The sequence below is a fragment of the Stenella coeruleoalba genome (assembly GCF_951394435.1).
Source record: "Stenella coeruleoalba genome assembly, contig: scaffold_96, whole genome shotgun sequence".
In the NCBI taxonomy this organism is placed as follows: domain Eukaryota; kingdom Metazoa; phylum Chordata; class Mammalia; order Artiodactyla; family Delphinidae; genus Stenella; species Stenella coeruleoalba.
In genome coordinates, this window is record NW_027646469.1 from 79,173 (window position 1) to 151,261 (window position 72,089).

Consider the following 72,089-nt stretch of genomic DNA (forward strand, 5'->3'; position numbering starts at 1 on the left):
AAAAAACAAAGCAACGGAGCCTAGGGCACTTCCACTTATGGTCCTATAGCTTAGGGAAATTAAAATCAAAAAGACACAGCCACCCCAAAGTTTGGAACGGCTCTGTTTACAAGAACCTCGTTTACAGTACAAGTTCAACATCGCAGAAAGTGAAAAATGGATAAAGAAGTTGTGGTATTTACTTACAAAGCAATATCACTCAGCAATGAAATCTGTGTCATCAGGCCCTTAGCAGCACAATGAGTGGATTCAGGTATGATGATTCTAACTGAAGTAAGTCACACAGAAAAAGAAACATCATAAGATATCACTAATACACGGAATGTAAACTTGGCTACACAGGAACTGAATTACAGAACAGAACAGGGTCTCAAATTTAGAAAACCAACTATGCTTGCTTAAGGGTAAAGGTGAGTTGGGTGCTGCATAAAACCAGAGATTGAAATGAGCACAGATAAAGTTCCTTAAGTCAAATATGGAATAGACAAGAGCTACTCCTTGCTCAACGAAATGGACTCAACACCGCATATTAAACGCCTAAGAATGTGCCTGACTAGTAAGTATCTTAAAACCTATGGATTGCTATGTCTCCGAAAGAGAATCAAGCATGTGTACAGGGGCATAAACGCAGCAGTGATAGGATTGGAGAGGTTCGGTGAGCAAATGAAGACCCTTTGAAGTCATATTGCATGGTACCCATTACACGGGTCTCAACTCTCCAGGTTTAAGGTATTCTTCCTTCAGCTAAAACATGCATGTGGAACCCAAGTATGATCAACCATGTGAACGGGAGACGTGTTCAAATATGTCTCAGTTTTCCTCCCCTGGTACTCGGGTGCAACATTCCAGACGCTTTACTAACACTCTCCCCACTTGGAGAGTCAGTCCCTTTAACCTCCTGTTTGGCCCAGTTTGCAATTTCTGCGGAAGATGAACAGGAATAGCGAGAACCAATGAGAGGCTAGCTGGAGGTGTCTGGACGGGCAAATTTAACTCTCATTTCCCACCAGGAAGAGGAATTAACCAAAGGCTCAGCATGCCGTGCCGGAACCAGATTAGGGCCTGAAGCCATCCTGCGGTGTTGCGGCCAGGTCACAAGAAAGCGAGTTGAAGAAAGGAGCTCAGGGGCACTGTAATTCACAAACCTGCAGAGTTATAAATGACAGCTATCGTCCAAAAATAGACTGAAGTAAGGCTGCCAAGAGGACTCGAAAGCGGGGCAGAATAGCAGGAAACCGATTTCAGGAGGTAGACTGGAATTGCATTGAAAGCATAGGAAAAGAGGCAGAACGTCCACAATGATGCACTTGGCCAAAAAGGGCGTATGCGTTTTTTCCTGAATATATTCAGGAAAAAACGCATACGCCCTTTTTGGCCAACCAAGCAAGCTTGCAAAGGAAATCTGCACTACAATGAAGTCTCACTTCCCCCCGGTCAAAAGGGCCATCTGAAAAAAGTGTAAAATCCAGAAAGGAAGGACAGGCCATGGAGAACTGGGAGCCTTGTTATGCTGATGGGCGGGATGTAAATTGCCAACAGACACTCGGGAGAAGTGTATGGTGTTTCCTGAAACATCTAAAAAACAAAGCAACGGAGCCTAGGGCACTTCCACTTATGGTCCTATAGCTTAGGGAAATTAAAATCAAAAAGACACAGCCACCCCAAAGTTTGGAACGGCTCTGTTTACAAGAACCTCCTTTACAGTACAAGTTCAACATCGCAGAAAGTGAAAAATGGATAAAGAAGTTGTGGTATTCACTTACAAAGCAATATCACTCAGCAATGAAATCTGTGTCATCAGGCCCTTAGCAGCACAATGAGTGGATTCAGGTATGATGATTCTAACTGAAGTAAGTCACACAGAAAAAGAAACATCATAAGATATCACTAATACACGGAATGTAAACTTGGCTACACAGGAACTGAATTACAGAACAGAACAGGGTCTCAAATTTAGAAAACCAACTATGCTTGCTTAAGGGTAAAGGTGAGTTGGGTGCTGCATAAAACCAGAGATTGAAATGAGCACAGATAAAGTTCCTTAAGTCAAATATGGAATAGACAAGAGCTACTCCTTGCTCAACGAAATGGACTCAACACCGCATATTAAACGCCTAAGAATGTGCCTGACTAGTAAGTATCTTAAAACCTATGGATTGCTATGTCTCCGAAAGAGAATCAAGCATGTGTACAGGGTCATAAACGCAGCAGTGATAGGATTGGAGAGGTTCGGTGAGCAAATGAAGACCCTTTGAAGTCATATTGCATGGTACCCATTACACGGGTCTCAACTCTCCAGGTTTAAGGTATTCTTCCTTCAGCTAAAACATGCATGTGGAACCCAAGTATGATCAACCATGTGAACGGGAGACGTGTTCAAATATGTCTCAGTTTTCCTCCCCTGGTACTCGGGTGCAACATTCCAGACGCTTTACTAACACTCTCCCCACTTGGAGAGTCAGCGCCTTTAACCTCCTGTTTGGCCCAGTTTGCAATTTCTGCGGAAGATGAACAGGAATAGCGAGAACCAATGAGAGGCTAGCTGGAGGTGTCTGGACGGGCAAATTTAACTCTCATTTCCCACCAGGAAGAGGAAATAACCAAAGGCTCAGCGTGCCGTACCGGAACCAGATTAGGGCCTGAAGCCATCCTGCGGTGTTGCGGCCAGGTCACAAGAAAGCGAGTTGAAGAAAGGAGCTCAGGGGCACTGTAATTCACAAACCTGCAGAGTTATAAATGACAGCTATCGTCCAAAAATAGACTGAAGTAAGGCTGCCAAGAGGACTCGAAAGCGGGGCAGAATTGCAGGAAACCGATTTCAGGAGGTAGACTGGAATTGCATTGAAAGCATAGGAAAAGAGGCAGAACGTCCACAATGATGCTCTTGGCCAAAAAGGGCGTATGCGTTTTTTCCTGAATATATTCAGGAAAAAACGCATACGCCCTTTTTGGCCAACCAAGCAAGCTTGCAAAGGAAATCTGCACTACAATGAAGTCTCACTTCCCCCCGGTCAAAAGGGCCATCTGAAAAAAGTGTAAAATCCAGAAAGGCAGGACAGGCCATGGAGAACTGGGAGCCTTGTTATGCTGATGGGCGGGATGTAAATTGCCAACAACCACTCGGGAGAAGTGTATGGTGTTTCCTGAAACATCTAAAAAACAAAGCAACAGAGCCTAGGGCACTTCCACTTATGGTCCTATAGCTTAGGGAAATTAAAATCAAAAAGACACAGCCACCCCAAAGTTTGGAACGGCTCTGTTTACAAGAACCTCGTTTACAGTACAAGTTCAACATCGCAGAAAGTGAAAAATGGATAAAGAAGTTGTGGTATTTACTTACAAAGCAATATCACTCAGCAATGAAATCTGTGTCATCAGGCCCTTAGCAGCACAATGAGTGGATTCAGGTATGATGATTCTAACTGAAGTAAGTCACACAGAAAAAGAAACATCATAAGATATCACTAATACACGGAATGTAAACTTGGCTACACAGGAACTGAATTACAGAACAGAACAGGGTCTCAAATTTAGAAAACCAACTATGCTTGCTTAAGGGTAAAGGTGAGTTGGGTGCTGCATAAAACCAGAGATTGAAATGAGCACAGATAAAGTTCCTTAAGTCAAATATGGAATAGACAAGAGCTACTCCTTGCTCAACGAAATGGACTCAACACCGCATATTAAACGCCTAAGAATGTGCCTGACTAGTAAGTATCTTAAAACCTATGGATTGCTATGTCTCCGAAAGAGAATCAACCATGTGTACAGGGGCATAAACGCAGCAGTGATAGGATTGGAGAGGTTCGGTGAGCAAATGAAGACCCTTTGAAGTCATATTGCATGGTACCCATTCCACGGGTCTCAACTCTCCAGGTTTAAGGTATTCTTCCTTCAGCTAAAACATGCATGTGGAACCCAAGTATGATCAACCATGTGAACGGGAGACGTGTTCAAATATGTCTCAGTTTTCCTCCCCTGGTACTCGGGTGCAACATTCCAGACGCTTTACTAACACTCTCCCCACTTGGAGAGTCAGTCCCTTTAACCTCCTGTTTGGCCCAGTTTGCAATTTCTGCGGAAGATGAACAGGAATAGCGAGAACCAATGAGAGGCTAGCTGGAGGTGTCTGGACGGGCAAATTTAACTCTCATTTCCCACCAGGAAGAGGAAATAACCAAAGGCTCAGCGTGCCGTACCGGAACCAGATTAGGGCCTGAAGCCATCCTGCGGTGTTGCGGCCAGGTCACAAGAAAGCGAGTTGAAGAAAGGAGCTCAGGGGCACTGTAATTCACAAACCTGCAGAGTTATAAATGACAGCTATCGTCCAAAAATAGACTGAAGTAAGGCTGCCAAGAGGACTCGAAAGCGGGGCAGAATTGCAGGAAACCGATTTCAGGAGGTAGACTGGAATTGCATTGAAAGCATAGGAAAAGAGGCAGAACGTCCACAATGATGCACTTGGCCAAAAAGGGCGTATGCGTTTTTTCCTGAATATATTCAGGAAAAAACGCATACGCCCTTTTTGGCCAACCAAGCAAGCTTGCAAAGGAAATCTGCACTACAATGAAGTCTCACTTCCCCCCGGTCAAAAGGGCCATCTGAAAAAAGTGTAAAATCCAGAAAGGCAGGACAGGCCATGGAGAACTGGGAGCCTTGTTATGCTGATGGGCGGGATGTAAATTGCCAACAACCACTCGGGAGAAGTGTATGGTGTTTCCTGAAACATCTAAAAAACAAAGCAACGGAGCCTAGGGCACTTCCACTTATGGTCCTATAGCTTAGGGAAATTAAAATCAAAAAGACACAGCCACCCCAAAGTTTGGAACGGCTCTGTTTACAAGAACCTCGTTTACAGTACAAGTTCAACATCGCAGAAAGTGAAAAATGGATAAAGAAGTTGTGGTATTTACTTACAAAGCAATATCACTCAGCAATGAAATCTGTGTCATCAGGCCCTTAGCAGCACAATGAGTGGATTCAGGTATGATGATTCTAACTGAAGTAAGTCACACAGAAAAAGAAACATCATAAGATATCACTAATACACGGAATGTAAACTTGGCTACACAGGAACTGAATTACAGAACAGAACAGGGTCTCAAATTTAGAAAACCAACTATGCTTGCTTAAGGGTAAAGGTGAGTTGGGTGCTGCATAAAACCAGAGATTGAAATGAGCACAGATAAAGTTCCTTAAGTCAAATATGGAATAGACAAGAGCTACTCCTTGCTCAACGAAATGGACTCAACACCGCATATTAAACGCCTAAGAATGTGCCTGACTAGTAAGTATCTTAAAACCTATGGATTGCTATGTCTCCGAAAGAGAATCAAGCATGTGTACAGGGGCATAAACGCAGCAGTGATAGGATTGGAGAGGTTCGGTGAGCAAATGAAGACCCTTTGAAGTCATATTGCATGGTACCCATTCCACGGGTCTCAACTCTCCAGGTTTAAGGTATTCTTCCTTCAGCTAAAACATGCATGTGGAACCCAAGTATGATCAACCATGTGAACGGGAGACGTGTTCAAATATGTCTCAGTTTTCCTCCCCTGGTACTCGGGTGCAACATTCCAGACGCTTTACTAACACTCTCCCCACTTGGAGAGTCAGTCCCTTTAACCTCCTGTTTGGCCCAGTTTGCAATTTCTGCGGAAGATGAACAGGAATAGCGAGAACCAATGAGAGGCTAGCTGGAGGTGTCTGGACGGGCAAATTTAACTCTCATTTCCCACCAGGAAGAGGAATTAACCAAAGGCTCAGCATGCCGGGCCGGAACCAGATTAGGGTCTGAAGCCATCCTGCGGTGTTGCGGCCAGGTCACAAGAAAGCGAGTTGAAGAAAGGAGCTCAGGGGCACTGTAATTCACAAACCTGCAGAGTTATAAATGACAGCTATCGTCCAAAAATAGACTGAAGTAAGGCTGCCAAGAGGACTTGAAAGCGGGGCAGAATTGCAGGAAACCGATTTCAGGAGGTAGACTGGAATTGCATTGAAAGCATAGGAAAAGAGGCAGAACGTCCACAATGATGCACTTGGCCAAAAAGGGCGTATGCGTTTTTTCCTGAATATACTCAGGAAAAAACGCATACGCCCTTTTTGGCCAACCAAGCAAGCTTGCAAAGGAAATCTGCACTACAATGAAGTCTCACTTCCCCCCGGTCAAAAGGGCCATCTGAAAAAAGTGTAAAATCCAGAAAGGAAGGACAGGCCATGGAGAACTGGGAGCCTTGTTATGCTGATGGGCGGGATGTAAATTGCCAACAGACACTCGGGAGAAGTGTATGGTGTTTCCTGAAACATCTAAAAAACAAAGCAACAGAGCCTAGGGCACTTCCACTTATGGTCCTATAGCTTAGGGAAATTAAAATCAAAAAGACACAGCCACCCCAAAGTTTCGAACGGCTCTGTTTACAAGAACCTCGTTTACAGTACAAGTTCAACATCGCAGAAAGTGAAAAATGGATAAAGAAGTTGTGGTATTTACTTACAAAGCAATATCACTCAGCAATGAAATCTGTGTCATCAGGCCCTTAGCAGCACAATGAGTGGATTCAGGTATCATGATTCTAACTGAAGTAAGTCACACAGAAATAGAAACATCATAAGATATCACTAATACACGGAATGTAAACTTGGCTACACAGGAACTGAATTACAGAACAGAACAGGGTCTCAAATTTAGAAAACCAACTTATGCTTGCTTAAGGGTAAAGGTGAGTTGGGGTGCTGCATAAAACCAGAGATTGAAATGAGCACAGATAAAGTTCCTTAAGTCAAATATGGAATAGACAAGAGCTACTCCTTGCTCAACGAAATGGACTCAACACCGCATATTAAACGCCTAAGAATGTGCCTGACTAGTAAGTATCTTAAAACCTATGGATTGCTATGTCTCCGAAAGAGAATCAAGCATGTGTACAGGGGCATAAACGCAGCAGTGATAGGATTGGAGAGGTTCGGTGAGCAAATGAAGACCCTTTGAAGTCATATTGCATGGTACCCATTACACGGGTCTCAACTCTCCAGGTTTAAGGTATTCTTCCTTCAGCTAAAACATGCATGTGGAACCCAAGTATGATCAACCATGTGAACGGGAGACGTGTTCAAATATGTCTCAGATTTCCTCCCCTGGTACTCGGGTGCAACATTCCAGACGCTTTACTAACACTCTCCCCACTTGGAGAGTCAGCGCCTTTAACCTCCTGTTTGGCCCAGTTTGCAATTTCTGCGGAAGATGAACAGGAATAGCGAGAACCAATGAGAGGCTAGCTGGAGGTGTCTGGACGGGCAAATTTAACTCTCATTTCCCACCAGGAAGAGGAAATAACCAAAGGCTCAGCGTGCCGTACCGGAACCAGATTAGGGCCTGAAGCCATCCTGCGGTGTTGCGGCCAGCTCAAAAGAAAGCGAGTTGAAGAAAGGAGCTCAGGGGCACTGTAATTCACAAACCTGCAGAGTTATAAATGACAGCTATCGTCCAAAAATAGACTGAAGTAAGGCTGCCAAGAGGACTCGAAAGCGGGGCAGAATTGCAGGAAACCGATTTCAGGAGGTAGACTGGAATTGCATTGAAAGCATAGGAAAAGAGGCAGAACGTCCACAATGATGCACTTGGCCAAAAAGGGCGTATGCGTTTTTTCCTGAATATATTCAGGAAAAAACGCATACGCCCTTTTTGGCCAACCAAGCAAGCTTGCAAAGGAAATCTGCACTACAATGAAGTCTCACTTCCCCCCGGTCAAAAGGGCCATCTGAAAAAAGTGTAAAATCCAGAAAGGCAGGACAGGCCATGGAGAACTGGGAGCCTTGTTATGCTGATGGGCGGGATGTAAATTGCCAACAACCACTCGGGAGAAGTGTATGGTGTTTCCTGAAACATCTAAAAAACAAAGCAACGGAGCCTAGGGCACTTCCACTTATGGTCCTATAGCTTAGGGAAATTAAAATCAAAAAGACACAGCCACCCCAAAGTTTGGAACGGCTCTGTTTACAAGAACCTCCTTTACAGTACAAGTTCAACATCGCAGAAAGTGAAAAATGGATAAAGAAGTTGTGGTATTCACTTACAAAGCAATATCACTCAGCAATGAAATCTGTGTCATCAGGCCCTTAGCAGCACAATGAGTGGATTCAGGTATGATGATTCTAACTGAAGTAAGTCACACAGAAAAAGAAACATCATAAGATATCACTAATACACGGAATGTAAACTTGGCTACACAGGAACTGAATTACAGAACAGAACAGGGTCTCAAATTTAGAAAACCAACTATGCTTGCTTAAGGGTAAAGGTGAGTTGGGTGCTGCATAAAACCAGAGATTGAAATGAGCACAGATAAAGTTCCTTAAGTCAAATATGGAATAGACAAGAGCTACTCCTTGCTCAACGAAATGGACTCAACACCGCATATTAAACGCCTAAGAATGTGCCTGACTAGTAAGTATCTTAAAACCTATGGATTGCTATGTCTCCGAAAGAGAATCAAGCATGTGTACAGGGTCATAAACGCAGCAGTGATAGGATTGGAGAGGTTCGGTGAGCAAATGAAGACCCTTTGAAGTCATATTGCATGGTACCCATTACACGGGTCTCAACTCTCCAGGTTTAAGGTATTCTTCCTTCAGCTAAAACATGCATGTGGAACCCAAGTATGATCAACCATGTGAACGGGAGACGTGTTCAAATATGTCTCAGTTTTCCTCCCCTGGTACTCGGGTGCAACATTCCAGACGCTTTACTAACACTCTCCCCACTTGGAGAGTCAGCGCCTTTAACCTCCTGTTAGGCCCAGTTTGCAATTTCTGCGGAAGATGAACAGGAATAGCGAGAACCAATGAGAGGCTAGCTGGAGGTGTCTGGACGGGCAAATTTAACTCTCATTTCCCACCAGGAAGAGGAAATAACCAAAGGCTCAGCGTGCCGTACCGGAACCAGATTAGGGCCTGAAGCCATCCTGCGGTGTTGCGGCCAGGTCACAAGAAAGCGAGTTGAAGAAAGGAGCTCAGGGGCACTGTAATTCACAAACCTGCAGAGTTATAAATGACAGCTATCGTCCAAAAATAGACTGAAGTAAGGCTGCCAAGAGGACTCGAAAGCGGGGCAGAATTGCAGGAAACCGATTTCAGGAGGTAGACTGGAATTGCATTGAAAGCATAGGAAAAGAGGCAGAACGTCCACAATGATGCTCTTGGCCAAAAAGGGCGTATGCGTTTTTTCCTGAATATATTCAGGAAAAAACGCATACGCCCTTTTTGGCCAACCAAGCAAGCTTGCAAAGGAAATCTGCACTACAATGAAGTCTCACTTCCCCCCGGTCAAAAGGGCCATCTGAAAAAAGTGTAAAATCCAGAAAGGCAGGACAGGCCATGGAGAACTGGGAGCCTTGTTATGCTGATGGGCGGGATGTAAATTGCCAACAACCACTCGGGAGAAGTGTATGGTGTTTCCTGAAACATCTAAAAAACAAAGCAACAGAGCCTAGGGCACTTCCACTTATGGTCCTATAGCTTAGGGAAATTAAAATCAAAAAGACACAGCCACCCCAAAGTTTGGAACGGCTCTGTTTACAAGAACCTCGTTTACAGTACAAGTTCAACATCGCAGAAAGTGAAAAATGGATAAAGAAGTTGTGGTATTTACTTACAAAGCAATATCACTCAGCAATGAAATCTGTGTCATCAGGCCCTTAGCAGAACAATGAGTGGATTCAGGTATGATGATTCTAACTGAAGTAAGTCACACAGAAAAAGAAACATCATAAGATATCACTAATACACGGAATGTAAACTTGGCTACACAGGAACTGAATTACAGAACAGAACAGGGTCTCAAATTTAGAAAACCAACTATGCTTGCTTAAGGGTAAAGGTGAGTTGGGTGCTGCATAAAACCAGAGATTGAAATGAGCACAGATAAAGTTCCTTAAGTCAAATATGGAATAGACAAGAGCTACTCCTTGCTCAACGAAATGGACTCAACACCGCATATTAAACGCCTAAGAATGTGCCTGACTAGTAAGTATCTTAAAACCTATGGATTGCTATGTCTCCGAAAGAGAATCAACCATGTGTACAGGGGCATAAACGCAGCAGTGATAGGATTGGAGAGGTTCGGTGAGCAAATGAAGACCCTTTGAAGTCATATTGCATGGTACCCATTCCACGGGTCTCAACTCTCCAGGTTTAAGGTATTCTTCCTTCAGCTAAAACATGCATGTGGAACCCAAGTATGATCAACCATGTGAACGGGAGACGTGTTCAAATATGTCTCAGTTTTCCTCCCCTGGTACTCGGGTGCAACATTCCAGACGCTTTACTAACACTCTCCCCACTTGGAGAGTCAGCGCCTTTAACCTCCTGTTTGGCCCAGTTTGCAATTTCTGCGGAAGATGAACAGGAATAGCGAGAACCAATGAGAGGCTAGCTGGAGGTGTCTGGACGGGCAAATTTAACTCTCATTTCCCACCAGGAAGAGGAAATAACCAAAGGCTCAGCGTGCCGTACCGGAACCAGATTAGGGCCTGAAGCCATCCTGCGGTGTTGCGGCCAGGTCACAAGAAAGCGAGTTGAAGAAAGGAGCTCAGGGGCACTGTAATTCACAAACCTGCAGAGTTATAAATGACAGCTATCGTCCAAAAATAGACTGAAGTAAGGCTGCCAAGAGGACTCGAAAGCGGGGCAGAATTGCAGGAAACCGATTTCAGGAGGTAGACTGGAATTGCATTGAAAGCATAGGAAAAGAGGCAGATCGTCCACAATGATGCTCTTGGCCAAAAAGGGCGTATGCGTTTTTTCCTGAATATATTCAGGAAAAAACGCATACGCCCTTTTTGGCCAACCAAGCAAGCTTGCAAAGGAAATCTGCACTACAATGAAGTCTCACTTCCCCCCGGTCAAAAGGGCCATCTGAAAAAAGTGTAAAATCCAGAAAGGCAGGACAGGCCATGGAGAACTGGGAGCCTTGTTATGCTGATGGGCGGGATGTAAATTGCCAACAACCACTCGGGAGAAGTGTATGGTGTTTCCTGAAACATCTAAAAAACAAAGCAACGGAGCCTAGGGCACTTCCACTTATGGTCCTATAGCTTAGGGAAATTAAAATCAAAAAGACACAGCCACCCCAAAGTTTGGAACGGCTCTGTTTACAAGAACCTCGTTTACAGTACAAGTTCAACATCGCAGAAAGTGAAAAATGGATAAAGAAGTTGTGGTATTTACTTACAAAGCAATATCACTCAGCAATGAAATCTGTGTCATCAGGCCCTTAGCAGCACAATGAGTGGATTCAGGTATGATGATTCTAACTGAAGTAAGTCACACAGAAAAAGAAACATCATAAGATATCTCTAATACACGGAATGTAAACTTGGCTACACAGGAACTGAATTACAGAACAGAACAGGGTCTCAAATTTAGAAAACCAACTATGCTTGCTTAAGGGTAAAGGTGAGTTGGGTGCTGCATAAAACCAGAGATTGAAATGAGCACAGATAAAGTTCCTTAAGTCAAATATGGAATAGACAAGAGCTACTCCTTGCTCAACGAAATGGACTCAACACCGCATATTAAACGCCTAAGAATGTGCCTGACTAGTAAGTATCTTAAAACCTATGGATTGCTATGTCTCCGAAAGAGAATCAAGCATGTGTACAGGGGCATAAACGCAGCAGTGATAGGATTGGAGAGGTTCGGTGAGCAAATGAAGACCCTTTGAAGTCATATTGCATGGTACCCATTACACGGGTCTCAACTCTCCAGGTTTAAGGTATTCTTCCTTCAGCTAAAACATGCATGTGGAACCCAAGTATGATCAACCATGTGAACGGGAGACGTGTTCAAATATGTCTCAGTTTTCCTCCCCTGGTACTCGGGTGCAACATTCCAGACGCTTTACTAACACTCTCCCCACTTGGAGAGTCAGTCCCTTTAACCTCCTGTTTGGCCCAGTTTGCAATTTCTGCGGAAGATGAACAGGAATAGCGAGAACCAATGAGAGGCTAGCTGGAGGTGTCTGGACGGGCAAATTTAACTCTCATTTCCCACCAGGAAGAGGAATTAACCAAAGGCTCAGCATGCCGTGCCGGAACCAGATTAGGGCCTGAAGCCATCCTGCGGTGTTGCGGCCAGGTCACAAGAAAGCGAGTTGAAGAAAGGAGCTCAGGGGCACTGTAATTCACAAACCTGCAGAGTTATAAATGACAGCTATCGTCCAAAAATAGACTGAAGTAAGGCTGCCAAGAGGACTCGAAAGCGGGGCAGAATAGCAGGAAACCGATTTCAGGAGGTAGACTGGAATTGCATTGAAAGCATAGGAAAAGAGGCAGAACGTCCACAATGATGCACTTGGCCAAAAAGGGCGTATGCGTTTTTTCCTGAATATATTCAGGAAAAAACGCATACGCCCTTTTTGGCCAACCAAGCAAGCTTGCAAAGGAAATCTGCACTACAATGAAGTCTCACTTCCCCCCGGTCAAAAGGGCCATCTGAAAAAAGTGTAAAATCCAGAAAGGAAGGACAGGCCATGGAGAACTGGGAGCCTTGTTATGCTGATGGGCGGGATGTAAATTGCCAACAGACACTCGGGAGAAGTGTATGGTGTTTCCTGAAACATCTAAAAAACAAAGCAACGGAGCCTAGGGCACTTCCACTTATGGTCCTATAGCTTAGGGAAATTAAAATCAAAAAGACACAGCCACCCCAAAGTTTGGAACGGCTCTGTTTACAAGAACCTCCTTTACAGTACAAGTTCAACATCGCAGAAAGTGAAAAATGGATAAAGAAGTTGTGGTATTCACTTACAAAGCAATATCACTCAGCAATGAAATCTGTGTCATCAGGCCCTTAGCAGCACAATGAGTGGATTCAGGTATGATGATTCTAACTGAAGTAAGTCACACAGAAAAAGAAACATCATAAGATATCACTAATACACGGAATGTAAACTTGGCTACACAGGAACTGAATTACAGAACAGAACAGGGTCTCAAATTTAGAAAACCAACTATGCTTGCTTAAGGGTAAAGGTGAGTTGGGTGCTGCATAAAACCAGAGATTGAAATGAGCACAGATAAAGTTCCTTAAGTCAAATATGGAATAGACAAGAGCTACTCCTTGCTCAACGAAATGGACTCAACACCGCATATTAAACGCCTAAGAATGTGCCTGACTAGTAAGTATCTTAAAACCTATGGATTGCTATGTCTCCGAAAGAGAATCAAGCATGTGTACAGGGTCATAAACGCAGCAGTGATAGGATTGGAGAGGTTCGGTGAGCAAATGAAGACCCTTTGAAGTCATATTGCATGGTACCCATTACACGGGTCTCAACTCTCCAGGTTTAAGGTATTCTTCCTTCAGCTAAAACATGCATGTGGAACCCAAGTATGATCAACCATGTGAACGGGAGACGTGTTCAAATATGTCTCAGTTTTCCTCCCCTGGTACTCGGGTGCAACATTCCAGACGCTTTACTAACACTCTCCCCACTTGGAGAGTCAGCGCCTTTAACCTCCTGTTTGGCCCAGTTTGCAATTTCTGCGGAAGATGAACAGGAATAGCGAGAACCAATGAGAGGCTAGCTGGAGGTGTCTGGACGGGCAAATTTAACTCTCATTTCCCACCAGGAAGAGGAAATAACCAAAGGCTCAGCGTGCCGTACCGGAACCAGATTAGGGCCTGAAGCCATCCTGCGGTGTTGCGGCCAGGTCACAAGAAAGCGAGTTGAAGAAAGGAGCTCAGGGGCACTGTAATTCACAAACCTGCAGAGTTATAAATGACAGCTATCGTCCAAAAATAGACTGAAGTAAGGCTGCCAAGAGGACTCGAAAGCGGGGCAGAATTGCAGGAAACCGATTTCAGGAGGTAGACTGGAATTGCATTGAAAGCATAGGAAAAGAGGCAGAACGTCCACAATGATGCTCTTGGCCAAAAAGGGCGTATGCGTTTTTTCCTGAATATATTCAGGAAAAAACGCATACGCCCTTTTTGGCCAACCAAGCAAGCTTGCAAAGGAAATCTGCACTACAATGAAGTCTCACTTCCCCCCGGTCAAAAGGGCCATCTGAAAAAAGTGTAAAATCCAGAAAGGCAGGACAGGCCATGGAGAACTGGGAGCCTTGTTATGCTGATGGGCGGGATGTAAATTGCCAACAACCACTCGGGAGAAGTGTATGGTGTTTCCTGAAACATCTAAAAAACAAAGCAACAGAGCCTAGGGCACTTCCACTTATGGTCCTATAGCTTAGGGAAATTAAAATCAAAAAGACACAGCCACCCCAAAGTTTGGAACGGCTCTGTTTACAAGAACCTCGTTTACAGTACAAGTTCAACATCGCAGAAAGTGAAAAATGGATAAAGAAGTTGTGGTATTTACTTACAAAGCAATATCACTCAGCAATGAAATCTGTGTCATCAGGCCCTTAGCAGAACAATGAGTGGATTCAGGTATGATGATTCTAACTGAAGTAAGTCACACAGAAAAAGAAACATCATAAGATATCACTAATACACGGAATGTAAACTTGGCTACACAGGAACTGAATTACAGAACAGAACAGGGTCTCAAATTTAGAAAACCAACTATGCTTGCTTAAGGGTAAAGGTGAGTTGGGTGCTGCATAAAACCAGAGATTGAAATGAGCACAGATAAAGTTCCTTAAGTCAAATATGGAATAGACAAGAGCTACTCCTTGCTCAACGAAATGGACTCAACACCGCATATTAAACGCCTAAGAATGTGCCTGACTAGTAAGTATCTTAAAACCTATGGATTGCTATGTCTCCGAAAGAGAATCAACCATGTGTACAGGGGCATAAACGCAGCAGTGATAGGATTGGAGAGGTTCGGTGAGCAAATGAAGACCCTTTGAAGTCATATTGCATGGTACCCATTCCACGGGTCTCAACTCTCCAGGTTTAAGGTATTCTTCCTTCAGCTAAAACATGCATGTGGAACCCAAGTATGATCAACCATGTGAACGGGAGACGTGTTCAAATATGTCTCAGTTTTCCTCCCCTGGTACTCGGGTGCAACATTCCAGACGCTTTACTAACACTCTCCCCACTTGGAGAGTCAGTCCCTTTAACCTCCTGTTTGGCCCAGTTTGCAATTTCTGCGGAAGATGAACAGGAATAGCGAGAACCAATGAGAGGCTAGCTGGAGGTGTCTGGACGGGCAAATTTAACTCTCATTTCCCACCAGGAAGAGGAAATAACCAAAGGCTCAGCGTGCCGTACCGGAACCAGATTAGGGCCTGAAGCCATCCTGCGGTGTTGCGGCCAGGTCACAAGAAAGCGAGTTGAAGAAAGGAGCTCAGGGGCACTGTAATTCACAAACCTGCAGAGTTATAAATGACAGCTATCGTCCAAAAATAGACTGAAGTAAGGCTGCCAAGAGGACTCGAAAGCGGGGCAGAATTGCAGGAAACCGATTTCAGGAGGTAGACTGGAATTGCATTGAAAGCATAGGAAAAGAGGCAGAACGTCCACAATGATGCACTTGGCCAAAAAGGGCGTATGCGTTTTTTCCTGAATATATTCAGGAAAAAACGCATACGCCCTTTTTGGCCAACCAAGCAAGCTTGCAAAGGAAATCTGCACTACAATGAAGTCTCACTTCCCCCCGGTCAAAAGGGCCATCTGAAAAAAGTGTAAAATCCAGAAAGGCAGGACAGGCCATGGAGAACTGGGAGCCTTGTTATGCTGATGGGCGGGATGTAAATTGCCAACAACCACTCGGGAGAAGTGTATGGTGTTTCCTGAAACATCTAAAAAACAAAGCAACGGAGCCTAGGGCACTTCCACTTATGGTCCTATAGCTTAGGGAAATTAAAATCAAAAAGACACAGCCACCCCAAAGTTTGGAACGGCTCTGTTTACAAGAACCTCGTTTACAGTACAAGTTCAACATCGCAGAAAGTGAAAAATGGATAAAGAAGTTGTGGTATTTACTTACAAAGCAATATCACTCAGCAATGAAATCTGTGTCATCAGGCCCTTAGCAGCACAATGAGTGGATTCAGGTATGATGATTCTAACTGAAGTAAGTCACACAGAAAAAGAAACATCATAAGATATCACTAATACACGGAATGTAAACTTGGCTACACAGGAACTGAATTACAGAACAGAACAGGGTCTCAAATTTAGAAAACCAACTATGCTTGCTTAAGGGTAAAGGTGAGTTGGGTGCTGCATAAAACCAGAGATTGAAATGAGCACAGATAAAGTTCCTTAAGTCAAATATGGAATAGACAAGAGCTACTCCTTGCTCAACGAAATGGACTCAACACCGCATATTAAACGCCTAAGAATGTGCCTGACTAGTAAGTATCTTAAAACCTATGGATTGCTATGTCTCCGAAAGAGAATCAAGCATGTGTACAGGGGCATAAACGCAGCAGTGATAGGATTGGAGAGGTTCGGTGAGCAAATGAAGACCCTTTGAAGTCATATTGCATGGTACCCATTCCACGGGTCTCAACTCTCCAGGTTTAAGGTATTCTTCCTTCAGCTAAAACATGCATGTGGAACCCAAGTATGATCAACCATGTGAACGGGAGACGTGTTCAAATATGTCTCAGTTTTCCTCCCCTGGTACTCGGGTGCAACATTCCAGACGCTTTACTAACACTCTCCCCACTTGGAGAGTCAGTCCCTTTAACCTCCTGTTTGGCCCAGTTTGCAATTTCTGCGGAAGATGAACAGGAATAGCGAGAACCAATGAGAGACTAGCTGGAGGTGTCTGGACGGGCAAATTTAACTCTCATTTCCCACCAGGAAGAGGAATTAACCAAAGGCTCAGCATGCCGGGCCGGAACCAGATTAGGGTCTGAAGCCATCCTGCGGTGTTGCGGCCAGGTCACAAGAAAGCGAGTTGAAGAAAGGAGCTCAGGGGCACTGTAATTCACAAACCTGCAGAGTTATAAATGACAGCTATCGTCCAAAAATAGACTGAAGTAAGGCTGCCAAGAGGACTTGAAAGCGGGGCAGAATTGCAGGAAACCGATTTCAGGAGGTAGACTGGAATTGCATTGAAAGCATAGGAAAAGAGGCAGAACGTCCACAATGATGCACTTGGCCAAAAAGGGCGTATGCGTTTTTTCCTGAATATATTCAGGAAAAAACGCATACGCCCTTTTTGGCCAACCAAGCAAGCTTGCAAAGGAAATCTGCACTACAATGAAGTCTCACTTCCCCCCGGTCAAAAGGGCCATCTGAAAAAAGTGTAAAATCCAGAAAGGAAGGACAGGCCATGGAGAACTGGGAGCCTTGTTATGCTGATGGGCGGGATGTAAATTGCCAACAGACACTCGGGAGAAGTGTATGGTGTTTCCTGAAACATCTAAAAAACAAAGCAACAGAGCCTAGGGCACTTCCACTTATGGTCCTATAGCTTAGGGAAATTAAAATCAAAAAGACACAGCCACCCCAAAGTTTCGAACGGCTCTGTTTACAAGAACCTCGTTTACAGTACAAGTTCAACATCGCAGAAAGTGAAAAATGGATAAAGAAGTTGTGGTATTTACTTACAAAGCAATATCACTCAGCAATGAAATCTGTGTCATCAGGCCCTTAGCAGCACAATGAGTGGATTCAGGTATCATGATTCTAACTGAAGTAAGTCACACAGAAATAGAAACATCATAAGATATCACTAATACACGGAATGTAAACTTGGCTACACAGGAACTGAATTACAGAACAGAACAGGGTCTCAAATTTAGAAAACCAACTTATGCTTGCTTAAGGGTAAAGGTGAGTTGGGGTGCTGCATAAAACCAGAGATTGAAATGAGCACAGATAAAGTTCCTTAAGTCAAATATGGAATAGACAAGAGCTACTCCTTGCTCAACGAAATGGACTCAACACCGCATATTAAACGCCTAAGAATGTGCCTGACTAGTAAGTATCTTAAAACCTATGGATTGCTATGTCTCCGAAAGAGAATCAAGCATGTGTACAGGGGCATAAACGCAGCAGTGATAGGATTGGAGAGGTTCGGTGAGCAAATGAAGACCCTTTGAAGTCATATTGCATGGTACCCATTACACGGGTCTCAACTCTCCAGGTTTAAGGTATTCTTCCTTCAGCTAAAACATGCATGTGGAACCCAAGTATGATCAACCATGTGAACGGGAGACGTGTTCAAATATGTCTCAGATTTCCTCCCCTGGTACTCGGGTGCAACATTCCAGACGCTTTACTAACACTCTCCCCACTTGGAGAGTCAGCGCCTTTAACCTCCTGTTTGGCCCAGTTTGCAATTTCTGCGGAAGATGAACAGGAATAGCGAGAACCAATGAGAGGCTAGCTGGAGGTGTCTGGACGGGCAAATTTAACTCTCATTTCCCACCAGGAAGAGGAAATAACCAAAGGCTCAGCGTGCCGTACCGGAACCAGATTAGGGCCTGAAGCCATCCTGCGGTGTTGCGGCCAGCTCAAAAGAAAGCGAGTTGAAGAAAGGAGCTCAGGGGCACTGTAATTCACAAACCTGCAGAGTTATAAATGACAGCTATCGTCCAAAAATAGACTGAAGTAAGGCTGCCAAGAGGACTCGAAAGCGGGGCAGAATTGCAGGAAACCGATTTCAGGAGGTAGACTGGAATTGCATTGAAAGCATAGGAAAAGAGGCAGAACGTCCACAATGATGCACTTGGCCAAAAAGGGCGTATGCGTTTTTTCCTGAATATATTCAGGAAAAAACGCATACGCCCTTTTTGGCCAACCAAGCAAGCTTGCAAAGGAAATCTGCACTACAATGAAGTCTCACTTCCCCCCGGTCAAAAGGGCCATCTGAAAAAAGTGTAAAATCCAGAAAGGCAGGACAGGCCATGGAGAACTGGGAGCCTTGTTATGCTGATGGGCGGGATGTAAATTGCCAACAACCACTCGGGAGAAGTGTATGGTGTTTCCTGAAACATCTAAAAAACAAAGCAACGGAGCCTAGGGCACTTCCACTTATGGTCCTATAGCTTAGGGAAATTAAAATCAAAAAGACACAGCCACCCCAAAGTTTGGAACGGCTCTGTTTACAAGAACCTCCTTTACAGTACAAGTTCAACATCGCAGAAAGTGAAAAATGGATAAAGAAGTTGTGGTATTCACTTACAAAGCAATATCACTCAGCAATGAAATCTGTGTCATCAGGCCCTTAGCAGCACAATGAGTGGATTCAGGTATGATGATTCTAACTGAAGTAAGTCACACAGAAAAAGAAACATCATAAGATATCACTAATACACGGAATGTAAACTTGGCTACACAGGAACTGAATTACAGAACAGAACAGGGTCTCAAATTTAGAAAACCAACTATGCTTGCTTAAGGGTAAAGGTGAGTTGGGTGCTGCATAAAACCAGAGATTGAAATGAGCACAGATAAAGTTCCTTAAGTCAAATATGGAATAGACAAGAGCTACTCCTTGCTCAACGAAATGGACTCAACACCGCATATTAAACGCCTAAGAATGTGCCTGACTAGTAAGTATCTTAAAACCTATGGATTGCTATGTCTCCGAAAGAGAATCAAGCATGTGTACAGGGTCATAAACGCAGCAGTGATAGGATTGGAGAGGTTCGGTGAGCAAATGAAGACCCTTTGAAGTCATATTGCATGGTACCCATTACACGGGTCTCAACTCTCCAGGTTTAAGGTATTCTTCCTTCAGCTAAAACATGCATGTGGAACCCAAGTATGATCAACCATGTGAACGGGAGACGTGTTCAAATATGTCTCAGTTTTCCTCCCCTGGTACTCGGGTGCAACATTCCAGACGCTTTACTAACACTCTCCCCACTTGGAGAGTCAGCGCCTTTAACCTCCTGTTTGGCCCAGTTTGCAATTTCTGCGGAAGATGAACAGGAATAGCGAGAACCAATGAGAGGCTAGCTGGAGGTGTCTGGACGGGCAAATTTAACTCTCATTTCCCACCAGGAAGAGGAAATAACCAAAGGCTCAGCGTGCCGTACCGGAACCAGATTAGGGCCTGAAGCCATCCTGCGGTGTTGCGGCCAGGTCACAAGAAAGCGAGTTGAAGAAAGGAGCTCAGGGGCACTGTAATTCACAAACCTGCAGAGTTATAAATGACAGCTATCGTCCAAAAATAGACTGAAGTAAGGCTGCCAAGAGGACTCGAAAGCGGGGCAGAATTGCAGGAAACCGATTTCAGGAGGTAGACTGGAATTGCATTGAAAGCATAGGAAAAGAGGCAGAACGTCCACAATGATGCTCTTGGCCAAAAAGGGCGTATGCGTTTTTTCCTGAATATATTCAGGAAAAAACGCATACGCCCTTTTTGGCCAACCAAGCAAGCTTGCAAAGGAAATCTGCACTACAATGAAGTCTCACTTCCCCCCGGTCAAAAGGGCCATCTGAAAAAAGTGTAAAATCCAGAAAGGCAGGACAGGCCATGGAGAACTGGGAGCCTTGTTATGCTGATGGGCGGGATGTAAATTGCCAACAACCACTCGGGAGAAGTGTATGGTGTTTCCTGAAACATCTAAAAAACAAAGCAACAGAGCCTAGGGCACTTCCACTTATGGTCCTATAGCTTAGGGAAATTAAAATCAAAAAGACACAGCCACCCCAAAGTTTGGAACGGCTCTGTTTACAAGAACCTCGTTTACAGTACAAGTTCAACATCGCAGAAAGTGAAAAATGGATAAAGAAGTTGTGGTATTTACTTACAAAGCAATATCACTCAGCAATGAAATCTGTGTCATCAGGCCCTTAGCAGAACAATGAGTGGATTCAGGTATGATGATTCTAACTGAAGTAAGTCACACAGAAAAAGAAACATCATAAGATATCACTAATACACGGAATGTAAACTTGGCTACACAGGAACTGAATTACAGAACAGAACAGGGTCTCAAATTTAGAAAACCAACTATGCTTGCTTAAGGGTAAAGGTGAGTTGGGTGCTGCATAAAACCAGAGATTGAAATGAGCACAGATAAAGTTCCTTAAGTCAAATATGGAATAGACAAGAGCTACTCCTTGCTCAACGAAATGGACTCAACACCGCATATTAAACGCCTAAGAATGTGCCTGACTAGTAAGTATCTTAAAACCTATGGATTGCTATGTCTCCGAAAGAGAATCAACCATGTGTACAGGGGCATAAACGCAGCAGTGATAGGATTGGAGAGGTTCGGTGAGCAAATGAAGACCCTTTGAAGTCATATTGCATGGTACCCATTCCACGGGTCTCAACTCTCCAGGTTTAAGGTATTCTTCCTTCAGCTAAAACATGCATGTGGAACCCAAGTATGATCAACCATGTGAACGGGAGACGTGTTCAAATATGTCTCAGTTTTCCTCCCCTGGTACTCGGGTGCAACATTCCAGACGCTTTACTAACACTCTCCCCACTTGGAGAGTCAGTCCCTTTAACCTCCTGTTTGGCCCAGTTTGCAATTTCTGCGGAAGATGAACAGGAATAGCGAGAACCAATGAGAGGCTAGCTGGAGGTGTCTGGACGGGCAAATTTAACTCTCATTTCCCACCAGGAAGAGGAAATAACCAAAGGCTCAGCGTGCCGTACCGGAACCAGATTAGGGCCTGAAGCCATCCTGCGGTGTTGCGGCCAGGTCACAAGAAAGCGAGTTGAAGAAAGGAGCTCAGGGGCACTGTAATTCACAAACCTGCAGAGTTATAAATGACAGCTATCGTCCAAAAATAGACTGAAGTAAGGCTGCCAAGAGGACTCGAAAGCGGGGCAGAATTGCAGGAAACCGATTTCAGGAGGTAGACTGGAATTGCATTGAAAGCATAGGAAAAGAGGCAGAACGTCCACAATGATGCACTTGGCCAAAAAGGGCGTATGCGTTTTTTCCTGAATATATTCAGGAAAAAACGCATACGCCCTTTTTGGCCAACCAAGCAAGCTTGCAAAGGAAATCTGCACTACAATGAAGTCTCACTTCCCCCCGGTCAAAAGGGCCATCTGAAAAAAGTGTAAAATCCAGAAAGGCAGGACAGGCCATGGAGAACTGGGAGCCTTGTTATGCTGATGGGCGGGATGTAAATTGCCAACAACCACTCGGGAGAAGTGTATGGTGTTTCCTGAAACATCTAAAAAACAAAGCAACGGAGCCTAGGGCACTTCCACTTATGGTCCTATAGCTTAGGGAAATTAAAATCAAAAAGACACAGCCACCCCAAAGTTTGGAACGGCTCTGTTTACAAGAACCTCGTTTACAGTACAAGTTCAACATCGCAGAAAGTGAAAAATGGATAAAGAAGTTGTGGTATTTACTTACAAAGCAATATCACTCAGCAATGAAATCTGTGTCATCAGGCCCTTAACAGCACAATGAGTGGATTCAGGTATGATGATTCTAACTGAAGTAAGTCACACAGAAAAAGAAACATCATAAGATATCACTAATACACGGAATGTAAACTTGGCTACACAGGAACTGAATTACAGAACAGAACAGGGTCTCAAATTTAGAAAACCAACTATGCTTGCTTAAGGGTAAAGGTGAGTTGGGTGCTGCATAAAACCAGAGATTGAAATGAGCACAGATAAAGTTCCTTAAGTCAAATATGGAATAGACAAGAGCTACTCCTTGCTCAACGAAATGGACTCAACACCGCATATTAAACGCCTAAGAATGTGCCTGACTAGTAAGTATCTTAAAACCTATGGATTGCTATGTCTCCGAAAGAGAATCAAGCATGTGTACAGGGGCATAAACGCAGCAGTGATAGGATTGGAGAGGTTCGGTGAGCAAATGAAGACCCTTTGAAGTCATATTGCATGGTACCCATTCCACGGGTCTCAACTCTCCAGGTTTAAGGTATTCTTCCTTCAGCTAAAACATGCATGTGGAACCCAAGTATGATCAACCATGTGAACGGGAGACGTGTTCAAATATGTCTCAGTTTTCCTCCCCTGGTACTCGGGTGCAACATTCCAGACGCTTTACTAACACTCTCCCCACTTGGAGAGTCAGTCCCTTTAACCTCCTGTTTGGCCCAGTTTGCAATTTCTGCGGAAGATGAACAGGAATAGCGAGAACCAATGAGAGGCTAGCTGGAGGTGTCTGGACGGGCAAATTTAACTCTCATTTCCCACCAGGAAGAGGAATTAACCAAAGGCTCAGCATGCCGGGCCGGAACCAGATTAGGGTCTGAAGCCATCCTGCGGTGTTGCGGCCAGGTCACAAGAAAGCGAGTTGAAGAAAGGAGCTCAGGGGCACTGTAATTCACAAACCTGCAGAGTTATAAATGACAGCTATCGTCCAAAAATAGACTGAAGTAAGGCTGCCAAGAGGACTTGAAAGCGGGGCAGAATTGCAGGAAACCGATTTCAGGAGGTAGACTGGAATTGCATTGAAAGCATAGGAAAAGAGGCAGAACGTCCACAATGATGCACTTGGCCAAAAAGGGCGTATGCGTTTTTTCCTGAATATATTCAGGAAAAAACGCATACGCCCTTTTTGGCCAACCAAGCAAGCTTGCAAAGGAAATCTGCACTACAATGAAGTCTCACTTCCCCCCGGTCAAAAGGGCCATCTGAAAAAAGTGTAAAATCCAGAAAGGAAGGACAGGCCATGGAGAACTGGGAGCCTTGTTATGCTGATGGGCGGGATGTAAATTGCCAACAGACACTCGGGAGAAGTGTATGGTGTTTCCTGAAACATCTAAAAAACAAAGCAACAGAGCCTAGGGCACTTCCACTTATGGTCCTATAGCTTAGGGAAATTAAAATCAAAAAGACACAGCCACCCCAAAGTTTCGAACGGCTCTGTTTACAAGAACCTCGTTTACAGTACAAGTTCAACATCGCAGAAAGTGAAAAATGGATAAAGAAGTTGTGGTATTTACTTACAAAGCAATATCACTCAGCAATGAAATCTGTGTCATCAGGCCCTTAGCAGCACAATGAGTGGATTCAGGTATCATGATTCTAACTGAAGTAAGTCACACAGAAATAGAAACATCATAAGATATCACTAATACACGGAATGTAAACTTGGCTACACAGGAACTGAATTACAGAACAGAACAGGGTCTCAAATTTAGAAAACCAACTTATGCTTGCTTAAGGGTAAAGGTGAGTTGGGGTGCTGCATAAAACCAGAGATTGAAATGAGCACAGATAAAGTTCCTTAAGTCAAATATGGAATAGACAAGAGCTACTCCTTGCTCAACGAAATGGACTCAACACCGCATATTAAACGCCTAAGAATGTGCCTGACTAGTAAGTATCTTAAAACCTATGGATTGCTATGTCTCCGAAAGAGAATCAAGCATGTGTACAGGGGCATAAACGCAGCAGTGATAGGATTGGAGAGGTTCGGTGAGCAAATGAAGACCCTTTGAAGTCATATTGCATGGTACCCATTACACGGGTCTCAACTCTCCAGGTTTAAGGTATTCTTCCTTCAGCTAAAACATGCATGTGGAACCCAAGTATGATCAACCATGTGAACGGGAGACGTGTTCAAATATGTCTCAGATTTCCTCCCCTGGTACTCGGGTGCAACATTCCAGACGCTTTACTAACACTCTCCCCACTTGGAGAGTCAGCGCCTTTAACCTCCTGTTTGGCCCAGTTTGCAATTTCTGCGGAAGATGAACAGGAATAGCGAGAACCAATGAGAGGCTAGCTGGAGGTGTCTGGACGGGCAAATTTAACTCTCATTTCCCACCAGGAAGAGGAAATAACCAAAGGCTCAGCGTGCCGTACCGGAACCAGATTAGGGCCTGAAGCCATCCTGCGGTGTTGCGGCCAGCTCAAAAGAAAGCGAGTTGAAGAAAGGAGCTCAGGGGCACTGTAATTCACAAACCTGCAGAGTTATAAATGACAGCTATCGTCCAAAAATAGACTGAAGTAAGGCTGCCAAGAGGACTCGAAAGCGGGGCAGAATTGCAGGAAACCGATTTCAGGAGGTAGACTGGAATTGCATTGAAAGCATAGGAAAAGAGGCAGAACGTCCACAATGATGCACTTGGCCAAAAAGGGCGTATGCGTTTTTTCCTGAATATATTCAGGAAAAAACGCATACGCCCTTTTTGGCCAACCAAGCAAGCTTGCAAAGGAAATCTGCACTACAATGAAGTCTCACTTCCCCCCGGTCAAAAGGGCCATCTGAAAAAAGTGTAAAATCCAGAAAGGCAGGACAGGCCATGGAGAACTGGGAGCCTTGTTATGCTGATGGGCGGGATGTAAATTGCCAACAACCACTCGGGAGAAGTGTATGGTGTTTCCTGAAACATCTAAAAAACAAAGCAACGGAGCCTAGGGCACTTCCACTTATGGTCCTATAGCTTAGGGAAATTAAAATCAAAAAGACACAGCCACCCCAAAGTTTGGAACGGCTCTGTTTACAAGAACCTCCTTTACAGTACAAGTTCAACATCGCAGAAAGTGAAAAATGGATAAAGAAGTTGTGGTATTCACTTACAAAGCAATATCACTCAGCAATGAAATCTATGTCATCAGGCCCTTAGCAGCACAATGAGTCGATTCAGGTATGATGATTCTAACTGAAATAAGTCACACAGAAAAAGAAACATCATAAGATATCAGTAATACACGGAATGGAAACTTGGCTACACAGGAACTGAATTACAGAACAGAACTGGGTCACAAATTTAGAAAAACAACTTATGCTTGCTTAAGGGTAAAGGTGAGTTGGGGTGCTGCATAAAACCAGAGATTGAAATGAGCACAGATAAAGTTCCTTAAGCCAAATATGGAATAGTCAAGAGCTACTCCTTGCTCAACGAAATGGACTCAACACCGCATATTAAACGCCTAAGAATGTACCTGACTAGTAAGTATATTAAAACCTATGGATTGCTATGTCTCCGAAAGAGAATCAAGCATGTGTAGAGGGGCATAAACGCAGCAGTGATAGGATTGGAGAGGTTCGGTGAGCAAATGAAGACCCTTTGAAATCATATTGCATGGTACCCATTACACGGGTCTTAACTCTCCAGGTTTAAGGTATTCTTCCTTCAGCTAAAACTTGCATGTGGAACCCAAGTATGATCAACCATGTGAACGGGAGACGTGTTCAAATATGTCTCAGTTTTCCTCCCCTGGTACTCGGGTGCAACATTCCAGACGCTTTACTAACACTCTCCCCACTTGGAGAGTCAGTCCCTTTAACCTCCTGTTTGGCCCAGTTTGCAATTTCTGTGGAAGATGAACAGGAATAGCGAGAACCAATGAGAGGCTAGCTGGAGGTGTCTGGACGGGCAAATTTAACTCTCATTTCCCACCAGGAAGAGGAATTAACCAAAGGCTCAGCATGCCGGGCCGGAACCAGATTAGGGCCTGAAGCCATCCTGCGGTGTTGCGGCCAGGTCACCAGAAAGCGAGTTGAAGAAAGGAGCTCAGGGGCACTGTAATTCACAAACCTGCAGAGTTATAAATGACAGCTATCGTCCAAAAACAGACTGAAGTAAGGCTGCCAAGAGGACTTGAAAGCAGGGCAGAATTGCAGGAAACCGATTTCAGGAGGTAGACTGGAATTGCATTGAAAGCATAGGAAAAGAGGCAGAACGTCCACAATGATGCACTTGGCCAAAAAGGGCGTATGCGTTTTTTCCTGAATATATTCAGGAAAAAACGCATACGCCCTTTTTGGCCAACCAAGCAAGCTTGCAAAGGAAATCTGCACTACAATGAAGTCTCACTTCCCCCCGGTCAAAAGGGCCATCTGAAAAAAGTGTAAAATCCAGAAAGGAAGGACAGGCCATGGAGAACTGGGAGCCTTGTTATGCTGATGGGCGGGATGTAAATTGCCAACAGACACTCGGGAGAAGTGTATGGTGTTTCCTGAAACATCTAAAAAACAAAGCAACAGAGCCTAGGGCACTTCCACTTATGGTCCTATAGCTTAGGGAAATTAAAATCAAAAAGACACAGCCACCCCAAAGTTTGGAACGGCTCTGTTTACAAGAACCTCGTTTACAGTACAAGTTCAACATCGCAGAAAGTGAAAAATGGATAAAGAAGTTGTGGTATTTACTTACAAAGCAATATCACTCAGCAATGAAATCTGTGTCATCAGGCCCTTAGCAGCACAATGAGTGGATTCAGGTATGATGATTCTAACTGAAGTAAATCACACAGAAAAAGAAACATCATAAGATATCACTAATACACGGAATGTAAACTTGGCTACACAGGAACTGAATTACAGAACAGAACAGGGTCTCAAATTTAGAAAACCAACTATGCTTGCTTAAGGGTAAAGGTGAGTTGGGGTGCTGCATAAAACCAGAGATTGAAATGAGCACAGATAAAGTTCCTTAAGTCAAATATGGAATAGACAAGAGCTACTCCTTGCTCAACGAAATGGACTCAACACCGCATATTAAACGCCTAAGAATGTGCCTGACTAGTAAGTATCTTAAAACCTATGGATTGCTATGTCTCCAAAAGAGAATCAAGCATGTGTACAGGGGCATAAACGCAGCAGTGATAGGATTGGAGAGGTTCGGTGAGCAAATGAAGACCCTTTGAAGTCATATTGCATGGTACCCATTACACGGGTCTTAACTCTCCAGGTTTAAGGTATTCTTCCTTCAGCTAAAACATGCATGTGGAACCCAAGTATGATCAACCATGTGAACGGGAGACGTGTTCAAATATGTCTCAGTTTTCCTCCCCTGGTACTCGGGTGCAACATTCCAGACGCTTTACTAACACTCTCCCCACTTGGAGAGTCAGCGCCTTTAACCTCCTGTTTGGCCCAGTTTGCAATTTCTGCGGAAGATGAACAGGAATAGCGAGAACCAATGAGAGGCTAGCTGGAGGTGTCTGGACGGGCAAATTTAACTCTCATTTCCCACAAGGAAGAGGAAATAACCAAAGGCTCAGCGTGCCGTACCGGAACAAGATTAGGGCCTGAAGCCATCCTGCGGTGTTGCGGCCAGCTCAAAAGAAAGCAAGTTGAAGAAAGGAGCTCAGGGGCACTGTAATTCACAAACCTGCAGAGTTATAAATGACAGCTATCGTCCAAAAACATACTGAAGTAAGGCTGCCAAGAGGACTTGAAAGCGGGGCAGAATTGCAGGAAACCGATTTCAGGAGGTAGACTGGAATTGCATTGAAAGCATAGGAAAAGAGGCAGAACGTCCACAATGATGCACTTGGCCAAAAGGGGCGTATGCGTTTTTTCCTGAATATATTCAGGAAAAAACGCATACGCCCTTTTTGGCCAACCAAGCAAGCTTGCAAAGGAAATCTGCACTACAATGAAGTCTCACTTCCCCCCGGTCAAAAGGGCATTCTGAAAAAAGTGTAAAATCCAGAAAGGCAGGACAGGCCATGGAGAACTGGGAGCCTTGTTATGCTGATGGGCGGGATGTAAATTGCCAACAGACACTCGGGAGAAGTGTATGGTGTTTCCTGAAACATCTAAAAAACAAAGCAACAGAACCTAGGGCACTTCCACTTATGGTCCTATAGCTTAGGGAAATTAAAATCAAAAAGACACAGCCACCCCAAAGTTTGGGACGCCTCTGTTTACAAGAACCACGTTTACAGTACAAGTTCAACATCGCAGAAAGTGAAAAATGGATAAAGAAGTTGTGGTATTTACTTACAAAGCAATATCACTCAGCAATGAAATCTATATCATCAGGCCCTTAGCATCACAATGAGTGGATTCAGGTATGATGATTCTAACTGAAGTAAGTCACACAGAAAAAGAAACATCATAAGATATCAGTAATACACGGAATGTAAACTTGGCTACACAGGAACTGAATTACAGAACAGAACAGGGTCTCAAATTTAGAAAACCAACTTATGCTTGCTTAAGGGGAAAGGTGAGTTGGGGTGCTGCATAAAACCAGAGATTGAAATGAGCACAGATAAAGTTCCTTAAGTCAAATATGGAATAGACAAGAGCTACTCCTTGCTCAACGAAATGGACTCAACACCGCATATTAAACGTCTAAGAATGTACCTGACTAGTAATATCTTAAAACCTATGGATTGCTATGTCTCCGAAAGAGAATCAAGCATGTGTTCAGGGGCATAAACGCAGCAGTGATAGGATTGGAGAGGTTCGGTGAGCAAATGAAGACCCTTTGAAGTCATATTGCATGGTACCCATTACACGGGTCTTAACTCTCCAGGTTTAAGGTATTCTTCCTTCAGCTAAAACATGCATGTGGAACCCAAGTATGATCAACCATGTGAACGGGAGACGTGTTCAAATATGTCTCAGTTTTCCTCCCCTGGTACTCGGGTGCAACATTCCAGACGCTTTACTAACACTCTCCCCACTTGGAGAGTCAGCGCCTTTAACCTCCTGTTTGGCCCAGTTTGCAATTTCTGCGGAAGATGAACAGGAATAGCGAGAACCAATGAGAGGCTAGCTGGAGGTGTCTGGACGGGCAAATTTAACTCTCATTTCCCACCAGGAAGAGGAATTAACCAAAGGCTCAGCATGCCGGGCCGGAACCAGATTAGGGCCTGAAGCCATCCTGCGGTGTTGCGGCCAGGTCACAAGAAAGCGAGTTGAAGAAAGGAGCTCAGGGGCACTGTAATTCACAAACCTGCAGAGTTATAAATGACAGCTATCGTCCAAAAATAGACTGAAGTAAGGCTGCCAAGAGGACTTGAAAGCGGGGCAGAATTGCAGGAAACCGATTTCAGGAGGTAGACTGGAATTGCATTGAAAGCATAGGAAAAGAGGCAGAACGTCCACAATGATGCACTTGGCCAAAAAGGGCGTATGCGTTTTTTCCTGAATATATTCAGGAAAAAACGCATACGCCCTTTTTGGCCAACCAAGCAAGCTTGCAAAGGAAATCTGCACTACAATGAAGTCTCACTTCCCCCCGGTCAAAAGGGCCATCTGAAAAAAGTGTAAAATCCAGAAAGGCAGGACAGGCCATGGAGAACTGGGAGCCTTGTTATGCTGATGGGCGGGATGTAAATTGCCAACAACCACTCGGGAGAAGTGTATGGTGTTTCCTGAAACATCTAAAAAACAAAGCAACAGAGCCTAGGGCACTGCCACTTATGGTCCTATAGCTTAGGGAAATTAAAATCAAAAAGACACAGCCACCCCAAAGTTTGGGACGCCTCTGTTTACAAGAACCTCGTTGACAGTACAAGTTCAACATCGCAGAAAGTGAAAAATGGATAAAGAAGTTGTGGTATTTACTTACAAAGCAATATCACTCAGCAATGAAATCTGTCTCATCAGGCCCTTAGCAGCACAATGAGTGGATTCAGGTATGATGATTCTAACTGAAGTAAGTCACACAGAAAAAGAAACATCATAAGTTATCACTAATACACGGAATGGAAACTTGGCTACACAGGAACTGAATTACAGAACAGAACAGGGTCTCAAATTTAAAAAACCAACTATGCTTGCTTAAGGGTAAAGGTGAGTTGGGGTGCTGCATAAAACCAGAGATTGAAATGAGCACAGATAAAGTTCCTTAAGTCAAATATGGAATAGACAAGAGCTACTCCTTGCTCAACGAAATGGACTCAACACCGCATATTAAACGCCTAAGAATGTGCCTGACTAGTAAGTATCTTAAAACCTATGGATTGCTATGTCTCCGAAAGAGAATCAAGCATGTGTACAGGGGCATAAACGCAGCAGTGATAGGATTGGAGAGGTTCGGTGAGCAAATGAAGACCCTTTGAAGTCATATTGCATGGTACCCATTCCACGGGTCTCAACTCTCAAGGTTTAAGGTATTCTTCCTTCAGCTAAAACATGCATGTGGAACCCAAGTATGGTCAACCATGTGAACGGGAGACGTGTTCAAATATGTCTCAGTTTTCCTCCCCTGGTACTCGGGTGCAACATTCCAGACGCTTTACTAACACTCTCCCCACTTGGAGAGTCAGTCCCTTTAACCTCCTGTTTGGCCCACTTTGCAATTTCTGCGGAAGATGAACAGGAATAGCGAGAACAAATGAGAGGCTAGCTGGAGGTGTCTGGACGGGCAAATTTAACTCTCATTTCCCACAAGGAAGAGGAAATAACCAAAGGCTCAGCGTGCCGTACCGGAACCAGATTAGGGCCTGAAGCCATCCTGCGGTGTTGCGGCCAGCTCAAAAGAAAGCGAGTTGAAGAAAGGAGCTCAGGGGCACTGTAATTCACAAACCTGCAGAGTTATAAATGACAGCTATCGTCCAAAAACACACTGAAGTAAGGCTGCCAAGAGGACTTGAAAGTGGGGCAGAATTGCAGGAAACCGATTTCAGGAGGTAGACTGGAATTGCATTGAAAGCATAGGAAAAGAGGCAGAACGTCCACAATGATGCACTTGGCCAAAAAGTGCGTATGCGTTTTTTCCTGAATATATTCAGGAAAAAACGCATACGCCCTTTTTGGCCAACCAAGCAAGCTTGCAAAGGAAATCTGCACTACAATGAAGTCTCACTTCCCCCCGGTCAAAAGGGCCATCTGAAAAAAGTGTAAAATCCAGAAAGGCAGGACAGGCCATGGAGAACTGGGAGCCTTGTTATGCTGATGGGCGGGATGTAAATTGCCAACAGACACTCGGGAGAAGTGTATGGTGTTTCCTGAAACATCTAAAAAACAAAGCAACAGAACCTAGGGCACTTCCACTTATGGTCCTATAGCTTAGGGAAATTAAAATCAAAAAGACACAGCCACCCCAAAGTTTGGGACGCCTCTGTTTACAAGAACCTCGTTTACAGTACAAGTTCAACATCGCAGAAAGTGAAAAATGGATAAAGAAGTTGTGGTATTTACTTACAAAGCAATATCACTCAGCAATGAAATCTATGTCATCAGGCCCTTAGCATCACAATGAGTGGATTCAGGTATGATGATTCTAACTGAAGTAAGTCACACAGAAAAAGAAACATCATAAGATATCAGTAATACACGGAATGTAAACTTGGCTACACAGGAACTGAATTACAGAACAGAACAGGGTCTCAAATTTAGAAAACCAACTTATTCTTGCTTAAGGGTAAAGGTGAGTTGGGGTGCTGCATAAAACCAGAGATTGAAATGAGCACAGATAAAGTTCCTTAAGTCAAATATGGAATAGACAAGAGCTACTCCTTGCTCAACGAAATGGACTCAACACCGCATATTAAACGTCTAAGAATGTACCTGACTAGTAAGTATCTTAAAACCTATGGATTGCTATGTCTCCGAAAGAGAATCAAGTATGTGTACAGGGGCATAAACGCAGCAGTGGTAGGATTGGAGAGGTTCGGTGGGCAAATGAAGACCCTTTGAAGTCATATTGCATGGTACCCATTCCACGGGTCTTAACTCTCCAGGTTTAAGGTATTCTTCCTTCAGCTAAAACATGCATGTAGAACCCAAGTATGATCAACCATGTGAACGGGAGACGTGTTCAAATATGTCTCAGTTTTCCTCCCCTGGTACTCGGGTGCAACATTTCAGACGCTTTACTAACACTCTCCCCACTTGGAGAGTCAGCGCCTTTAACCTCCTGTTTGGCCCAGTTTGCAATTTCTGCGGAAGATGAACAGGAATAGCGAGAACCAATGAGAGACTAGCTGGAGGTGTTTGGACGGGCAAATTTAACTCTCATTTCCCACCAGGAAGAGGAAATAACCAAAGGCTCAGCGTGCCGTGCCGGAACCAGATTAGGGCCTGAAGCCATCCTGCGGTGTTGCGGCCAGGTCACAAGAAAGCAAGTTGAAGAAAGGAGCTCAGGGGCACTGTAATTCACAAACCTGCAGAGTTATAAATGACAGCTATCGTCCAAAAATAGACTGAAGTAAGGCTGCCAAGAGGACTTGAAAGCGGGGCAGAATTGCAGGAAACCGATTTCAGGAGGTAGACTGGAATTGCATTGAAAGCATAGGAAAAGAGGCAGAACGTCCACAATGATGCACTTGGCCAAAAAGGGCGTATGCGTTTTTTCCTGAATATATTCAGGAAAAAACGCATACGCCCTTTTTGGCCAACCAAGCAAGCTTGCAAAGGAAATCTGCACTACAATGAAGTCTCACTTCCCCCCGGTCAAAAGGGCCATCTGAAAAAAGTGTAAAATCCAGAAAGGCAGGACAGGCCATGGAGAACTGGGAGCCTTGTTATGCTGATGGGCGGGATGTAAATTGCCAACAACCACTCGGGAGAAGTGTATGGTGTTTCCTGAAACATCTAAAAAACAAAGCAACAGAACCTAGGGCACTTCCACTTATGGTCCTATACCTTAGGGAAATTAAAATCAAAAAGACACAGCCACCCCAAAGTTTGGAATGGCTCTGTTTACAAGAACCTCGTTTACAGTACAAGTTCAACATCGCAGAAAGTGAAAAATGGATAAAGAAGTTGTGGTATTCACTTACAAAGCAATATCACTCAGCAATGAAATCTATGTCATCAGGCCCTTAGCAGCACAATGAGTGGATTCAGGTATGATGATTCTAACTGAAATAAGTCACACAGAAAAAGAAACATCATAAGATATCAGTAATACACGGAATGGAAACTTGGCTACACAGGAACTGAATTACAGAACAGAACTGGGTCACAAATTTAGAAAAACAACTTATGCTTGCTTAAGGGTAAAGGTGAGTTGGGGTGCTGCATAAAACCAGAGATTGAAATGAGCACAGATAAAGTTCCTTAAGCCAAATATGGAATAGACAAGAGCTACTCCTTGCTCAACGAAATGGACTCAACACCGCATATTAAACGCCTAAGAATGTACCTGACTTGTAAGTATCTTAAAACCTATAGATTGCTATGTCTCCGAAAGAGAATCAAGCATGTGTACAGGGGCATAAACGCAGCAGTGATAGGATTGGAGAAGTTCGGTGAGCAAATGAAGACCCTTTGAAGTCATATTGCATGGTACCCATTCCACGGGTCTTAACTCTCCAGGTTTAAGGTATTCTTCCTTCAGCTAAAACATGCATGTGGAACCTAGAGTATGATCAACCATGTGATCGGGAGACGTGTTCAAATATGTCTCAGTTTTCCTCCCCTGGTACTCGGGTGCAACATTCCAGACGCTTTACTAACACTCTCCCCACTTGAAGAGTCAGTCCCTTTAACCTCCTGTTTGGCCCAGTTTGCAATTTCTGCGGAAGATGAACAGGAATAGCGAGAACCAATGAGAGACTAGCTGGAGGTGTCTGGACGGGCAAATTTAACTCTCATTTCCCACCAGGAAGAGGAATTAACCAAAGGCTCAGCGTGCCGTGCCGGAACCAGATTAGGGCCTGAAGCCATCCTGCGGTGTTGCGGCCAGCTCAAAAGAAACCGAGTTGAAGAAAGGAGCTCAGGGGCACTGTAATTCACAAACCTGCAGAGTTATAAATGACAGCTATCGTCCAAAAATAGACTGAAGTAAGGCTGCCAAGAGGACTTGAAAGCGGGGCAGAATTGCAGGAAACCGATTTCAGGAGGTAGACTGGAATTGCATTGAAAGCATAGGAAAAGAGGCAGAACGTCCACAATGATGCACTTGGCCAAAAAGGGCGTATGCGTTTTTTCCTGAATATATTCAGGAAAAAACGCATACGCCCTTTTTGGCCAACCAAGCAAGCTTGCAAAGGAAATCTGCACTACAATGAAGTCTCACTTCCCCCCGGTCAAAAGGGCCATCTGAAAAAAGTGTAAAATCCAGAAAGGCAGGACAGGCCATGGAGAACTGGGAGCCTTGTTATGCTGATGGGCGGGATGTAAATTGCCAACAGACACTCGGGAGAAGTGTATGGTGTATCCTGAAACATCTAAAAAACAAAGCAACAGAACCTAGGGCACTTCCATTTATGGTCCTATAGCTTAGGGAAATTAAAATCAAAAAGACACAGCCACCCCAAAGTTTGGGACACCTCTGTTTACAAGAACCTCGTTTACAGTACAAGTTCAACATCGCAGAAAGTGAAAAATGCATAAAGAAGTTGTGGTATTTACTTACAAAGCAATATCACTCAGCAATGAAATCTATGTCATCAGGCCCTTAGCATCACAATGAGTGGATTCAGGTATGATGATTCTAACTGAAGTAAGTCACACAGAAAAAGAAACATCATAAGATATCAGTAATACACGGAATGTAAACTTGGCTACACAGGAACTGAATTACAGAACAGAACAGGGTCTCAAATTTAGAAAACCAACTTATGCTTGCTTAAGGGTAAAGGTGAGTTGGGGTGCTGCATAAAACCAGAGATTGAAATGAGCACAGATAAAGTTCCTTAAGTCAAATATGGAATAGACAAGAGCTACTCCTTGCTCAACGAAATGGACTCAACACCGCATCTTAAACGTCTAAGAATGTACCTGACTTGTAAGTATCTTAAAACCTATGGATTGCTATGTCTCCGAAAGAGAATCAAGCATGTGTACAGGGGCATAAACGCAGCAGTGATAGGATTGGAGAGGTTCGGTGAGCAAATGAAGACCCTTTGAAGTCATATTGCATGGTACCCATTACACGGGTCTTAACTCTCCAGGTTTAAGGTATTCTTCCTTCAGCTAAAGCATGCATGTGGAACCCAAGTATGATCAACCATGTGAACGGGAGACGTGTTCAAATATGTCTCAGTTTTCCTCCCCTGGTACTCGGGTGCAACATTCCAGACGCTTTACTAACACTCTCCCCACTTGGAGAGTCAGCGCCTTTAACCTCTTGTTTGGCCCAGTTTGCAATTTCTGCGGAAGATGAACAGGAATAGCGAGAACCAATGAGAGACTAGCTGGAGGTGTTTGGACGGGCAAATTTAACTCTCATTTCCCACCAGGAAGAGGAAATAACCAAAGGCTCAGCATGCCGTGCCAGAACCAGATTAGGGCCTGAAGCCATCCTGCGGTGTTGCGGCCAGGTCACAAGAAAGCAAGTTGAAGAAAGGAGCTCAGGGGCACTGTAATTCACAAACCTGCAGAGTTATAAATGACAGTTATCGTCCAAAAATAGACTGAAGTAAGGCTGCCAAGAGGACTTGAAAGCGGGGCAGAATTGCAGGAAACCGATTTCAGGAGGTAGACTGGAATTGCATTGAAAGCATAGGAAAAGAGGCAGAACGTCCACAATGATGCACTTGGCCAAAAAGGGCGTATGCGTTTTTTCCTGAATATATTCAGGAAAAAACGCATACGCCCTTTTTGGCCAACCAAGCAAGCTTGCAAAGGAAATCTGCACTACAATGAAGTCTCACTTCCCCCCGGTCAAAAGGGCCATCTGAAAAAAGTGTAAAATCCAGAAAGGCAGGACAGGCCATGGAGAACTGGGAGCCTTGTTATGCTGATGGGCGGGATGTAAATTGCCAACAACCACTCGGGAGAAGTGTATTGTGTTTCCTGAAACATCTAAAAAACAAAGCAACAGAACCTAGGGCACTTCCACTTATGGTCCTATAGCTTAGGGAAATTAAAATCAAAAAGACACAGCCACCCCAAAGTTTGGAACGGCTCTGTTTACAAGAACCTCGTTTACAGTACAAGTTCAACATCGCAGAAAGTGAAAAATGGATAAAGAAGTTGTGGTATTCACTTACAAAGCAATATCACTCAGCAATGAAATCTATGTCATCAGGCCCTTAGCAGCACAATGAGTGGATTCAGGTACGATGATTCTAACTGAAATAAGTCACACAGAAAAAGAAATATCATAAGATATCAGTAATACACGGAATGGAAACTTGGCTACACAGGAACTGAATTACAGAACAGAACAGGGTCTCAAATTTAGAAAACCAACTTATGCTTGCTTAAGGGTAAAGGTGAGTAGGGGTGCTGCATAAAACCAGAGATTGAAATGAGCACAGATAAAGTTCCTTAAGCCAAATATGGAATAGACAAGAGCTACTCCTTGCTCAACGAAATGGACTCAACACCGCATATTAAACGCCTAAGAATGTACCTGACTTGTAAGTATCTTAAAACCTATAGATTGCTATGTCTCCGAAAGAGAATCAAGCATGTGTACAGGGGCATAAACGCAGCAGTGATAGGATTGGAGAGGTTCAGTGAGCAAATCAAGACCCTTTGAAGTCATATTGCATGGTACCCATTCCACGGGTTTCAACTACCCAGGTTTAAGGTATTCTTCCTTCAGCTAAAACATGCATGTGGAACCTAGAGTATGATCAACCATGTGATCGGGAGACGTGTTCAAATATGTCTCAGTTTTCCTCCCCTGGTACTCGGGTGCAACATTCCAGACGCTTTACTAACACTCTCCCCACTTGGAGAGTCAGTCCCTTTAACCTCCTGTTTGGCCCAGTTTGCAATTTCTGCGGAAGATGAACAGGAATAGCGAGAACCAATGAGAGGCTAGCTGGAGGTGTCTGGTCGGGCAAATTTAACTCTCATTTCCCACCAGGAAGAGGAATTAAGCAAAGGCTCAGCATGCCGGGCCAGAACCAGATTAGGGCCTGAAGCCATCCTGCGGTGTTGCGGCCAGGTCACAAGAAAGCGAGTTGAAGAAAGGAGCTCAGGGGCACTGTAATTCACAAACCTGCAGAGTTATAAATGACAGCTATCGTCCAAAAATAGACTGAAGTAAGGCTGCCAAGAGGACTTGAAAGCGGGGCAGAATTGCAGGAAACCGATTTCAGGAGGTAGACTGGAATTGCATTGAAAGCATAGGAAAAGAGGCAGAACGTCCACAATGATGCACTTGGCCAAAAAGGGCGTATGCGTTTTTTCCTGAATATATTCAGGAAAAAACGCATACGCCCTTTTTGGCCAACCAAGCAAGCTTGCAAAGGAAATCTGCACTACAATGAAGTCTCACTTCCCCCCGGTCAAAAGGGCCATCTGAAAAAAGTGTAAAATCCAGAAAGGCAGGACAGGCCATGGAGAACTGGGAGCCTTGTTATGCTGATGGGCGGGATGTAAATTGCCAACAGACACTCGGGAGAAGTGTATGGTGTTTCCTGAAACATCTAAAAAACAAAGCAACAGAGCCTAGGGCACTTCCACTTATGGTCCTATAGCTTAGGGAAATTAAAATCAAAAAGACACAGCCACCCCAAAGTTTGGGACGCCTCTGTTTACAAGAACCTCGTTTACAGTACAAGTTCAACATCGCAGAAAGTGAAAAATGGATAAAGAAGTTTTTGTATTTACTTACAAAGCAATATCACTCAGCAATGAAATCTATGTCATCAGGCCCTTAGCATCACAATGAGTGGATTCAGGTATGATGATTCTAACTGAAATAAGTCACACAGAAAAAGAAACATCATAAGATATCAGTAATACACGGAATGTAAACTTGGCTACACAGGAACTGAATTACAGAACAGAACAGGGTCTCAAATTTAGAAAACCAACTTATGCTTGCTTAAGGGTAAAGGTGAGTTGGGGTGCTGCATAAAACCAGAGATTGAAATGAGCACAGATAAAGTTCCTTAAGTCAAATATGGAATAGACAAGAGCTACTCCTTGCTCAACGAAATGGACTCAACACAGCATATTAAACGCCTAAGAATGTACCTGACTAGTAAATATCTTAAAACCTATGGATTGCTATGTCTCCGAAAGAGAATCAAGCATGTGTACAGGGGCATAAACGCAGCAGTGATAGGATTGGAGACGTTCGGTGAGCAAATGAAGACCCTTTGAAGTCATATTGCATGGTACCCATTCCACGGGTCTTAACTCTCCAGGTTTAAGGTATTCTTCCTTCAGCTAAAACATGCATGTGGAACCCAAGTATGATCAACCATGTGAACGGGAGACGTGTTCAAATATGTCTCAGTTTTCCTCCCCTGGTACTCGGGTGCAACATTCCAGACGCTTTACTAACACTCTCCCGACTTGGAGAGTCAGTCCCTTTAAACTCCTGTTTGGCCCAGTTTGCAATTTCTGCGGAAGATGAACAGGAATAGCGAGAACCAATGAGAGACTAGCTGGAGGTGTCTGGACGGGCAAATTTAACTCTCATTTCCCACCAGGAAGAGGAATTAACCAAAGGCTCAGCGTGCCGTGCCGGAACCAGATTAGGGCCTGAAGCCATCCTGCGGTGTTGCGGCCAGCTCAAAAGAAACCGAGTTGAAGAAAGGAGCTCAGGGGCACTGTAATTCACAAACCTGCAGAGTTATAAATGACAGCTATCGTCCAAAAATAGACTGAAGTAAGGCTGCCAAGAGGACTTGAAAGCGGGGCAGAATTGCAGGAAACCGATTTCAGGAGGTAGACTGGAATTGCATTGAAAGCATAGGAAAAGAGGCAGAACGTCCACAATAATGCACTTGGCCAAAAAGGGCGTATGCGTTTTTTCCTGAATATATTCAGGAAAAAACGCATACGCCATTTTTGGCCAACCAAGCAAGCTTGCAAAGGAAATCTGCACTACAATGAAGTCTCACTTCCCCCCGGTCAAAAGGGCCATCTGAAAAAAGTGTAAAATCCAGAAAGGCAGGACAGGCCATGGAGAACTGGGAGCCTTGTTATGCTGATGGGCGGGATGTAAATTGCCAACAACCACTCGGGAGAAGTGTATGGTGTTTCCTGAAACATCTAAAAAACAAAGCAACAGAACCTAGGGCACTTCCACTTATGGTCATATAGCTTAGGGAAATTACAATCAAAAAGACACAGCCACCCCAAAGTTTGGAACGGCTCTGTTTACAAGAACCTCGTTTACAGTACAAGTTCAACATCGCAGAAAGTGAAAAATGGATAAAGAAGTTGTGGTATTCACTTACAAAGCAATATCACTCAGCAATGAAATCTATGTCATCAGGCCCTTAGCAGCACAATGAGTGGATTCAGGTATGATGATTCTAACTGAAATAAGTCACACAGAAAAAGAAACATCATAAGATATCAGTAATACACGGAATGGAAACTTGGCTACACAGGAACTGAATTACAGAACAGAACTGGGTCACAAATTTAGAAAAACAACTTATGCTTGCTTAAGGGTAAAGGTGAGTTGGGGTGCTGCATAAAACCAGAGATTGAAATGAGCACAGATAAAGTTCCTTAAGTCAAATATGGAATAGACAAGAGCTACTCCTTGCTCAACGAAATGGACTCAACACCGCATATTAAACGCCTAAGAATGTACCTGACTTGTAAGTATCTTAAAACCTATAGATTGCTATGTCTCCGAAAGAGAATCAAGCATGTGTACAGGGGCATAAACGCAGCAGTGATAAGATTGGAGAGGTTCGGTGAGCAAATGAAGACCCTTTGAAGTCATATTGCATGGTACCCATTACACGGGTTTCAACTACCCAGGTTTAAGGTATTCTTCCTTCAGCTAAAACATGCATGTGGAACCTAGAGTATGATCAACCATGTGATCGGGAGACGTGTTCAAATATGTCTCAGTTTTCCTCCCCTGGTACTCGGGTGCAACATTCCAGACGCTTTACTAACACTCTCCCCACTTGGAGAGTCAGTCCCTTTAACCTCCTGTTTGGCCCAGTTTGCAATTTCTGCGGAAGATGAACAGGAATAGCGAGAACCAATGAGAGGCTAGCTGGAGGTGTCTGGACGGGCAAATTTAACTCTCATTTCCCACCAGGAAGAGGAATTAACCAAAGGCTCAGCATGCCGCTCCGGAACCAGATTAGGGCCTGAAGCCATCCTGCGGTGTTGCGGCCAGGTCACAAGAAAGCGAGTTGAAGAAAGGAGCTCAGGGGCACTGTAATTCACAAACCTGCAGAGTTATAAATGACAGCTATCGTCCAAAAATAGACTGAAGTAAGGCTGCCAAGAGGACTTGAAAGCGGGGCAGAATTGCAGGAAACCGATTTCAGGAGGTAGACTGGAATTGCATTGAAAGCATAGGAAAAGAGGCAGAACGTCCACAATGATGCACTTGGCCAAAAAGGGCGTATGCGTTTTTTCCTGAATATATTCAGGAAAAAACGCATACGCCCTTTTTGGCCAACCAAGCAAGCTTGCAAAGGAAATCTGCACTACAATGAAGTCTCACTTCCCCCCGGTCAAAAGGGCCATCTGAAAAAAGTGTAAAATCCAGAAAGGCAGGACAGGCCATGTAGAACTGGGAGCCTTGTTATGCTGATGGGCGGGATGTAAATTGCCAACAGACACTCGGGAGAAGTGTATGGTGTTTCCTGAAACATCTAAAAAACAAAGCAACAGAGCCTAGGGCACTGCCACTTATGGTCCTATAGCTTAGGGAAATTAAAATCAAAAAGACACAGCCACCCCAAAGTTTGGGACGCCTCTGTTTACAAGAACCTCGTTTACAGTACAAGTTCAACATCGCAGAAAGTGAAAAATGGATAAAGAAGTTTTTGTATTTACTTACAAAGCAATATCACTCAGCAATGAAATCTATGTCATCAGGCCCTTAGCATCACAATGAGTGGATTCAGGTATGATGATTCTAACTGAAATAAGTCACACAGAAAAAGAAACATCATAAGATATCAGTAATACACGGAATGTAAACTTGGCTACACAGGAACTGAATTACAGAACAGAACAGGGTCTCAAATTTAGAAAACCAACTTATGCTTGCTTAAGGGTAAAGGTGAGTTGGGGTGCTGCATAAAACCAGAGATTGAAATGAGCACAGATAAAGTTCCTTAAGTCAAATATGGAATAGACAAGAGCTACTCCTTGCTCAACGAAATGGACTCAACACCGCATATTAAACGCCTAAGAATGTACCTGACTAGTAAGTATCTTAAAACCTATGGATTGCTATGTCTCCGAAAGAGAATCAAGCATGTGTACAGGGGCATAAACGCAGCAGTGATAGGATTGGAGACGTTCGGTGAGCAAATGAAGACCCTTTGAAGTCATATTGCATGGTACCCATTACACGGGTCTTAACTCTCCAGGTTTAAGGTATTCTTCCTTCAGCTAAAACATGCATGTGGAACCCAAGTATGATCAACCATGTGAACGGGAGACGTGTTCAAATATGTCTCAGTTTTCCTCCCCTGGTACTCGGGTGCAACATTCCAGACGCTTTACTAACACTCGCCCGACTTGGAGAGTCAGTCCCTTTAAACTCCTGTTTGGCCCAGTTTACAATTTCTGCGGAAGATGAACAGGAATAGCGAGAACCAATGAGAGACTAGCTGGAGGTGTCTGGACGGGCAAATTTAACTCTCATTTCCCACCAGGAAGAGGAATTAACCAAAGGCTCAGCGTGCCGTGCCGGAACCCGATTAGGGCCTGAAGCCATCCTGCGGTGTTGCGGCCAGCTCAAAAGAAACCGAGTTGAAGAAAGGAGCTCAGGGGCACTGTAATTCACAAACCTGCAGAGTTATAAATGACAGCTATCGTCCAAAAATAGACTGAAGTAAGGCTGCCAAGAGGACTTGAAAGCGGGGCAGAATTGCAGGAAACCGATTTCAGGAGGTAGACTGGAATTGCATTGAAAGCATAGGAAAAGAGGCAGAACGTCCACAATAATGCACTTGGCCAAAAAGGGCGTATGCGTTTTTTCCTGAATATATTCAGGAAAAAACGCATACGCCCTTTTTGGCCAACCAAGCAAGCTTGCAAAGGAAATCTGCACTACAATGAAGTCTCACTTCCCCCTGGTCAAAAGGGCCATCTGAAAAAAGTGTAAAATCCAGAAAGGCAGGACAGGCCATGGAGAACTGGGAGCCTTGTTATGCTGATGGGCGGGATGTAAATTGCCAACAGACACTCGGGAGAAGTGTATGGTGTTTCCTGAAACATCTAAAAAACAAAGCAACAGAACCTAGGGCACTTCCACTTATGGTCCTATAGCTTAGGGAAATTAAAATCAAAAAGACACAGCCACCCCAAAGTTTGGGACGCCTCTGTTTACAAGAACCTCGTTTACAGTACAAGTTCAACATCGCAGAAAGTGAAAAATGGATAAAGAAGTTGTGGTATTTACTTACAAAGCAATATCACTCAGCAATGAAATCTATGTCATCAGGCCCTTAGCATCACAATGAGTGGATTCAGGTATGATGATTCTAACTGAAGTAAGTCACACAGAAAAAGAAACATCATAAGATATCAGTAATACACGGAATGTAAACTTGGCTACACAGGAACTGAATTACAGAACAGAACAGGGTCTCAAATTTAGAAAACCAACTTATGCTTGCTTAAGGGTAAAGGTGAGTTGGGGTGCTGCATAAAACCAGAGATTGAAATGAGCACAGATAAAGTTCCTTAAGTCAAATATGGAATAGACAAGAGCTACTCCTTGCTCAACGAAATGGACTCAACACCGCATCTTAAACGTCTAAGAATGTACCTGACTTGTAAGTATCTTAAAACCTATGGATTGCTATGTCTCCGAAAGAGAATCAAGCATGTGTACAGGGGCATAAACGCAGCAGTGATAGGATTGGAGAGGTTCGGTGAGCAAATGAAGACCCTTTGAAGTCATATTGCATGGTACCCATTCCACGGGTCTCAACTCTCCAGGTTTAAGGTATTCTTCCTTCAGCTAAAACATGCATGTGGAACCCAAGTATGATCAACCATGTGAACGGGAGACGTGTTCAAATATGTCTCAGTTTTCCTCCCCTGGTACTCGGGTGCAACATTCCAGACGCTTTACTAACACTCTCCCCACTTGGAGAGTCAGCGCCTTTAACCTCCTGTTTGGCGCAGTTTGCAATTTCTGCGGAAGATGAACAGGAATAGCGAGAACCAATGAGAGACTAGCTGGAGGTGTTTGGACGGGCAAATTTAACTCTCATTTCCCACCAGGAAGAGGAAATAACCAAAGGCTCAGCGTGCCATGCCGGAACCAGATTAGGGCCTGAAGCCATCCTGCGGTGTTGCGGCCAGGTCACAAGAAAGCAAGTTGAAGAAAGGAGCTCAGGGGCACTGTAATTCACAAACCTGCAGAGTTATAAATGACAGCTATCGTCCAAAAATAGACTGAAGTAAGGCTGCCAAGAGGACTTGAAAGCGGGGCAGAATTGCAGGAAACCGATTTCAGGAGGTAGACTGGAATTGCATTGAAAGCATAGGAAAAGAGGCAGAACGTCCACAATGATGCACTTGGCCAAAAAGGGCGTATGCGTTTTTTCCTGAATATATTCAGGAAAAAACGCATACGCCCTTTTTGGCCAACCAAGCAAGTTTGCAAAGGAAATCTGCACTACAATGAAGTCTCACTTCCCCCCGGTCAAAAGGGCCATCTGAAAAAAGTGTAAAATCCAGAAAGGCAGGACAGGCCATGGAGAACTGGGAGCCTTGTTATGCTGATGGGCGGGATGTAAATTGCCAACAGACACTCGGGAGAAGTGTATGGTGTTTCCTGAAACATCTAAAAAACAAAGCAACAGAACCTAGGGCACTTCCACTTATGGTCCTATAGCTTAGGGAAATTAAAATCAAAAAGACACAGCCACCCCAAAGTTTGGAACGGCTCTGTTACAAGAACTTCGTTTACAGTACAAGTTCAACATCGCAGAAAGTGAAAAATGGATAAAGAAGTTGTGGTATTTACTTACAAAGCAATATCACTCAGCAATGAAATCTGTGTCATCAGGCCCTTAGCAGCACAATGAGTGGATTCAGGTATGATGATTCTAACTGAAGTAAGTCACACAGAAAAAGAAACATCATAAGATATCAGTAATACACGGAATGTAAACTTGGCTACACAGGAACTGAATTACAGAACAGAACAGGGTCTCAAATTTAGAAAACCAACTATGCTTGCTTAAGGGTAAAGGTGAGTTGGGGTGCTGCATAAAACCAGAGATTGAAATGAGCACAGATAAAGTTCCTTAAGTCAAATATGGAATAGACAAGAGCTACTCCTTGCTCAACGAAATGGACTCAACACCGCATATTAAACGCCTAAGAATGTACCTGACTAGTAAGTATCTTAAAACCTATGGATTGCTATGTCTCCGAAAGAGAATCAAGCATGTGTACAGGGGCATAAACGCAGCAGTGATAGGATTGGAGAGGTTCGGTGAGCAAATGAAGACCCTTTGAAGTCATATTGCATGGTACCCATTCCACGGGTTTCAACTACCCAGGTTTAAGGTATTCTTCCTTCAGCTAAAACATGCATGTGGAACCTAGAGTATGATCAACCATGTGATCGGGAGACGTGTTCAAATATGTCTCAGTTTTCCTCCCCTGGTACTCGGGTGCAACATTCCAGACGCTTTACTAACACTCTCCCCACTTGGAGAGTCAGTCCCTTTAACCTCCTGTTTGGCCCAGTTTGCAATTTCTGCGGAAGATGAACAGGAATAGCGAGAACCAATGAGAGGCTAGCTGGAGGTGTCTGGACGGGCAAATTTAACTCTCATTTCCCACCAGGAAGAGGAATTAACCAAAGGCTCAGCATGCCGGGCCGGAACCAGATTAGGGCCTGAAGCCATCCTGCGGTGTTGCGGCCAGGTCACAAGAAAGAGAGTTGAAGAAAGGAGCTCAGGGGCACTGTAATTCACAAACCTGCAGAGTTATAAATGACAGCTATCGTCCAAAAATAGACTGAAGTAAGGCTGCCAAGAGGACTTGAAAGCGGGGCAGAATTGCAGGAAACCGATTTCAGGAGGTAGACTGGAATTGCATTGAAAGCATAGGAAAAGAGGCAGAACGGCCACAATGATGCACTTGGCAAAAAAGGGCGTATGCGTTTTTTCCTGAATATATTCAGGAAAAAACGCATACGCCCTTTTTGGCCAACCAAGCAAGCTTGCAAAGGAAATCTGCACTACAATGAAGTCTCACTTCCCCCCGGTCAAAAGGGCCATCTGAAAAAAGTGTAAAATCCAGAAAGGCAGGACAGGCCATGGAGAACTGGGAGCCTTGTTATGCTGATGGGCGGGATGTAAATTGCCAACAGACACTCAGGAGAAGTGTATGGTGTTTCCTGAAACATCTAAAAAACAAAGCAACAGAGCCTAGGGCACTGCCACTTATGGTCCTATAGCTTAGGGAAATTAAAATCAAAAAGACACAGCCACCCCAAAGTTTGGAACGGCTCTGTTTACAAGAACCTCGTTTACAGTACAAGTTCAACATCGCAGAAAGTGAAAAATGGATAAAGAAGTTGTTGTATTTACTTACAAAGCAATATCACTCAGCAATGAAATCTATGTCATCAGGCCCTTAGCATCACAATGAGTGGATTCAGGTATGATGATTCTAACTGATATAAGTCACACAGAAAATGAAACATCATAAGATATCAGTAATACACGGAATGTAAACTTGGCTACACAGGAACTGAATTACAGAACAGAACAGGGTCTCAAATTTAGAAAACCAACTTATGCTTGCTTAAGGGGAAAGGTGAGTTGGGGTGCTGCATAAAACCAGAGATTGAAATGAGCACAGATAAAGTTCCTTAAGTCAAATATGGAATAGACAAGAGCTACTCCTTGCTCAACGAAATGGACTCAACACCGCATATTAAACGCCTAAGAATGTACCTGACTAGTAAGTATCTTAAAACCTATGGATTGCTATGTCTCCGAAAGAGAATCAAGCATGTGTACAGGGGCATAAACACAGCAGTGATAGGATTGGAGACATTCGGTGAGCAAATGAAGACCCTTTGAAGTCATATTGCATGGTACCCATTACACGGGTCTTAACTCTCCAGGTTTAAGGTATTCTTCCTTCAGCTAAAACATGCATGTGGAACCCAAGTATGATCAACCATGTGAACGGGAGACGTGTTCAAATATGTCTCAGTTTTCCTCCCCTGGTACTCGGGTGCAACATTCCAGACGCTTTACTAACACTCTCCCGACTTGGAGAGTCAGTCCCTTTAAACTCCTGTTTGGCCCAGTTTGCAATTTCTGCGGAAGATGAACAGGAATAGGGAGAACCAATGAGAGACTAGCTGGAGGTGTCTGGACGGGCAAATTTAACTCTCATTTCCCACCAGGAAGAGGAATTAACCAAAGGCTCAGCGTGCCGTGCCGGAAACAGATTAGGGCCTGAAGCCATCCTGCGGTGTTGCGGCCAACTCAAAAGAAAGCGAGTTGAAGAAAGGAGCTCAGGGGCACTGTAATTCACAAACCTGCAGAGTTATAAATGACAGCTATCGTCCAAAAATAGACTGAAGTAAGGCTGCCAAGAGGACTTGAAAGCGGGGCAGAATTGCAGGAAACCGATTTCAGGAGGTAGACTGGAATTGCATTGAAAGCATAGGAAAAGAGGCAGAACGTCCACAATGATGCACTTGGCCAAAAAGGGCGTATGCGTTTTTTCCTGAATATATTCAGGAAAAAACGCATACGCCATTTTTGGCCAACCAAGCAAGCTTGCAAAGGAAATCTGCACTACAATGAAGTCTCACTTCCCCCTGGTCAAAAGGGCCATCTGAAAAAAGTGTAAAATCCAGAAAGGCAGGACAGGCCATGGAGAACTGGGAGCCTTGTTATGCTGATGGGCGGGATGTAAATTGCCAACAGACACTCGGGAGAAGTGTATGGTGTTTCCTGAAACATCTAAAAAACAAAGCAACAGAACCTAGGGCACTTCCACTTATGGTCCTATAGCTTAGGGAAATTAAAATCAAAAAGACACAGCCACCCCAAAGTTTGGGACGCCTCTGTTTACAAGAACCTCGTTTACAGTACAAGTTCAACATCGCAGAAAGTGAAAAATGGATAAAGAAGTTGTGGTATTTACTTACAAAGCAATATCACTCAGCAATGAAATCTATGTCATCAGGCCCTTAGCATCACAATGAGTGGATTCAGGTATGATGATTCTAACTGAAGTAAGTCACACAGAAAAAGAAACATCATAAGATATCAGTAATACACGGAATGTAAACTTGGCTACACAGGAACTGAATTACAGAACAGAACAGGGTCTCAAATTTAGAAAACCAACTTATGCTTGCTTAAGGGTAAAGGTGAGTTGGGGTGCTGCATAAAACCAGAGATTGAAATGAGCACAGATAAAGTTCCTTAAGTCAAATATGGAATAGACAAGAGCTACTCCTTGCTCAACGAAATGGACTCAACACCGCATCTTAAACGTCTAAGAATGTACCTGACTTGTAAGTATCTTAAAACCTATGGATTGCTATGTCTCCGAAAGAGAATCAAGCATGTGTACAGGGGCATAAACGCAGCAGTGATAGGATTGGAGAGGTTCGGTGAGCAAATGAAGACCCTTTGAAGTCATATTGCATGGTACCCATTCCACGGGTCTCAACTCTCCAGGTTTAAGGTATTCTTCCTTCAGCTAAAACATGCATGTGGAACCCAAGTATGATCAACCATGTGAACGGGAGACGTGTTCAAATATGTCTCAGTTTTCCTCCCCTGGTACTCGGGTGCAACATTCCAGACGCTTTACTAACACTCTCCCCACTTGGAGAGTCAGCGCCTTTAACCTCCTGTTTGGCGCAGTTTGCAATTTCTGCGGAAGATGAACAGGAATAGCGAGAACCAATGAGAGACTAGCTGGAGGTGTTTGGACGGGCAAATTTAACTCTCATTTCCCACCAGGAAGAGGAAATAACCAAAGGCTCAGCGTGCCATGCCGGAACCAGATTAGGGCCTGAAGCCATCCTGCGGTGTTGCGGCCAGGTCACAAGAAAGCAAGTTGAAGAAAGGAGCTCAGGGGCACTGTAATTCACAAACCTGCAGAGTTATAAATGACAGCTATCGTCCAAAAATAGACTGAAGTAAGGCTGCCAAGAGGACTTGAAAGCGGGGCAGAATTGCAGGAAACCGATTTCAGGAGGTAGACTGGAATTGCATTGAAAGCATAGGAAAAGAGGCAGAACGTCCACAATGATGCACTTGGCCAAAAAGGGCGTATGCGTTTTTTCCTGAATATATTCAGGAAAAAACGCATACGCCCTTTTTGGCCAACCAAGCAAGCTTGCAAAGGAAATCTGCACTACAATGAAGTCTCACTTCCCCCCGGTCAAAAGGGCCATCTGAAAAAAGTGTAAAATCCAGAAAGGCAGGACAGGCCATGGAGAACTGGGAGCCTTGTTATGCTGATGGGCGGGATGTAAATTGCCAACAGACACTCGGGAGAAGTGTATGGTGTTTCCTGAAACATCTAAAAAACAAAGCAACAGAACCTAGGGCACTTCCACTTATGGTCCTATAGCTTAGGGAAATTAAAATCAAAAAGACACAGCCACCCCAAAGTTTGGAACGGCTCTGTTACAAGAACTTCGTTTACAGTACAAGTTCAACATCGCAGAAAGTGAAAAATGGATAAAGAAGTTGTGGTATTTACTTACAAAGCAATATCACTCAGCAATGAAATCTGTGTCATCAGGCCCTTAGCAGCACAATGAGTGGATTCAGGTATGATGATTCTAACTGAAGTAAGTCACACAGAAAAAGAAACATCATAAGATATCAGTAATACACGGAATGTAAACTTGGCTACACAGGAACTGAATTACAGAACAGAACAGGGTCTCAAATTTAGAAAACCAACTATGCTTGCTTAAGGGTAAAGGTGAGTTGGGGTGCTGCATAAAACCAGAGATTGAAATGAGCACAGATAAAGTTCCTTAAGTCAAATATGGAATAGACAAGAGCTACTCCTTGCTCAACGAAATGGACTCAACACCGCATATTAAACGCCTAAGAATGTACCTGACTAGTAAGTATCTTAAAACCTATGGATTGCTATGTCTCCGAAAGAGAATCAAGCATGTGTACAGGGGCATAAACGCAGCAGTGATAGGATTGGAGAGGTTCGGTGAGCAAATGAAGACCCTTTGAAGTCATATTGCATGGTACCCATTACACGGGTCTTAACTCTCCAGGTTTAAGGTATTCTTCCTTCAGCTAAAACATGCATGTGGAACCCAAGTATGATCAACCATGTGAACGGGAGACGTGTTCAAATATGTCTCAGTTTTCCTCCCCTGGTACTCGGGTGCAACATTCCAGACGCTTTACTAACACTCTCCCGACTTGGAGAGTCAGTCCCTTTAAACTCCTGTTTGGCCCAGTTTGCAATTTCTGCGGAAGATGAACAGGAATAGGGAGAACCAATGAGAGACTAGCTGGAGGTGTCTGGACGGGCAAATTTAACTCTCATTTCCCACCAGGAAGAGGAATTAACCAAAGGCTCAGCGTGCCGTGCCGGAACCAGATTAGGGCCTGAAGCCATCCTGCGGTGTTGCGGCCAACTCAAAAGAAAGCGAGTTGAAGAAAGGAGCTCAGGGGCACTGTAATTCACAAACCTGCAGAGTTATAAATGACAGCTATCGTCCAAAAATAGACTGAAGTAAGGCTGCCAAGAGGACTTGAAAGCGGGGCAGAATTGCAGGAAACCGATTTCAGGAGGTAGACTGGAATTGCATTGAAAGCATAGGAAAAGAGGCAGAACGTCCACAATGATGCACTTGGCCAAAAAGGGCGTATGCGTTTTTTCCTGAATATATTCAGGAAAAAACGCATACGCCCTTTTTGGCCAACCAAGCAAGCTTGCAAAGGAAATCTGCACTACAATGAAGTCTCACTTCCCCCTGGTCAAAAGGGCCATCTGAAAAAAGTGTAAAATCCAGAAAGGCAGGACAGGCCATGGAGAACTGGGAGCCTTGTTATGCTGATGGGCGGGATGTAAATTGCCAACAACCACTCGGGAGAAGTGTATGGTGTTTCCTGAAACATCTAAAAAACAAAGCAACAGAGCCTAGGGCACTTCCACTTATGGTCCTATAGCTTAGGGAAATTAAAATCAAAAAGACACAGCCACCCCAAAGTTTGGAACGGCTCTGTTTACAAGAACCTCTTTTACCGTACAAGTTCAACATCGCAGAAAGTGAAAAATGGATAAAGAACTTGTGGTACTTACGTACAATGCAGTATCACTCAGCAATGAAATCTATATCAGCAGGCACGTAGCAGCATAATGAGTAGATTCAGATACGATGATTCTAACTGAAATAAGTCACACAGAAAAAGAAACATCATAAGATATCACTAATACACGGAATGTAAACTTGGCTACACAAGAACTGAATTCCAAAACAGAACAGGTTCTCAAATTTAGAAAACCAACTTATGCTTGCTTAAGGGGAAAGGTGAGTTGGGTTGCTGCATAAAACCAGAGATTGAAATGAGCACAGATAAAGTTCCTTAAGCCAAATATGGAATAGACAAGAGCCACTCCTTGCTCAACGAAATGGACTCAACACCGCATATTAAACGCCTAAGAATGTACCTGACTAGTAAGTATCTTAAAACCTATGGATTGCTATGTCTCCGAAAGAGAATCAAGCATGTGTACAGGGGCATAAACGCAGCAGTGATAGGATTGGAGAGGTTCGGTGAGCAAATGAAGACCCTTTGAAATCATATTGCATGGTAACCATTCCACGGGTTTCAATTACCCAGGTTTTAGGTATTCTTCCTTCAGCTAAAACATGCATGTGGAACCCAGAGTATGATCAACCATGTGATCGGGAGACGTGTTCAAATATGTCTCAGTTTTCCTCCCCTGGTACTCGGGTGCAACATTCCAGACGCTTTACTAACACTCTCCCCACTTGGAGAGTCAGCGCCTTTAACCTCCTGTTTGGCCCAGTTTGCAATTTCTGCGGAAGATGAACAGGAATAGCGAGAACAAATGAGAGGCTAGCTGGAGGTGTCTGGACAGGCAAATTTAACTCTCATTTCCCAACAGGAAGAGGAAATAACCAAAGGCTCAGCGTGCCGTACCGGAACCAGATTAGGGCCTGAAGTCATCCTGCAGTGTTGCGGCCAGCTCAAAAGAAAGCGAGTTGAAGAAAGGAGCTCAGGGGCACTGTAATTCACAAACCTGCAGAGTTATATATGACAGCTATCGTCCAAAAATAGACTGAAGTAAGGCTGCCAAGAGGACTTGAAAGCGGGGCAGAATTGCAGGAAACCGATTTCAGGAGGTAGACTGGAATTGCATTGAAAGCATAGGAAAAGAGGCAGAACGTCCACAATGATGCACTTGGCCAAAAAGGGCGTATGCGTTTTTTCCTGAATATATTCAGGAAAAAACGCATACGCCCTTTTTGGCCAACCAAGCAAGCTTGCAAAGGAAATCTGCACTACAATGAAGTCTCACTTCCCCCTGGTCAAAAGGGCCATCTGAAAAAAGTGTAAAATCCAGAAAGGCAGGACAGGCCATGGAGAACTGGGAGCCTTGTTATGCTGATGGGCGGGATGTAAATTGCCAACAACCACTCGGGAGAAGTGTATGGTGTTTCCTGAAACATCTAAAAAACAAAGCAACAGAGCCTAGGGCACTTCCACTTATGGTCCTATAGCTTAGGGAAATTAAAATCAAAAAGACACAGCCACCCCAAAGTTTGGAACGGCTCTGTTTACAAGAACCTCTTTTACCGTACAAGTTCAACATCGCAGAAAGTGAAAAATGGATAAAGAACTTGTGGTACTTACGTACAATGCAGTATCACTCAGCAATGAAATCTATGTCATCAGGCACGTAGCAGCATAATGAGTAGATTCAGATACGATGATTCTAACTGAAATAAGTCACACAGAAAAAGAAATATCATAAGATATCACTAATACACGGAATGTAAACTTGGCTACACAAGAACTGAATTCCAAAACAGAACAGGTTCTCAAATTTAGAAAACCAACTTATGCTTGCTTAAGGGGAAAGGTGAGTTGGGTTGCTGCATAAAACCAGAGATTGAAATGAGCACAGATAAAGTTCCTTAAGCCAAATATGGAATAGACAAGAGCCACTCCTTGCTCAACGAAATGGACTCAACACCGCATATTAAACGCCTAAGAATGTACCTGACTAGTAAGTATCTTAAAACCTATGGATTGCTATGTCTCCGAAAGAGAATCAAGCATGTGTACAGGGGCATAAACGCAGCAGTGATAGGATTGGAGAGGTTCGGTGAGCAAATGAAGACCCTTTGAAGTCATATTGCATGGTAACCATTCCACGGGTTTCAATTACCCAGGTTTTAGGTATTCTTCCTTCAGCTAAAACATGCATGTGGAACCCAGAGTATGATCAACCATGTGATCGGGAGACGTGTTCAAATATGTCTCAGTTTTCCTCCCCTGGTACTCGGGTGCATCATTCCAGACGCTTTACTAACACTCTCCCCACTTGGAGAGTCAGCGCCTTTAACCTCCTGTTTGGCCCAGTTTGCAATTTCTGCGGAAGATGAACAGGAATAGCGAGAACAAATGAGAGGCTAGCTGGAGGTGTCTGGACAGGCAAATTTAACTCTCATTTCCCAACAGGAAGAGGAAATAACCAAAGGCTCAGCGTGCCGTACCGGAACCAGATTAGGGCCTGAAGTCATCCTGCGGTGTTGCGGCCAGCTCAAAAGAAAGCGAGTTGAAGAAAGGAGCTCAGGGGCACTGTAATTCACAAACCTGCAGAGTTATAAATGACAGCTATCGTCCAAAAATAGACTGAAGTAAGGCTGCCAAGAGGACTTGAAAGCGGGGCAGAATTGCAGGAAACCGATTTCAGGAGGTAGACTGGAATTGCATTGAAAGCATAGGAAAAGAGGCAGAACGTCCACAATGATGCACTTGGCCAAAAAGGGCGTATGCGTTTTTTCCTGAATATATTCAGGAAAAAACGCATACGCCCTTTTTGGCCAACCAAGCAAGCTTGCAAAGGAAATCTGCACTACAATGAAGTCTCACTTCCCCCCGGTCAAAAGGGCCATCTGAAAAAAGTGTAAAATCCAGAAAGGCAGGACAGGCCATGGAGAACTGGGAGCCTTGTTATGCTGATGGGTGGGATGTAAATTGCCAACAACCACTCGGGAGAAGTGTATGGTGTTTCCTGAAACATCTAAAAAACAAAGCAACAGAACCTAGGGCACTTCCACTTATGGTCCTATAGCTTAGGGAAATTAAAATCAAAAAGACACAGCCACCCCAAAGTTTGGAACGGCTCTGTTTACAAGAACCTCGTTTACAGTACAAGTTCAACATCGCAGAAAGTGAAAAATGGAAAGAAGTTGTGGTATTTACTTACAAAGCAATATCACTCAGCAATGAAATCTGTGTCATCAGGCCCTTAGCAGCACAATGAGTGGATTCAGGTATCATGATTCTAACTGAAGTAAGTCACACAGAAAAAGAAACATCATAAGATATCAGTAATAAACGGAATGTAAACTTGGCTACACAGGAACTGAATTACAGAACAGAACAGGGTCTCAAATTTAGAAAACCAACTTATGCTTGCTTAAGGGTAAAGGTGAGTTGGGGTGCTGCATAAAACCAGAGATTGAAATGAGCACAGATAAAGTTCCTTAAGTCAAATATGGAATAGACAAGAGCTACTCCTTGCTCAACGAAATGGACTCAACACCGCATATTAAACGCCTAAGAATGTACCTGACTAGTAAGTATCTTAAAACCTATGGATTGCTATGTCTCCGAAAGAGAATCAAGCATGTGTACAGGGGCATAAACGCAGCAGTGATAGGATTGGAGTGGTTCGGTGAGCAAATGAAGACCCTTTGAAGTCATATTGCATGGTACCCATTCCACGGGTCTCAACTCTCCAGGTTTAAGGTATTCTTCCTTCAGCTAAAACATGCATGTGGAACCCAAGTATGATCAACCATGTGAACGGGAGACGTGTTCAAATATGTCTCAGTTTTCCTCCCCTGGTACTCGGGTGCAACATTCCAGACGCTTTACTAACACTCTCCCCACTTGGAGAGTCAGCGCCTTTAACCTCCTGTTAGGCCCAGTTTGCAATTTCTGCGGAAGATGAACAGGAATAGCGAGAACCAATGAGAGACTAGCTGGAGGTGTCTGAACGGGCAAATTTAACTCTCATTTCCCACCAGGAAGAGGAAATAACCAAAGGCTCAGCGTGCCGTGCCGGAACCAGATTAGGGCCTGAAGCCATCCTGCGGTGTTGCGGCCAGGTCACAAGAAAGCGAGTTGAAGAAAGGAGCTCAGGGGCACTGTAATTCACAAACCTGCAGAGTTATAAATGACAGCTATCGTCCAAAAATAGACTGAAGTAAGGCTGCCAAGAGGACTTGAAAGCGGGGCAGAATTGCAGGAAACCGATTTCAGGAGGTAGACTGGAATTGCATTGAAAGCATAGGAAAAGAGGCAGAACGTCCACAATGATGCACTTGGCCAAAAAGGGCGTATGCGTTTTTTCCTGAATGTATTCAGGAAAAAACGCATACGCCCTTTTTAGCCATCCAAGCAAGCTTGCAAAGGAAATCTGCACTACAATGAAGTCTCACTTCCCCCCGGTCAAAAGGGCCATCTGAAAAAAGTGTAAAATCCAGAAAGGCAGGACAGGCCATGGAGAACTGGGAGCCTTGTTATGCTGATGGGCGGGATGTAAATTGCCAACAACCACTCGGGAGAAGTGTATGGTGTTTCCTGAAACATCTAAAAAACAAAGCAACAGAACCTAGGGCACTTCCACTTATGGTCCTATAGCTTAGGGAAATTAAAATCAAAAAGACACAACCACCCCAAAGTTTGGGACGCCTCTGTTTAAAAGAACCTCGTTTACAGTACAAGTTCAACATCGCAGAAAGTGAAAAATGGATAAAGAAGTTGTTGTATTTACTTACAAAGCAATATCACTCAGCAATGAAATCTATGTCATCAGGCCCTTAGCATCACAATGAGTGGATTCAGGTATGATGATTCTAACTGAAATAAGTCACACAGAAAAAGAAACATCATAAGATATCAGTAATACACGGAATGTAAACTTGGCTACACAGGAACTGAATTACAGAACAGAACAGGGTCTCAAATTTAGAAAACCAACTTATGCTTGCTTAAGGGTAAAGGTGAGTTGGGGTGCTGCATAAAACCAGAGATTGAAATGAGCACAGATAAAGTTCCTTAAGTCAAATATGGAATACACAAGAGCTACTCCTTGCTCAACGAAATGGACTCAACACCGCATATTAAACGCCTAAGAATGTACCTGACTAGTAAGTATCGTAAAACCTATGGATTGCTATGTCTCCAAAAGAGAATCAAGCATGTGTACAGGGGCATAAATGCAGCAGTGATAGGATTGGAGAGGTTCGGTGAGCAAATGAAGACCCTTTGAAGTCATATTGCATGGTACCCATTACACGGGTCTTAACTCTCCAGGTTTAAGGTATTCTTCCTTCAGCTAAAACATGCATGTGGAACCCAAGTATGATCAACCATGTGATCGGGAGACGTGTTCAAATATGTCTCAGTTTTCCTCCCCTGGTACTCGGGTGCAACATTCCAGACGCTTTACTAACACTCTCCCCACTTGGAGAGTCAGCGCCTTTAAACTCCTGTTTGGCACAGTTTGCAATTTCTGCGGAAGATGAACAGGAATAGCGAGAACCAATGAGAGGCTAGCTGGAGGTGTCTGGACGGGCAAATTTAACTCTCATTTCCCAACAGGAAGAGGAAATAACCAAAGGCTCAGCGTGCCGTACCGGAACCAGATTAGGGCCTGAAGCCATCCTGCGGTGTTGCGGCCAGCTCAAAAGAAAGCGAGTTGAAGAAAGGAGCTCAGGGGCACTGTAATTCACAAACCTGCAGAGTTATAAATGACAGCTATCGTCCAAAAATAGACTGAAGTAAGGCTGCCAAGAGGACTTGAAAGCGGGGCAGAATTGCAGGAAACCGATTTCAGGAGGTAGACTGAAATTGCATTGAAAGCATAGGAAAAGAGGCAGAACGTCCACAATGATGCACTTGGCCAAAAAGGGCGTATGCGTTTTTTCCTGAATATATTCAGGAAAAAACGCATACGCCCTTTTTGGCCAACCAAGCAAGCTTGCAAAGGAAATCTGCACTACAATGAAGTCTCACTTCCCCCCGGTCAAAAGGGCCATCTGAAAAAAGTGTAAAATCCAGAAAGGCAGGACAGGCCATGGAGAACTGGGAGCCTTGTTATGCTGATGGGCGGAATGTAAATTGCCAACAACCACTCGGGAGAAGTGTATGGTGTTTCCTGAAACATCTAAAAAACAAAGCAACAGAGCCTAGGGCACTGCCACTTATGGTCCTATAGCTTAGGGAAATTAAAATCAAAAAGACACAGCCACCCCAAAGTTTGGGACGCCTCTGTTTACAAGAACCTCGTTTCCAGTACAAGTTCAACATCGCAGAAAGTGAAAAATGGATAAAGAAGTTGTGGTATTTACTTACAAAGCAATATCACTCAGCAATGAAATCTATGTCATCAGGCCCTTAGCATCACAATGAGTGGATTCAGGTATGATGATTCTAACTGAAATAAGTCACACAGAAAAAGAAACATCATAAGATATCAGTAATACACGGAATGTAAACTTGGCTACACAGGAACTGAATTACAGAACAGAACAGGGTCTCAAATTTAGAAAACCAACTTATGCTTGCTTAAGGGGAAAGGTGAGTTGGGGTGCTGCATAAAACCAGAGATTGAAATGAGCACAGATAAAGTTCCTTAAGCCAAATATGGAATAGACAAGAGCTACTCCTTGCTCAACGAAATGGACTCAACACCGCATATTAAACGCCTAACAATGTACCTGACTAGTAAGTATCTTAAAACATATGGATTGCTATGTCTCCGAAAGAGAATCAAGCATGTGTACAGGGGCATAAACGCAGCAGTGATAGGATTGGAGAGGTTCGGTGAGCAAATGAAGACCCTTTGAAGTCATATTGCATGGTACCCATTACACGGGTCTTAACTCTCCAGGTTTAAGGTATTCTTCCTTCAGCTAAAACATGCATGTGGAACCCAAGTATGATCAACCATGTGAACGGGAGACGTGTTCAAATATGTCTCAGTTTTCCTCCCCTGGTACTCGGGTGCAACATTCCAGACGCTTTACTAACACTCTCCCCACTTGGAGAGTCAGCGCCTTTAACCTCCTGTTTGGCCCAGTTTTGCAATTTCTGCGGAAGATGAACAGGAATAGCGAGAACCAATGAGAGACTAGCTGGAGGTGTTTGGATGGGCAAATTTAACTCTCATTTCCCACCAGGAAGAGGAAATAACCAAAGGCTCAGCGTGCCGTGCCGGAACCAGATTAGGGCCTGAAGCCATCCTGCGGTGTTGCGGCCAGGTCACAAGAAAGCAAGTTGAAGAAAGGAGCTCAGGGGCACTGTAATTCACAAACCTGCAGAGTTATAAATGACAGCTATCGTCCAAAAATAGACTGAAGTAAGGCTGCCAAGAGGACTTGAAAGCGGGGCAGAATTGCAGGAAACCGATTTCAGGAGGTAGACTGGAATTGCATTGAAAGCATAGGAAAAGAGGCAGAACGTCCACAATGATGCACTTGGCCAAAAAGGGCGTATGCGTTTTTTCCTGAATATATTCAGGAAAAAACGCATACGCCCTTTTTGGCCAACCAAGCAAGCTTGCAAAGGAAATCTGCACTACAATGAAGTCTCACTTCCCCCCGGTCAAAAGGGCCATCTGAAAAAAGTGTAAAATCCAGAAAGGCAGGACAGGCCATGGAGAACTGGGAGCCTTGTTATGCTGATGGGCGGGATGTAAATTGCCAACAACCACTCGGGAGAAGTGTATGGTGTTTCCTGAAACATCTAAAAAACAAAGCAACGGAGCCTAGGGCACTTCCACTTATGGTCCTATAGCTTAGGGAAATTAAAATCAAAAAGACACAGCCACCCCAAAGTTTGGAACGGCTCTGTTTACAAGAACCTCGTTTACAGTACAAGTTCAACATCGCAGAAAGTGAAAAATGGATAAAGAAGTTGTGGTATTCACTTACAAAGCAATATCACTCAGCAATGAAATCTATGTCATCAGGCCCTTAGCAGCACAATGAGTGGATTCAGGTATGATGATTCTAACTGAAATAAGTCACACAGAAAAAGAAACATCATAAGATATCAGTAATACACGGAATGGAAACTTGGCTACACAGGAACTGAATTACAGAACAGAACTGGGTCACAAATTTAGAAAAACAACTTATGCTTGCTTAAGGGTAAAGGTGAGTTGGGGTGCTGCATAAAACCAGAGATTGAAATGAGCACAGATAAAGTTCCTTAAGCCAAATATGGAATAGACAAGAGCTACTCCTTGCTCAACGAAATGGACTCAACACCGCATATTAAACGCCTAAGAATGTACCTGACTAGTAAGTATCTTAAAACCTATGGATTGCTATGTCTCCGAAAGAGAATCAAGCATGTGTACAGGGTCATAAACGCAGCAGTGATAGGATTGGAGAGGTTCGGTGAGCAAATGAAGACCCTTTGAAGTCATATTGCATGGTACCCATTACACGGGTCTTAACTCTCCAGGTTTAAGGTATTCTTCCTTCAGCTAAAACATGCATGTGGAACCCAAGTATGATCAACCATGTGAACGGGAGACGTGTTCAAATATGTCTCAGTTTTCCTCCCCTGGTACTCGGGTGCAACATTCCAGACGCTTTACTAACACTCTCCCCACTTGGAGAGTCAGTCCCTTTAACCTCCTGTTTGGCCCAGTTTGCAATTTCTGCGGAAGATGAACAGGAATAGCGAGAACCAATGAGAGGCTAGCTGGAGGTGTCTGGACGGGCAAATTTAACTCTCATTTCCCACCAGGAAGAGGAATTAACCAAAGGCTCAGCATGCCGGGCCGGAACCAGATTAGGGCCTGAAGCCATCCTGCGGTGTTGCGGCCAGGTCACAAGAAAGCAAGTTGAAGAAAGGAGCTCAGGGGCACTGTAATTCACAAACCTGCAGAGTTATAAATGACAGCTATCGTCCAAAAATAGACTGAAGTAAGGCTGCCAAGAGGACTTGAAAGCGGAGCAGAATAGCAGGAAACCGATTTCAGGAGGTAGACTGGAATTGCATTGAAAGCATAGGAAAAGAGGCAGAACGTCCACAATGATGCACTTGGCCAAAAAGGGCGTATGCGTTTTTTCCTGAATATATTCAGGAAAAAACGCATACGCCCTTTTTGGCCAACCAAGCAAGCTTGCAAAGGAAATCTGCACTACAATGAAGTCTCACTTCCCCCCGGTCAAAAGGGCCATCTGAAAAAAGTGTAAAATCCAGAAAGGAAGGACAGGCCATGGAGAACTGGGAGCCTTGTTATGCTGATGGGCGGGATGTAAATTGCCAACAGACACTCGGGAGAAGTGTATGGTGTTTCCTGAAACATCTAAAAAACAAAGCAACAGAGCCTAGGGCACTTCCACTTATGGTCCTATAGCTTAGGGAAATTAAAATCAAAAAGACACAGCCACCCCAAAGTTTGGAACGGCTCTGTTTACAAGAACCTCGTTTACAGTACAAGTTCAACATCGCAGAAAGTGAAAAATGGATAAAGAAGTTGTGGTATTTACTTACAAAGCAATATCACTCAGCAATGAAATCTATGTCATCAGGCCCTTAGCAGCACAATGAGTGGATTCAGGTATGATGATTCTAACTGAAGTAAGTCACACAGAAAAAGAAACATCATAAGATATCAGTAATACACGGAATGTAAACTTGGCTACACAGGAACTGAATTACAGAACAGAACAGGGTCTCAAATTTAGAAAAACAACTTATGCTTGCTTAAGGGTAAAGGTGAGTTGGGGTGCTGCATAAAACCAGAGATTGAAATGAGCACAGATAAAGTTCCTTAAGCCAAATATGGAATAGACAAGAGCTACTCCTTGCTCAACGAAATGGACTCAACACCGCATATTAAACGCCTAAGAATGTACCTGACTTGTAAGTATCTTAAAACCTATGGATTGCTATGTCTCCGAAAGAGAATCAAGCATGTGTACAGGGGCATAAACGCAGCAGTGATAGGATTGGAGAGGTTCGGTGAGCAAATGAAGACCCTTTGAAGTCATATTGCATGGTACCCATTCCACGGGTTTCAACTACCCAGGTTTAAGGTATTCTTCCTTCAGCTAAAACATGCATGTGGAACCTAGAGTATGATCAACCATGTGATCGGCAGACGTGTTCAAATATGTCTCAGTTTTCCTCCCCTGGTACTCGGGTGCAACATTCCAGACGCTTTACTAACACTCTCCCCACTTGGAGAGTCAGTCCCTTTAACCTCCTGTTTGGCCCAGTTTGCAATTTCTGCGGAAGATGAACAGGAATAGCGAGAACCAATGAGAGGCTAGCTGGAGGTGTCTGGACGGGCAAATTTAACTCTCATTTCCCACCAGGAAGAGGAATTAACCAAAGGCTCAGCATGCCGGGCCGGAACCAGATTAGGGCCTGAAGCCATCCTGCGGTGTTGCGGCCAGGTCACAAGAAAGCGAGTTGAAGAAAGGAGCTCAGGGGCACTGTAATTCACAAACCTGCAGAGTTATAAATGACAGCTATCGTCCAAAAATAGACTGAAGTAAGGCTGCCAAGAGGACTTGAAAGCGGGGCAGAATAGCAGGAAACCGATTTCAGGAGGTAGACTGGAATTGCATTGAAAGCATAGGAAAAGAGGCAGAACGTCCACAATGATGCACTTGGCCAAAAAGGGCGTATGCGTTTTTTCCTGAATATATTCAGGAAAAAACGCATACGCCCTTTTTGGCCAACCAAGCAAGCTTGCAAAGGAAATCTGCACTACAATGAAGTCTCACTTCCCCCCGGTCAAAAGGGCCATCTGAAAAAAGTGTAAAATCCAGAAAGGCAGGACAGGCCATGGAGAACTGGGAGCCTTGTTATGCTGATGGGCGGGATGTAAATTGCCAACAGACACTCGGGAGAAGTGTATGTTGTTTCCTGAAACATCTAAAAAACAAAGCAACAGAGCCTAGGGCACTTCCACTTATGGTCCTATCGCTTAGGGAAATTAAAATCAAAAAGACACAGCCACCCCAAAGTTTGGAACGGCTCTGTTTACAAGAACCTCGTTTACAGTACAAGTTCAACATCGCAGAAAGTGAAAAATGGATAAAGAAGTTGTGGTATTTACTTACAAAGCAATATCACTCAGCAATGAAATCTGTGTCAACAGGCCCTTAGCAGCACAATGAGTGGATTCACGTATGATGATTCTAACTGAAGTAAGTCACACAGAAAAAGAAACATCATAAGATATCACTAATACACGGAATGTAAACTTGGCTACACAGGAACTGAATTACAGAACAGAACAGGGTCTCAAATTTAGAAAACCAACTATGCTTGCTTAAGGGTAAAGGTGAGTTGGGGTGCTGCATAAAACCAGAGATTGAAATGAGCACAGATAAAGTTCCTTAAGTCAAATATGGAATAGACAAGAGCTACTCCTTGCTCAACGAAATGGACTCAACACCGCATATTAAACGCCTAAGAATGTGCCTGACTAGTAAGTATCTTAAAACCTATGGATTGCTATGTCTCCGAAAGAGAATCAAGCATGTGTACAGGGGCATAAATGCAGCAGTGATAGGATTGGAGAGGTTCGGTGAGCAAATGAAGACCCTTTGAAGTCATATTGCATGGTACCCATTACACGGGTCTCAACTCTCCAGGTTTAAGGTATTCTTCCTTCAGCTAAAACATGCATGTGGAACCCAAGTATGATCAACCATGTGAACGGGAGACGTGTTCAAATATGTCTCAGTTTTCCTCCCCTGGTACTCGGGTGCAACATTCCAGACGCTTTACTAACACTCTCCCCACTTGGAGAGTCAGTCCCTTTAACCTCCTGTTTGGCCCAGTTTGCAATTTCTGCGGAAGATGAACAGGAATAGCGAGAACCAATGAGAGGCTAGCTGGAGGTGTCTGGACGGGCAAATTTAACTCTCATTTCCCACCAGGAAGAGGAAATAACCAAAGGCTCAGCTTGCCGTACCAGAACCAGATTAGGGCCTGAAGCCATCCTGCGGTGTTGCGGCCAGGTCACAAGAAAGCGAGTTGAAGAAAGGAGCTCAGGGGCACTGTAATTCACAAACCTGCAGAGTTATAAATGACAGCTATCGTCCAAAAATAGACTGAAGTAAGGCTGCCTAGAGGACTCGAAAGCGGGGCAGAATTGCAGGAAACCGATTTCAGGAGGTAGACTGGAATTGCATTGAAAGCATAGGAAAAGAGGCAGAACGTCCACAATGATGCACTTGGCCAAAAAGGGCGTATGCGTTTTTTCCTGAATATATTCAGGAAAAAACGCATACGCACTTTTTGGCCAACCAAGCAAGCTTGCAAAGGAAATCTGCACTACAATGAAGTCTCACTTCCCCCCGGTCAAAAGGGCCATCTGAAAAAAGTGTAAAATCCAGAAAGGCAGGACAGGCCATGGAGAACTGGGAGCCTTGTTATGCTGATGGGCGGGATGTAAATTGCCAACAACTACTCGGGAGAAGTGTATGGTGTTTCCTGAAACATCTAAAAAACAAAGCAACGGAGCCTAGGGCACTTCCACTTATGGTCCTATAGCTTAGGGAAATTAAAATCAAAAAGACACAGCCACCCCAAAGTTTGGAACGGCTCTGTTTACAAGAACCTCGTTTACAGTACAAGTTCAACATCGCAGAAAGTGAAAAATGGATAAAGAAGTTGTGGTATTCACTTACAAAGCAATATCACTCAGCAATGAAATCTATGTCATCAGGCCCTTAGCAGCACAATGAGTGGATTCAGGTATGATGATTCTAACTGAAATAAGTCACACAGAAAAAGAAACATCATAAGATATCAGTAATACACGGAATGGAAACTTGGCTACACAGGAACTGAATTACAGAACAGAACTGGGTCACAAATTTAGAAAAACAACTTATGCTTGCTTAAGGGTAAAGGTGAGTTGGGGTGCTGCATAAAACCAGAGATTGAAATGAGCACAGATAAAGTTCCTTAAGCCAAATATGGAATAGACAAGAGCTACTCCTTGCTCAACGAAATGGACTCAACACCGCATATTAAACGCCTAAGAATGTACCTGACTAGTAAGTATCTTAAAACCTATGGATTGCTATGTCTCCGAAAGAGAATCAAGCATGTGTACAGGGTCATAAACGCAGCAGTGATAGGATTGGAGAGGTTCGGTGAGCAAATGAAGACCCTTTGAAGTCATATTGCATGGTACCCATTACACGGGTCTTAACTCTCCAGGTTTAAGGTATTCTTCCTTCAGCTAAAACATGCATGTGGAACCCAAGTATGATCAACCATGTGAACGGGAGACGTGTTCAAATATGTCTCAGTTTTCCTCCCCTGGTACTCGGGTGCAACATTCCAGACGCTTTACTAACACTCTCCCCACTTGGAGAGTCAGTCCCTTTAACCTCCTGTTTGGCCCAGTTTGCAATTTCTGCGGAAGATGAACAGGAATAGCGAGAACCAATGAGAGGCTAGCTGGAGGTGTCTGGACGGGCAAATTTAACTCTCATTTCCCACCAGGAAGAGGAATTAACCAAAGGCTCAGCATGCCGGGCCGGAACCAGATTAGGGCCTGAAGCCATCCTGCGGTGTTGCGGCCAGGTCACAAGAAAGCAAGTTGAAGAAAGGAGCTCAGGGGCACTGTAATTCACAAACCTGCAGAGTTATAAATGACAGCTATCGTCCAAAAATAGACTGAAGTAAGGCTGCCAAGAGGACTTGAAAGCGGAGCAGAATAGCAGGAAACCGATTTCAGGAGGTAGACTGGAATTGCATTGAAAGCATAGGAAAAGAGGCAGAACGTCCACAATGATGCACTTGGCCAAAAAGGGCGTATGCGTTTTTTCCTGAATATATTCAGGAAAAAACGCATACGCCCTTTTTGGCCAACCAAGCAAGCTTGCAAAGGAAATCTGCACTACAATGAAGTCTCACTTCCCCCCGGTCAAAAGGGCCATCTGAAAAAAGTGTAAAATCCAGAAAGGAAGGACAGGCCATGGAGAACTGGGAGCCTTGTTATGCTGATGGGCGGGATGTAAATTGCCAACAGACACTCGGGAGAAGTGTATGGTGTTTCCTGAAACATCTAAAAAACAAAGCAACAGAGCCTAGGGCACTTCCACTTATGGTCCTATAGCTTAGGGAAATTAAAATCAAAAAGACACAGCCACCCCAAAGTTTGGAACGGCTCTGTTTACAAGAACCTCGTTTACAGTACAAGTTCAACATCGCAGAAAGTGAAAAATGGATAAAGAAGTTGTGGTATTTACTTACAAAGCAATATCACTCAGCAATGAAATCTATGTCATCAGGCCCTTAGCAGCACAATGAGTGGATTCAGGTATGATGATTCTAACTGAAGTAAGTCACACAGAAAAAGAAACATCATAAGATATCAGTAATACACGGAATGTAAACTTGGCTACACAGGAACTGAATTACAGAACAGAACAGGGTCTCAAATTTAGAAAAACAACTTATGCTTGCTTAAGGGTAAAGGTGAGTTGGGGTGCTGCATAAAACCAGAGATTGAAATGAGCACAGATAAAGTTCCTTAAGCCAAATATGGAATAGACAAGAGCTACTCCTTGCTCAACGAAATGGACTCAACACCGCATATTAAACGCCTAAGAATGTACCTGACTTGTAAGTATCTTAAAACCTATGGATTGCTATGTCTCCGAAAGAGAATCAAGCATGTGTACAGGGGCATAAACGCAGCAGTGATAGGATTGGAGAGGTTCGGTGAGCAAATGAAGACCCTTTGAAGTCATATTGCATGGTACCCATTCCACGGGTTTCAACTACCCAGGTTTAAGGTATTCTTCCTTCAGCTAAAACATGCATGTGGAACCTAGAGTATGATCAACCATGTGATCGGCAGACGTGTTCAAATATGTCTCAGTTTTCCTCCCCTGGTACTCGGGTGCAACATTCCAGACGCTTTACTAACACTCTCCCCACTTGGAGAGTCAGTCCCTTTAACCTCCTGTTTGGCCCAGTTTGCAATTTCTGCGGAAGATGAACAGGAATAGCGAGAACCAATGAGAGGCTAGCTGGAGGTGTCTGGACGGGCAAATTTAACTCTCATTTCCCACCAGGAAGAGGAATTAACCAAAGGCTCAGCATGCCGGGCCGGAACCAGATTAGGGCCTGAAGCCATCCTGCGGTGTTGCGGCCAGGTCACAAGAAAGCGAGTTGAAGAAAGGAGCTCAGGGGCACTGTAATTCACAAACCTGCAGAGTTATAAATGACAGCTATCGTCCAAAAATAGACTGAAGTAAGGCTGCCAAGAGGACTTGAAAGCGGGGCAGAATAGCAGGAAACCGATTTCAGGAGGTAGACTGGAATTGCATTGAAAGCATAGGAAAAGAGGCAGAACGTCCACAATGATGCACTTGGCCAAAAAGGGCGTATGCGTTTTTTCCTGAATATATTCAGGAAAAAACGCATACGCCCTTTTTGGCCAACCAAGCAAGCTTGCAAAGGAAATCTGCACTACAATGAAGTCTCACTTCCCCCCGGTCAAAAGGGCCATCTGAAAAAAGTGTAAAATCCAGAAAGGCAGGACAGGCCATGGAGAACTGGGAGCCTTGTTATGCTGATGGGCGGGATGTAAATTGCCAACAGACACTCGGGAGAAGTGTATGTTGTTTCCTGAAACATCTAAAAAACAAAGCAACAGAGCCTAGGGCACTTCCACTTATGGTCCTATCGCTTAGGGAAATTAAAATCAAAAAGACACAGCCACCCCAAAGTTTGGAACGGCTCTGTTTACAAGAACCTCGTTTACAGTACAAGTTCAACATCGCAGAAAGTGAAAAATGGATAAAGAAGTTGTGGTATTTACTTACAAAGCAATATCACTCAGCAATGAAATCTGTGTCAACAGGCCCTTAGCAGCACAATGAGTGGATTCACGTATGATGATTCTAACTGAAGTAAGTCACACAGAAAAAGAAACATCATAAGATATCACTAATACACGGAATGTAAACTTGGCTACACAGGAACTGAATTACAGAACAGAACAGGGTCTCAAATTTAGAAAACCAACTATGCTTGCTTAAGGGTAAAGGTGAGTTGGGGTGCTGCATAAAACCAGAGATTGAAATGAGCACAGATAAAGTTCCTTAAGTCAAATATGGAATAGACAAGAGCTACTCCTTGCTCAACGAAATGGACTCAACACCGCATATTAAACGCCTAAGAATGTGCCTGACTAGTAAGTATCTTAAAACCTATGGATTGCTATGTCTCCGAAAGAGAATCAAGCATGTGTACAGGGGCATAAATGCAGCAGTGATAGGATTGGAGAGGTTCGGTGAGCAAATGAAGACCCTTTGAAGTCATATTGCATGGTACCCATTACACGGGTCTCAACTCTCCAGGTTTAAGGTATTCTTCCTTCAGCTAAAACATGCATGTGGAACCCAAGTATGATCAACCATGTGAACGGGAGACGTGTTCAAATATGTCTCAGTTTTCCTCCCCTGGTACTCGGGTGCAACATTCCAGACGCTTTACTAACACTCTCCCCACTTGGAGAGTCAGTCCCTTTAACCTCCTGTTTGGCCCAGTTTGCAATTTCTGCGGAAGATGAACAGGAATAGCGAGAACCAATGAGAGGCTAGCTGGAGGTGTCTGGACGGGCAAATTTAACTCTCATTTCCCACCAGGAAGAGGAAATAACCAAAGGCTCAGCTTGCCGTACCAGAACCAGATTAGGGCCTGAAGCCATCCTGCGGTGTTGCGGCCAGGTCACAAGAAAGCGAGTTGAAGAAAGGAGCTCAGGGGCACTGTAATTCACAAACCTGCAGAGTTATAAATGACAGCTATCGTCCAAAAATAGACTGAAGTAAGGCTGCCTAGAGGACTCGAAAGCGGGGCAGAATTGCAGGAAACCGATTTCAGGAGGTAGACTGGAATTGCATTGAAAGCATAGGAAAAGAGGCAGAACGTCCACAATGATGCACTTGGCCAAAAAGGGCGTATGCGTTTTTTCCTGAATATATTCAGGAAAAAACGCATACGCACTTTTTGGCCAACCAAGCAAGCTTGCAAAGGAAATCTGCACTACAATGAAGTCTCACTTCCCCCCGGTCAAAAGGGCCATCTGAAAAAAGTGTAAAATCCAGAAAGGCAGGACAGGCCATGGAGAACTGGGAGCCTTGTTATGCTGATGGGCGGGATGTAAATTGCCAACAACTACTCGGGAGAAGTGTATGGTGTTTCCTGAAACATCTAAAAAACAAAGCAACGGAGCCTAGGGCACTTCCACTTATGGTCCTATAGCTTAGGGAAATTAAAATCAAAAAGACACAGCCACCCCAAAGTTTGGAACGGCTCTGTTTACAAGAACCTCGTTTACAGTACAAGTTCAACATCGCAGAAAGTGAAAAATGGATAAAGAAGTTGTGGTATTCACTTACAAAGCAATATCACTCAGCAATGAAATCTATGTCATCAGGCCCTTAGCAGCACAATGAGTGGATTCAGGTATGATGATTCTAACTGAAATAAGTCACACAGAAAAAGAAACATCATAAGATATCAGTAATACACGGAATGGAAACTTGGCTACACAGGAACTGAATTACAGAACAGAACTGGGTCACAAATTTAGAAAAACAACTTATGCTTGCTTAAGGGTAAAGGTGAGTTGGGGTGCTGCATAAAACCAGAGATTGAAATGAGCACAGATAAAGTTCCTTAAGCCAAATATGGAATAGACAAGAGCTACTCCTTGCTCAACGAAATGGACTCAACACCGCATATTAAACGCCTAAGAATGTACCTGACTAGTAAGTATCTTAAAACCTATGGATTGCTATGTCTCCGAAAGAGAATCAAGCATGTGTACAGGGTCATAAACGCAGCAGTGATAGGATTGGAGAGGTTCGGTGAGCAAATGAAGACCCTTTGAAGTCATATTGCATGGTACCCATTACACGGGTCTTAACTCTCCAGGTTTAAGGTATTCTTCCTTCAGCTAAAACATGCATGTGGAACCCAAGTATGATCAACCATGTGAACGGGAGACGTGTTCAAATATGTCTCAGTTTTCCTCCCCTGGTACTCGGGTGCAACATTCCAGACGCTTTACTAACACTCTCCCCACTTGGAGAGTCAGTCCCTTTAACCTCCTGTTTGGCCCAGTTTGCAATTTCTGCGGAAGATGAACAGGAATAGCGAGAACCAATGAGAGGCTAGCTGGAGGTGTCTGGACGGGCAAATTTAACTCTCATTTCCCACCAGGAAGAGGAATTAACCAAAGGCTCAGCATGCCGGGCCGGAACCAGATTAGGGCCTGAAGCCATCCTGCGGTGTTGCGGCCAGGTCACAAGAAAGCAAGTTGAAGAAAGGAGCTCAGGGGCACTGTAATTCACAAACCTGCAGAGTTATAAATGACAGCTATCGTCCAAAAATAGACTGAAGTAAGGCTGCCAAGAGGACTTGAAAGCGGAGCAGAATAGCAGGAAACCGATTTCAGGAGGTAGACTGGAATTGCATTGAAAGCATAGGAAAAGAGGCAGAACGTCCACAATGATGCACTTGGCCAAAAAGGGCGTATGCGTTTTTTCCTGAATATATTCAGGAAAAAACGCATACGCCCTTTTTGGCCAACCAAGCAAGCTTGCAAAGGAAATCTGCACTACAATGAAGTCTCACTTCCCCCCGGTCAAAAGGGCCATCTGAAAAAAGTGTAAAATCCAGAAAGGAAGGACAGGCCATGGAGAACTGGGAGCCTTGTTATGCTGATGGGCGGGATGTAAATTGCCAACAGACACTCGGGAGAAGTGTATGGTGTTTCCTGAAACATCTAAAAAACAAAACAACAGAGCCTAGGGCACTTCCACTTATGGTCCTATAGCTTAGGGAAATTAAAATCAAAAAGACACAGCCACCCCAAAGTTTGGAACGGCTCTGTTTACAAGAACCTCGTTTACAGTACAAGTTCAACATCGCAGAAAGTGAAAAATGGATAAAGAAGTTGTGGTATTTACTTACAAAGCAATATCACTCAGCAATGAAATCTGTGTCATCAGGCCCTTAGCAGCACAATGAGTGGATTCAGGTATGATGATTCTAACTGAAGTAAGTCACACAGAAAAAGAAACATCATAAGATATCACTAATACACGGAATGTAAACTTGGCTACACAGGAACTGAATTACAGAACAGAACAGGGTCTCAAATTTAGAAAACCAACTATGCTTGCTTAAGGGTAAAGGTGAGTTGGGTGCTGCATAAAACCAGAGATTGAAATGAGCACAGATAAAGTTCCTTAAGTCAAATATGGAATAGACAAGAGCTACTCCTTGCTCAACGAAATGGACTCAACACCGCATATTAAACGCCTAAGAATGTGCCTGACTAGTAAGTATCTTAAAACCTATGGATTGCTATGTCTCCGAAAGAGAATCAAGCATGTGTACAGGGTCATGAACGCAGCAGTGATAGGATTGGAGAGGTTCGGTGAGCAAATGAAGACCCTTTGAAGTCATATTGCATGGTACCCATTACACGGGTCTCAACTCTCCAGGTTTAAGGTATTCTTCCTTCAGCTAAAACATGCATGTGGAACCCAAGTATGATCAACCATGTGAACGGGAGATGTGTTCAAATATGTCTCAGTTTTCCTCCCCTGGTACTCGGGTGCAACATTCCAGACGCTTTACTAACACTCTCCCCACTTGGAGAGTCAGCGTCTTTAACCTCCTGTTTGGCCCAGTTTGCAATTTCTGCGGAAGATGAACAGGAATAGCGAGAACCAATGAGAGGCTAGCTGGAGGTGTCTGGACGGGCAAATTTAACTCTCATTTCCCACCAGGAAGAGGAAATAACCAAAGGCTCAGCGTGCCGTACCGGAACCAGATTAGGGCCTGAAGCCATCCTGCGGTGTTGCGGCCAGGTCACAAGAAAGCGAGTTGAAGAAAGGAGCTCAGGGGCACTGTAATTCACAAACCTGCAGAGTTATAAATGACAGCTATCGTCCAAAAATAGACTGAAGTAAGGCTGCCAAGAGGACTCGAAAGCGGGGCAGAATTGCAGGAAACCGATTTCAGGAGGTAGACTGGAATTGCATTGAAAGCATAGGAAAAGAGGCAGAACGTCCACAATGATGCACTTGGCCAAAAAGGGCGTATGCGTTTTTTCCTGAATATATTCAGGAAAAAACGCATACGCCCTTTTTGGCCAACCAAGCAAGCTTGCAAAGGAAATCTGCACTACAATGAAGTCTCACTTCCCCCCGGTCAAAAGGGCCATCTGAAAAAAGTGTAAAATCCAGAAAGGCAGGACAGGCCATGGAGAACTGGGAGCCTTGTTATGCTGATGGGCGGGATGTAAATTGCCAACAACTACTCGGGAGAAGTGTATGGTGTTTCCTGAAACATCTAAAAAACAAAGCAACGGAGCCTAGGGCACTTCCACTTATGGTCCTATAGCTTAGGGAAATTAAAATCAAAAAGACACAGCCACCCCAAAGTTTGGAACGGCTCTGTTTACAAGAACCTCGTTTACAGTACAAGTTCAACATCGCAGAAAGTGAAAAATGGATAAAGAAGTTGTGGTATTCACTTACAAAGCAATATCACTCAGCAATGAAATCTATGTCATCAGGCCCTTAGCAGCACAATGAGTGGATTCAGGTATGATGATTCTAACTGAAATAAGTCACACAGAAAAAGAAACATCATAAGATATCAGTAATACACGGAATGGAAACTTGGCTACACAGGAACTGAATTACAGAACAGAACTGGGTCACAAATTTAGAAAAACAACTTATGCTTGCTTAAGGGTAAAGGTGAGTTGGGGTGCTGCATAAAACCAGAGATTGAAATGAGCACAGATAAAGTTCCTTAAGCCAAATATGGAATAGACAAGAGCTACTCCTTGCTCAACGAAATGGACTCAACACCGCATATTAAACGCCTAAGAATGTACCTGACTAGTAAGTATCTTAAAACCTATGGATTGCTATGTCTCCGAAAGAGAATCAAGCATGTGTACAGGGTCATAAACGCAGCAGTGATAGGATTGGAGAGGTTCGGTGAGCAAATGAAGACCCTTTGAAGTCATATTGCATGGTACCCATTACACGGGTCTTAACTCTCCAGGTTTAAGGTATTCTTCCTTCAGCTAAAACATGCATGTGGAACCCAAGTATGATCAACCATGTGAACGGGAGACGTGTTCAAATATGTCTCAGTTTTCCTCCCCTGGTACTCGGGTGCAACATTCCAGACGCTTTACTAACACTCTCCCCACTTGGAGAGTCAGTCCCTTTAACCTCCTGTTTGGCCCAGTTTGCAATTTCTGCGGAAGATGAACAGGAATAGCGAGAACCAATGAGAGGCTAGCTGGAGGTGTCTGGACGGGCAAATTTAACTCTCATTTCCCACCAGGAAGAGGAATTAACCAAAGGCTCAGCATGCCGGGCCGGAACCAGATTAGGGC